The following is a 72,089-nucleotide window of genomic DNA, read 5'->3' as shown; positions in this document are numbered from 1 at the left end:
TCCTAGTTCTCGGAATTTTTCCAAAACAATTAGCTGCCCAATAAATTGGTTTGGAGGGAGTATATTGTATAACTTTTTTTATTAGTTATATATATGTGATGTGGAATACACAAAAAAACTTAGTCATATCAGCCATTGTGCATTCCTATAAATGTCTTCCTAGTTAGTGTACTACCTTTGAATAACACCATCAGAAGATGACATACATAGCCCCACTGCCTGGTATGGAGATAATAGAGAACCTAATAGAAATGTACTGTATATATGATGGAGATTACCGACTAATTGTCTCGTGGTCCATAAGAATAGATGGAGATGGACACTAGCAACCATCCAACATGTCACATATGCGGCTCGGTTTTTGTGATGGTGTATTGCACGGCTGGGTTTCCCTTACGTGCTAGGCCTAGTGGTGCATGATTGTAACATATTGAGTACTATCTGATGATGATGATGAGACGACGATGATGATGATAGTAGTAGTAACAATAATAATAATAATAATAATAATAATAATAATAATAATAATAATAATAATAATAATAATAATAATAACAATTGCTGCTTGTGTTGAGCACTACTCGATTGTTGCCATTGAAATCAGTATTGGAGTAGAGTTAATAACATATAACCCGTGATTTCATAATTGATTAGATGTAATAATTGTTGATTTAATGTGTGGAAGTCAATGTAATAGCATGCTCAGTGGTCAATTTTAGCAAATTCTATAGCCTATCATCTAATATAAAAACTAAGGTGGAAGAAGGGTTAATAAGGAAGTTTACATGGAGTTGAAATCTCCAAAATTTCACGATATTAATTTTTATTTGAAGCAATTTGTACTACCTCCATCAATTGTTCAAGTCTTTTACGCAACTTTTCACCAATAAAAAATCTCCAAGTTCGATCATGCATTGTTAAAAAAAAGTTCAATCATGCACATAAAATATACTCTAAACATGTATTATTACTATTTGTTTAGAAATTAAGTTGTATTATTATTACTATTATGGAGTACATGCATAAATCTATTATATACTAAAATCAATATATGCGGATTTAAAATAGGGACACCACATTAATCCACATAAGCTAGAACTACTAGTTCCCCTTAGATTTTCTTCTAGCAGAAACCCGTGTTGCATCTAATCTAATTTCTTTGATTTATATTGCTTCATCTACATGGATTACCAATCAAATGTCCCTTCTAATTAGCAAATATATGTACAAAGGATGCAACTCTATTCACAATGATTAAACTGTTATATCGTAGGATCTTTATGGGTTCTAATTACAGTGGTCTAGATTTAATTGTTTTCACATACTTCAACACAATAGATCTACATTATGGCAAGAAGAGTTCGTGTTCGATGCAAAAAACTGTCGAAGAAGTATGTATTCGACCAGAAACAGTAGAGAAGCTAATGTAGCCCAATGTGTATGTTCCTTTCGATAACACAAGGTTAAATTATTATACCGTTTGATGTTTATGGGTCCTAACTATAGCGGTAGATTTAACTGTTTAGACATACATCAACACAAATAATAATAGATGTATATAAAAGATATAGGGTTACACCTTGACCACTAAAACATGATTGTTGCGTAAAGAATGGATAAACATTATTTGGGGGGGGGGGGGGGGATATAGTTAGATGAAATAAGAACACGATTTCCGGATGTTCTTTTATAGGTAAAGAACGGATAAACATAGTTATATGAAAATAAGAGAAACTTCAATTCAATGGAATAACAGGTAAGGAAGTGATAAGCTTAATGGAACTTAAGACCACATGGTTCAGGTATAAAAGTTGAATGAGTTTCGAGTGTTAGTGGAACGATAGATACCAAAAGGTCATGAAGGGTGGAAGAGAAAAATGTAAAGATTAGTGGGAAAAGCTTATGATTTTGCACGCCGGTTGGTCTTGAATTGTATTCATAATAATTATGGCATAATATAATTGATAACACTATTTGTTTCCATCTCAAAACATGTGTTCTTGAGACATGCATTTTGGACACAATCTTTTGCAATATTTCTTAAAGCTAAAGCAATGCCAATTAATGTATCAATGATTTAAGTCGACTAATAACCAACAGAGTGAGCACATAATAGCAGAGAAAGCAATATCAAATGCTTCAGTATACAATCTAGCTGCACAAATGAGCGGGATACTCTGCTAGTTAATGGTTAAAGTACCATCTTAGGGTCCGTTTTGAGGTAAGAAAAAATGTGTTGAACGGGTTATATTTTGGATCAGAGTTGATGGAAAATAAAACATGAGTTAATCATGGTAAAAAATTAAACATGAATTAACCATGATGGAAAACGTCTTTAACCCAAGGTGTGGCCTTTTTGTGCTAATGTTTGATGAAAAATGAAACATGAATTAATCATGAAGCTTGTATACTCGGTTTATTGGGTTGTGCCTGCTAGCCGGGGCATGCTTAATGATATGGGTGTTGGGGTTTCCCACATATATATTGATCACATCAATAAAACGAACACACGCCGAAACAGAACTTATATGGCCCCGGGGTGTGTGTCACACCTTCCAATTTTCTCTTTGTTTCTTTTCTGTTTTCTCACGATGCAACTTGAGTTATAGAAACCTTATGCATATATATATGCACTTCCTAACCGGGCTACTAGCCTACTACCAGACTAGAAGCCCACACACGTATACAACGACTAACATGGAAAGTGATTCACCAACGTGGCATGCATGGCAACTAACTAGACACACGTACAACAACCTTGCCATGCTAACACAAATACCGACTTGATTACAACTCAGACTAATTAAGGCAAGATTATTGCTAGCAATGGGGGGGGGGGGGGGGGGTTGCTATCTATATATAGATGCAGCTTTGCCAGGTTATGGACACACACCAATCTCCATCGTCTACAGATCCTCAACCTCCATCGGCTGAAATCGAGGAGCTCGTCCGACATGGCAGCAGCAGAGGGCAAGCTGAGCCCGGAGGACAATGTTAAGGAGGATATGATCAGCAGCAAGGACTACCTTGACCCTGCCCCAACGCCGCTGTTTGACGCCGGCGAGCTGGGCAAGTGGTCCCTCTACCGCGCCGTCATCGCCGAGTTCACTGCCACGCTCCTCTTCGTCTACGTCGCCGTCACCACGGTCATCGGCCACAAGCGCCAAACCGACACCGAAGCGTGCAGCGGCGCCGGCGTGCTAGGCATCGCCTGGGCCTTCGGCGGCATGATCGCCGTCCTCGTATACTGCACCGCCGGCATCTCCGGCGGCCACATCAACCCTGCCGTGACCTTTGGGCTTCTGCTGTCCAGGAAGGTCTCGCTGCCGCGTGCTTTCCTCTACATGGCGGCGCAGTGCCTTGGCGCCATCTGCGGCGCGGCACTTGTCAGGGCTGTGCACGGCTCGCACCACTACGCGCTCTACGGCGGCGGCGCCAACGAGCTTGCGCCAGGGTTCTCCAAGTCGGCAGGGCTGGTGGCCGAGGCTCTGGGCACCGCCGTTCTGGTGTACACCGTGTTTTCGGCGACTGACCCGAAGCGCATGGCCAGGGACTCGCATATCCCGGTGCTGGCGCCGCTGCTCATCGGGTTCGCGGTAATGATGGTGCATCTGGCCACCATCCCCGTCACCGGTACCGGCATCAACCCGGCCAGGAGCCTCGGAGCCGCCGTGGTGTACAACGGCGAAAAGGCGTGGGACGACCAGTGGATCTTCTGGGTCGGGCCGTTCCTCGGTGCCGCCGTCGCCATGGTGTACCACCAGTACGTCCTCAGGAACTGCGCCGCAAAGTCATTCCGCTCCAAATACGACATCGAAGCATAGCTATAAGCTGCATATCCGTGCTGTTCATGCGTTTGTAGCATATCATGCATATTTAGTTCTTTACTGCGCGTACGTCATGCATTAATTGTAGGGTTATTTTTACCCTAGTATTAGCTAGTTACTCCTGCTAAATGCGTAAGTTCCGTAATAATTACTGTACGGTGCAGTGCTGCAATTCATCAATGTGATCGATGCCATGTGACATTCCAATCCTATACTTTTCCTATTCCTATGATTTTTTTACTATCCTACAAATTAAAGGAGCTCTAAGAGAGAGGAAGAAAACCAAAAGACACACAGAAGAAAAGATCTGACAACCTTAGCGTGGGGGGGCAAAATGAAATCTACTTCTCCTAGCTAGAGCCCAATGTTTAGCATCTGATTTTATCTGATGAAACCTTTTCAACGGGCTAGTATCATTCTTCTGCACAGTTCACTACTAGGATTGATGGGGGCTCTTATTCTTATCCTAATTGCTAATAAGTGCTCGGGTGCTGGTTTGCTCTTCCGAGCCCTCGTTTCTGAGCCATCCGATGCGTCCGAAGCAGCCACGCACCGTTCCGACAACTTCGACAGGTGCGCCGCCCCACCTACTCCCTACTCAATCCCCATCACTCTCCATCGGTTTCTGCAACGGCGGCGTGCTGCACCACACCGACGACCACCCCCCATAGTCCGAACCTCCGGCGTCTCCTCCCAACCCTCCTGCTCCCTACTCCCTAGATCGCCGGCGCAGCCCCTCCTCACCCTACCTCGAGCTGCACCGGCACCAGCCCTCCTTCCCCGTCGCCGGCGAAGCGCGGAACCGCTGCAGGGAGCACCCCACCTCCCCCTAGCGCCGCCTAGTGCTCCTACTCCACGCTTCCGCCACCTCCACCAGGCGTCGCCAGAGCATCCCACCTCCATCCTCCCTCCTGCAGCGACATCGCAATTATTGGGTCCTTTCACGGACCCATTCGTCTAACCCTATCCGCCTCGAGCTCCGGCGCGGCGGCGGCATGGACGCCGGTGTGGTATCCTGCGCTCCCGGATCTTTTTCCTTGATGGCATGAACACGCCCACCATCTCCACTTCCAGCGCCCATCTCCATCAAGGTAACCCCTTTAGGCCTTCCCAATCCCTCCTCCACTGTTGTTCTTGCCCGGTTCATTGCGTGTGTGATTGGTTCGCGAGAGGGCATGCTTGCTTGGCTTGCTGCTAGGAGTTGGGTGCCTACTGCGTACCTGTGTGGGTTTAATTTGCGTGGTTGTCATTTGACAGTGGTTCTCACAAACTTCTCTGAAGAAGATGAACTCTTAAAACTGGCTGCTGCTCGTCAATAGTTGAGATTTATAGCTATCAGCGTTTGTCTAACTGAGATTTATCCTATAGCTGGCAATGCTGATACAAGGCATTATTTCCCTATGGGACACAAGCCACACAAGTAAGGCTCGCGGATGTAGAGACTAGAATTCCCCTTTTGTTGATAGTTTTCTCATATGAAATTTCAGTCAGTAAATGTATTTTTAATATAACGTGTACGCGGATACTACAATTTTTTAGTGCCTAGTAGATGAGTAGGTGTCACTAACATAGTCTGAGTGATGTCATACTAGGAATGTTTGTGAGTTGGGACCCTACAACCGCATGTTTATTCTGGTAGCTTTAATTTAATTTTGCTCATTTAGTTATGTGATGTTGCATATAATGTTTCACAATATAAATTGGGAAAAACAACATCCTATGATTTCATATTTTTACTTTTTTCTTCCTCTAGGTGCAGGCTCACATAGCCAAGTTGAGAAGGCAGTTAAGCATGATAGAGGGAATGATCCATCAATCCATAGGTCTTTCTGATCAGTAAAGTTAATAGTGACTAGCAGTGTTCACATTTTTAAATTATGCTGAAGGGTGTGAAGTGATGATGAGCTTCACTATCTTCTGTGTCCAGTTCTCGGCAAATAATATGCGCACAACTAATTTAACAATACTGTTGTAATGAAGATGCTGGAACCTGATAACAAACTCTCTAACATAATGACGACGATGACCACGATAGTGGAGGATCTAATTTTGCATTTCTATATGGAGGATACATACTGTACTACACGCCACTGATCTGTTTCTCTAGCTGTAAGCAATGCAAATATAGAATTAGTGTGACTTTTCACTAGTGGGATTATTCATATGTTAAAATCGGACTACCTTTTCAGATGGGGAAAACAGGGGGAATAGCTGATCCCCCATAGCAGATATATGTAGATCCCCGCTTTTCTAGGGGCAAGTTGTGTACTCACCTTAGTGTTTTTTGCGGGTAACTCACCTTAGTTAAGTTGTATATGCACACTCTTAGGATTTTTCTGAACTGGTAATCATCTAAATGATAAGTTCATGAATTACTGTATCCTAAGTTGTAGCAGAGATTTTGTAGAGTTATCTGACGGTGTCACCTACATTTTAGTTGCCTTTATTTAAAATTGATGCAACCAAGTTAATTCACCATGGTTGTTCATCCGGGTTTTTTTTTCACTATAGCCTATGGCATAAATCTGTCCATGGATTAATTGTAGAGAATTCCTCCATTTCCTCCGATTGCTTTTTTACTGCATGGTTATGCTCTTGTTGTCTTGATATGCTCCAAATGTGTTGTTATTCTGATTTTGCCGGCACTAACATTTGAGATGTTCGTTTCTATTTATCCTTCATTGGTCATGGAGCTATTATTATCTGGGTGCTTACTGGTAGCATCGATATGTGAGGATGATATTGTTTTTTTTATGAAAAGGATGATATTGTACATCCATGCTTTCACTTATTTTCACTATAGCCTTATTTGTCTTTTGCCTGTAACCTAAGTGGCAGCCAAGATTAGCCCAAGTAGTTTTCACCAGAGCCTAAGTTATGTTCTTCAGTTGTTTTCACTATAGCCTAAGTTGTCTTCAGTTTAGCCTAAGTTGCATTTGTTATGTAGCCTAAGATGTAGTAGGGAAATCATGCATTTGTTATGCAGGCGGAGATTTGATGTATAAGCTTATTCGCCATTTTTTTTTGATCCAGTTGTTTTCACTCTAGCCTAAGTTGTTTTCCCATTCTAGTCTAAGTTGTACCAGAGATCATGTAGAGTTGTATGACGGTTTGTTCTGCTTCACTATCTTCTTTGTTTCTAAACTAAGTTGGGATTCACTTCATACTCAAAGTTTACTTATGATCAAATGTTTACATGTTGAACTCTAAATTTATATTTTGTTGTTACCTATTTTTAGGTTTTGCACTCAAACATCTACTTGCAGTCGATATCGGCAAGCACAACCTGCATTTACCAGAGCCTGAAGGTGGAGGGAGCCTCCCTGCACCCCAAATACAAGTGGGTCAGCAGGGGAGGACACAATATTTTTTCTTTTGGAGTAAATGAGATGTTTTACCTCCACGATGATGCATTCATTTATCGATGTTATCGACAACCAAACAGCTGCAGACACTGGGCGTAGCGTGGTTGCACCTAAATTTAATGTAGGCGCACTTGCACATCCTATGGCTGCGCCAAATGTACCTGGAGCAGTAAAGGCTCCTCGCGTACGTCGGAAGGTTCAAGCGGTGTGTTTTCCTTTGTACCTTCATTTTCTTTTTTATGGTCATTATTTTTTTATGATAACAAAACCTTGGTGTTGATGGTCTCTAGTTCTGCATATTCTCACCTCCAAAAGTTTTTCCGTTGTTTTGTACTTCCGTCCTAAGTTGTCTTTTTGTTGTAGGCTAAGTTGTAGCCAAGATTAGCCCAAGTTGGTTTCACTATAGCCTAAGTTGTCCTCTTCAGTTATTTTCACAATAGCCTAAGTTGTCTTCTGTTTAGCCTAAGTTGAATGTACCATGTATCCTAAGATGTAGCATGGAAATCATGCATTTGTTATGCCCTTTGTTATGTAGTCTAAGGTTTGATGTAAAAGCTTACTATCCTAAGTTGTTTTCCGCTCTAGCCTAAGTTGTAGTAGAGATCATGTAGAGTTGTGCTCTTTTTTCATCCTGTTTTTTATGCTCTTTTTGTAGGTTGCAAGTGCGTTGATGGCACACAGGCTTGTCCCCTACCTAGCGGCTTCCTAGGTTGGTTCTAGGATCAAAATATATTATTTTCCATCATCTAACTAAGTTGCTCCCTACCATGCAATCAATTTTGGTCAACCAAGCAATGCCCTCCTTACTTGAAAAATTGCCTTTCTAGCAGACAAGCTTTAAGTCTGGTAAGAATCAATGAGTAAAGATAATACCAAGCGAGCCTGCCTACGGCTACCAGAAGCTGACGCAGCAGTAGGGAGCTTCTAGTGCCTCTTCCACAAACTGCTCAACAGGTACATGCATAAAAATGAGTGTCAATGTTTGGGAATTCCTAACTGCTGATTTTTTAAGAACCTTTGTTCTAAATGGTTTTTTTTTCCTTTGAGCAACCTACATAGGTTGGGTACTGCTCTAATTGAGTTGCATTTAGAAGCTTTCCTAAGTTGGCTACTAAATTTAGTGAAGTTGATTTTTTTTCGGAACCTCATGCTATCAGCTTGTACTACACAGCCTACCTAGGTTTTCTTCTCGCCTTGAGTAACCTATGTAAATTGTATATTGTTTGAATTAAGCTGCATTTATAAGCATGCCTAAGTTGGCTACTAAAAGTTATTAAGTTGCTTTTCTGTACATATGCCTTCAGTTTGTACTACAGAGCCTACCTAGGTTTTCTTTTTTCCTTTGAACAACCTACATAAGTTAGATAATGGTTCAATTAAGTTGTATTTAGAAGCATGCTTTAGTTGGGCAATGAAAGTTATTAAGTTGTATTGGATCTGTTCATCATGTTTTCAATTCGTACTATCCAGCCTACCTAGGTTTCATTTCCTTGAACATCATGCATAAGTTGTGTACTTGTATAACTAAGTTGCCTTTGCTTGCATGCTCAAGTTGGATACTTAAAGTAATTAAGTAGTTATTTTCCAGATTGTTGCAACAAGAACCGGGCTGTGGCATCGGCATGATGAACAAAGCAAATGTTGTTTCCTATATCAAAGCTATGCCACTATGTTCAAAGTGAACATAAACTTTGTTCTATCTTGCATCTACTACTGCAATCTATTGATAGAAAGATGTTTTGGTGTTTGTTCAACTTCTAGGTGTCTCTGTTCGGTAAACCATTGTTGACATTTTGCTTGTGCTTCCGTATACCCGTGAACTACTTGCTATGTCGGAAACCTCAACCACCTAAGTTTGTACTAGCACATCTGGTTCATACTATATTTTGTTACCATACTGATTCCATGTATAATATTTATCCTCTTCTATTATTTTCCATAACGTGCATCTCATCTGTATCCACAACTGAACCAAGTTGCTATACAACACAACTAAGTTGTTCTACATTCAGGTTCAAGTTATCCCCTGTCTATGAAATTTATAGGCCTTTGTTGTCCCAGGTCTGTCTCCTTAGTTGTGTCCCTGATCCAACTAGGTTGTTGTACATCAAAGTTCAGTTTGGTACTCCCATCTGGTCTCTGAATCCTACTTCTCTTTTGTCGTATAGTCTGAGGATTAAGTTGCTGGACAAATAATCGTACCAAGTTTTCCTGGAAGTTACCTCTGATTTTTGGAAGACCTACTTCAAGTAATCTACATCATAGGTAGTGTTTTTTACATAGAGGGGATTTTCCATGGAGGTGAGGTGTTGGAGGGGTGAGGCACAACTGCATAGTGGAAGAGGTGGGATTCCTTGTGATTTTCCAATGGAAGCACAGTTTTCTTTGTTCTGGAGGATTTTGCTGACTTTGATTCATACGGTTTGGATCCTTGAAAATCTGGAGGAGGAAGAGATAGCCTGGTAGATTTAAGTTGTGTAGAACATAGATAAGTTGTATCTAGAAACATAGTTAAGTTGTTTTCTCATATTATTAACTTTAATTTTGCAGTAATTAACTAAGTTCATTTTACGTAGATTTAAGTTACTTGCAGAACATAGATAAGTTGTTTCTACGAACATAATTAAGTCGCTTTTCCACGCTATTAACTGAGTATCTTAGAAATTAAATTGCATCCCTTAGAATATGCCGCAGTATGACTAGCGGCTAGTAGAGTAAAGTTGATGTCTCAGTACAAGTGTTGATGAGTACAAATGTTGATGACGGTTGGTGCTAACTGAGTATCTTAGAAATTAAGTTGGAATAAAATATACAAAAAATAGTGTAACCAACTCTTTGTACGAAATTGCTTCGCAATAATACTAGAGTTGCTTTTCCGCAACAACTGAATTGATTTTCGAAAAAAAAATCATCAAAATATATACAAATGTGATCTAGTTTCGAAGATCTCGTCGCGAGAGACCCAACAGTGAAAACGGATCGCAATTTTGATAAATGGTTTGAAAGTTATGACTTTTTTAACAAAAATCGCTTGACATTAAATGCACGAATAGTCTCTATATACCAAACTTACTTCTTTTGGATGAGGATTAAAGTGGACGGGGGACACTTTCCTTATTTGGGGTGAGGGCTAGATCGAACTAATCAGCCCCCGGGGCTGCCTAGTCGCGTCCTATTCTTATTCTCTGTTTCTCTCCTCTACCCCGTTGAGAGTCTCCCACGGCAAGCCAGCCGGAGATGGCTAAAGAGAGGTGCATGGGGTCTCCTTGTATATAGTAATGGTAGTTTAGGTTATAGGGCTGCCCTTGTGGCTTTTGGCTTGATGACGGTTTGGAGCCTAGCCAAGTACCCATGGATTTGCAAACAATGCCTACAGGTCTCCGACCCCTCCTCCTAGTGGCCGGCAAAGAATGGGGCAGGATCTGGAGATAAGCTTGCTGGTCGAGCGAATTGGGCTGGTGCGTTGTTTTTTCTCTGATCTAGTCTACAAGGATTCACTTGGCTAGGTTCCGTTACATGGAGTTCTTCTGTGACGTCTGCGAGCGTCGGAGCCCTTCTCCTCCCTCTCTTGGTGGTCTCTTGCTGGGCATCGAGGTGTAATTCAGGCAGAACTCCTACAATAAGCTCGCGTGTTGGCCGGTTTGGCTACTTCGGCTTCGGATCTGGAGGTACCGTGGGTCCTTCTTGAGCTCATTATCAGTGGAGTTTTCGGTGGAGCTACTGCAACTCCTCTCCGTCGATCCCTCCGGTCGAATGGTGCCCTCGAGGAGTTTGTCCCATGTTAATCTGGAGTTCATCAGCATCATATCCTCGACAGCGGCGTCGTGTTGCCGATTCTTTTCTCATGGCTGAAGTGTGGCCCTCCATCTTCTCCGGCATGCCAAAGGGGGTTGTGTTATACAGCTCTATCGCGGCGATCAACAATGTAGTTGTTGGCACTGGCTAGCTCACTCTCTCTCGCAGGCACGGACAGAGGTAGAAGAAAGACAATGGAGACAGTAAAGATTTTCTCCTCGTTGCTGCACAAACAGCCGAGTTCGTTTTCTCTTTTTTCAGACTCACACTGCAACTTACACGAACGGATTACAAGCTAGCTTTATAGCCTGGGCAACGCAGCACCCATGCATGATGCGCTCACCACGCGCATGCCCAGGCGCACGATCGCGCCCACCACGCACACGCCCCGGACGTCCCAGTCTTCTTCCAACGTGAGCAACTACTCATCCGCAAGACTTGGGCAACTTCCGCTGAGCCTGCTGCGTCCATCTCCGATGCCACAGGATCGCGACCCAGCATGTAACTAGCTCCTAGGCCTAAACGCACACGAGCACGGACTCGTGCACCTACAGACACAACACACACTAACGCGCACAGACGCGCCACACCCGCCATGGACTCGACCTGGTGCGCTGACACCGGTTCGCCACCACGGCTGACATGGATTATTGCTAACATGCATGTATACCAAGTGGTATTGTTCCGGGCGATGACACATGTGTATTAGAATATGTATACGAGTTAGGTTAGATTAGGACTTTACAACACCTTGTACTCCAAGTCTCCTCCTTCTGTATACTTCTATAAATACCCCATGAGGGTCACTAGAAAAAATATGAAACAAATATTAGGGTTCTATAATTTTTACAGGATGGTTGTGGCGTCGAGCTCGTCTAAATCACTAGTGGACAGGACCAGATGCTGTTTTGCACTATGGTTTCTGGGTCCCTTTTATAAGACTTGAGGTGTATAATGTAACTTTTTTTTTCTTTTAGAGCTCCTACATGTAATCTGTAAGCCCACCTCTCTTCTAAATGCCCTTGGGGTCCTCCCTTTGTAAAAATTTACTATGAAAGTAATGGATCCATTTACTGAACTACCTACTTCCTGCGTCCTAAAATAAGTGTCTCATTTTTAAAAATATAATTATTACATCTACAATTGATATACTTAATTATTTGACCATGTTACGTGCTTATCTCGTCTGTGGGCTCCACTTCGTGCGGCGTGCCTAACGTTGTGTGCTGCCGAAACGAAGGGTGTGTTTGGTTTGTGTCCAAGATTGCCCTACCAAAATTTTGGCTAACCAATATTTTGGTTGAGCTATTGCTAGCCCACAGGTTGACCAACATTGGCTAAAAAAATAAACTAGAGTTGGTAGTGGAGCATTAGCAAGCTAAAAAGTTGGCAACCATCCAAATAAGGACAAATCTTTTGGCTATGACAAAAAATTAGTAAGGTATACTTTAGTGGCAATCCAAACACACCCGAAACCTCTCATCTCATTCTCTCGGACGACCAGATCTGCTACATATGAATGATTTGACAGAGGCCTGACATGCATACGCAGTAATGCAGATACATACAAAAACCAATCATACACACATCATCATCCCTTATTTTTCATTCATCCTTTATTCATGGGAGAATTAATTACAAGAGTTTATTACAACCAAGTAGGTATTCAATCTGAAAAACAACCAAGTAGGTAGGAACTCCATGTTGTACATACACTACCTTTCATTCAAATAGTTTAGTTAGCCGACCACACATACACACAACGACATGAATCACCTTTGCTACATGGCGACACAGTGGATTCATTTATTACTTGCACATATACCTACGTGTGCTAATCTATACAATTTTTTATTTATGAAAGGTGTTTCATTCTTTTTGTCATGACTGTAGTTGAACTAATTAATTCCTAGGTACTAGGTGAACTAATATAGCGGGACAAAAGCCTATTTCAAGAAGATCAAAATCCTTAACTATAGATTTATTGAAATCTGGGTATATTTTCTCCAGATATCCCCACTACACCACACACTATTCTTGAATCATTCACACACCCCTATAGAGTTCACAATTGCCCCGCTCTCCCCACTACATCACACACTATTCTTGAACCATTCACACACCCCTATAGAGTTCACAATTGCGCAATGGAGGCATAGCATTACTTATCGTGTTCTGTTTCGACGATCAATGCTTTCATCTCTACACTGAAAATGGAGGTGAAGGTCGGAAATGCACTTTTGAACCGAGCTTTTATGCTCCTACTTCAATAAAAATAGTAAATAAATTCAAAAAACTGATTTTTTTTAAAGGAACATGAGAATGTGTTCTAACTGGAAGCAACAGCGTGGTGAGAAATGACATGTTTGGTGGTCTCAAAAATAACAAAATTTTGGTGCTAGTTGGAGCATTTGGATTTGTTGTTTGCAACAACCAGATTTGTCTTTTTTTTGCACAGACCAGTACTAGGAGATTTTTGGCATGCTATTAGAACATATGTTCATGTTCATTGTACATAAATTTCAGATGTTTTTTTTTTGTTTGCTATATTTAAACAAAAAATTGGACCAGGTGCATATATATGAGCTCAAGAGCAAAAAAAAAAAAACCATGTCCGGTGAAGGTGTGTTTTAATACTAAAAAGTCTAGGACTAGAATATCTTGATTATTGTCCAAATATAAACAATGAATGTGTTATTAATATTTATGACTTTTGTGCTACGCTATATATGTAACCACAAAAACAATATGGAAATAGTTTACTCATGTTATACGTTGAATTAATTCATACACATGTTTTTGCTTATGTATATAATGTGAAATAGGTCAAGCTATATGATTGGTAGGCTGATATCAAGAATCCCTCTCACGGTTCGACGATCTTTGGAAAATTTTGAGGTAGTCATTGTTGGATTTGAATTTTGAACCATGTTGAAAGGGAATTGGGCAATAATAGACGGCACGATAATATTGGGAACGGGTGGTGCACAATCACTACAACATATGTGACATTATATGACACTCATTTCGTGATGATACAGTGAAAAAGCCAGAAATTAGTTAAATTTGCATGAGCCCACTTGAGAGGGGTGCTTGATTCGATGATCATATATTTGATATTTGCATGCTGTAGTAACCCTAATTTTTAAGTTATTAATTAATGTAAGTTGGAAAATAATTAGCTTCTAATCAGTTTGATTTGTGTTAATTTATTGTATTTAAATTGGACGCCGATATATGAATACAACAAGTAATTGAGTAGTTAACCTAAGTGGTAATAGAACTTGAATTGTTTTTGTACGATTGCTAGAAATACTAATGCATTTGGATGCCTGTCGATGAAGCTGTGCATGTGTAAATCTATTTGCTCATGCATACATAGCTGATTTACTAGAAATAAGTAGCGTGGCTTCATGCTAACAGGGGATACAAGGCCGTGCTGGCAGTAGATCATTTGCTTAGTCATGAAGTGCTGCTACGTGGACCGATGCTTAGCATCAAAAGATCAGTCGGCAAGCGGTGCGGCCTAGATATTTTGTCTATCTTGGCTTAGCTCACAAGGACATGTGGCCAGATATTTTAGCCTGTCTCTTCACACACTGACTATCCTATAAATAGCTGCCCTGCTACACCGTAAGCACATACAGTATCTATAGATTGGTTAGACCGTGAGAGAGAGAAAATAGAGAGCCGCACATGTAGAGTGAGAGGGATCGAGTAGAGCCGGATTGGTAGAGTGAGAGAGATCGAGCCCATGAGCATGCGTCGTCCATGTTCTGGCCGGAGTAGATGGGATTAGAGCACTGCTAATGATCAAAGTAGAAGCAAGGCGTCACCGCGTCAGATTGATTCGAGGATCAATATCTGATGGTGCAAGTATATAGATGTGTGTCGTGATATTACGAGAAGGGTCGATAGCAGAAATAATTTGTAAATCCAGGCAAGCTGCTTTATAGTCTTTCATGTATATTTGTAGAATATAGATCGCTGGTATATACATGCTATATTTGTGGTATGGTATCAGAGAGATTCGTGGGCTAATCCGCCGGTGTCGGTACACGGTGATGGATTCGTTGGAGCCACCGGTATGAATCTGGCATTAGCGCGTATATCGATAGAAAGTGATCAAATGAGAAATACGTGTTTTTATAAGAGAAAACTTGGTGCTACGAAGGTAAACATATTGTACCGGTCACAGTTCAGGTATGGGACTGACTGAGTTCTCCGCTAGGGACGGCCCTGTTGTGGAACGTGTCGATGATGGATCCGTAGGAGCGATCGACATCAGTAGGTTCAGGTGTCCGGGTTCTAGTGGGCTAAAGGGCTCTGCTCCTCTAGTGCATGTGTGGTGCTAGTTGACGCTGTCGATGTCGGAGTACCCCTCTGCAGAGTGTAAAAGTGTGAATTTCACCTCTGTGATTCCCGGGTAGGGAAACTTACTTTCATTTGTGGCACCATGCATTTTAAATTGCCTAATTATATAACCATCCTTTGTTTTCAGAAAAGCATTTCTATTTTATAATTTATATGATTGTGTATAATCGGTTTGCTGAGTATGACTTGTCGTACTCATCAGCTCCCCCATGTTTTTTTAGACGCACATATGTCGTTAGAGGAAGACCTCGTCGTCGGAGGTTTAGGCGGAACCAGCGGGTGGGAAGCGAATTAGAGAACCTAGTTTTAATTCTGTATAATTAAGAGTAAACTTGTAAAATGATGTATTTGAGCTTTTCGAGATCCACTGTGCTGGTTTATGTCTGCATTTTAGCCTTGCGCGAGTATAAGCCTCTCGGTTTATAGGCGCGCGGCGGCTGTCTTGTCCAGGCCCGGTCTCGGGGCGTGACACATGCCCCCACTTGCCAGGGTTGAGACGAGAAAGGTTGGAAAAGGCATAAACAGACAACCACAACTGAAATCTCTATAAGTAGGAATGATAGAAATGTTGTTAATCGACACCGAATAAATGGTATTTTTGTACGAACGTCGTAAGAATGACATAGCATACAAAAGGTTTTGTTGTAAGCCTAATAGAATGGACAAAAAATCAAGGTGAACATCATCTGCTTGGCACACATGGCATTGGGTTCGAGAGACCTAAAGGAGGTGTTTCGTTGAGCTTCAATCTCATATTTTTGGTTAGTTATTTGCTCAGCTTGGGATCAGTAAAGATGCAGCTCACGATGAATTAGGATGATAATTCATATATCGTGTATAGGGGCTGCATATAGCACAATCAACTCAAAAATAGGGGACGTTTAGAATAGTTGCCTCAGTTAATTGACATAAGATCTCATGTGTCATTTATTTCAGCCCATTCATGAAATTTCAAAAAAAAATTTACCACAAACGGTCCACTTTAGCTCTGAATGGGCAAGTCATATTCCTCCACGTACTGTCACAAAAGACAACCATGACAAGGAGACCGGACTGACAACACGGGCGCCGTAGGCATAGTCTGCAAATGTACGATATAGTCTGCAAAGGATCGTCGCAGGAGTGTGAACATCGACCCTAGCAGACGACCAGACGGCATGCCAGTCACGGACGGACGGCTACGAGGGCATCTCCAGCTGCGCGACGCATTTCGGACGCTCAAAAGTGGTCGCGAGCATCCGTTTGCGTCGCCCCGCGGACGCCAAAATGACCGCGAGGGGCGAAATGTCCGTTTGCGTCGGGGGCTACCTCCAGCGGTCCGACGCATTTTGGACATGCAACTTTTTTTTTGTGCTACTTCTTTTGAATGATCAAGTTTTAAACGCGAAAAAGATGTACTCACATGATGTCATGTTGGTCCAATCGAATAGATTATAGCCTAAACAATTAACCGGATACGTCAATCGACTAGATTCAAACATATTTAACATACAAATAAGAAGAAATTTAAAAACATATAAACTAAAAAAAAATAGGCCTTCTTGTTCGAAGGCCCTGCGTCGTCGTCATCGTGGAAACTCCTCCGCCTCTTGCTTGTCACCTCGTCGTCGGAACTGGAGGACGACGTGCCCGTCGAGGACTTGAAACTGGAAGAAATGGCGTCTTCGTCATCCTCGTCGGTGAACGGACGACGACGCGCCGCCCGCGCCAGCGCCCTGGACTTCTTCCTTGTCGCCGCCTTGTCGTCCGCCGCCTCCTGCGCCTCCAATCGGGTGAACTTGCTGTCGGAGTCCTCCTCCTCCTGGCCCTCCTCCTCGTCATCGGCGTCGCTGGCAGCGCCGCCTCCGTCCTCCTCCTGGCCTTCGCTGCCATTGTCGCCTCCCTCCTCCTCGTCCTCACTCGGTGTGGAGGTAGGGTAGCTGGGCGTGGAGCCCGGATCGCTTGGCGTCGCCGGCGATTCCCACCAATGCAGGAATCCGGGCGACTTGCCCTCGCTCTCCGAGTCGGACGGCAGCGTGTAGTCGCTCATGACGTGCCGGTGTTGGAGAAGAAGAAGAAGAGGAAGAAGAAGGAGGCGGTTGACCTTGAATTAGGTAGACGCGGGGGTTATAATGTGCGCGGATTAACGGCGGCGCGTAAAACGAAGAGGCCGGTGGTTGTTCTTCCGCGGCGGTTCGGCGCTCCATTGCGGCGGTTGGTCGCCGCGGTTGTCACACCGGCGCGCGTTGTGAATTCGAGGCCGATCGAACCTAGGTCGCTGCCATGAGGCCCCGTGGGGACGCGAGCGGACCTCCGTGCGACCGCCGAGCGTCCGCGGAGACGCAAACCTGGCGCATATTTGGGTCAGGTTTGCGTCTCCGCGGACGGCCGGTCACTTTGCGTCGCCCCGCTGAAACAGACCCCAGACACATTTCCGATCACGGCGGACACAAACGGTCGCTCAGCGTCCGTTTGCGTTGAGCCGCTGGAGATGCCCTGATGAACACACCGCTAACGTAGTACACTGCTACTTAGCCACATAGTACGTTATGTACCCAGCTAGCCCCTCCTTTTGCCCTTAATTTGTACGCAATCCGTGGACATTTTCGTCACCTTGACACTGTATAGTCGGCAGCGTACGTACGTCGTACGTACGGCTGCCATTTCCTGTCCACCGGGAATGAATAAAATAAGGACGCGTCTAGTGAGCACGCGCCTGCTTATTAGTTAATCCTGGCACACCTTTAAATAAGAAAAGTTAGTGTTCTCATCCTCCAAAAGATAAAAAAAATAAAAGATTATGTACATATTGGTACGTTGGATCTGATCTCAGAAGGAAACACGTGAAATAATTCAGATTAATTTTCATTTTTAAATATTTAAAATCATGTAACTTTTACACCAAATGTCGAAATTAGGATTCGCTTTCACTTTTGAATTTTTTGCGGTGATGTCTTCAAAACTAGATCTCATTTCTATGTATTTTGATGAATTTTTTCTAAAGCAACTTCTATGTGCGATAAAGCAATTATAATGCAAGACGATGCAACTTTAGTGCGGGGCGAAACAACTTTGATGCACAGCGTAAATCTACATTCACAACGAAAGTTGCATCGCTGGACGCCAAAGTTGCTCAGTCATCCGTCAAAATTTATTCGGTGGACACCAAAGTTGCTTCGCTGGACGCTAAAATTGGGCCGTCACAAACCAAATTTACTCTGTCGAGTACCAAAGTTGCTCTACAGGACACTAAATTTGATCGGTCGGACGTCAAAGTTGCTCCGCAGGGTTCAAAACCTACCACCGGGCACCGAAGTTGCTCTGCGGGGCACTTAATTTGCTTCATCACACATTGAAATTGCTCCGATGGATACCAAAATTGTTGTCGGGCATCAAAGTTGTGCCTTCGTGTACCAAAAAGTATACATATTCATTGCACATGAAAGTTGCTTTGTCGCACACCAAAGTTGTTTGCTGCACAACAAAGTTGCTCTATCGCGCATCAAAGTTGCTTGTTAACTTTTTTGGTCGAAACATATGAAAATTTGGTATAGCTTCGAAGCTCTCATCGGGGATTTGAGATTTTAGAAGTGAAAACGAATTGTAATTTTACCGAACGGTTTAAAAGTTACAGTTTTTTTAAAAAACGACACCTTACGCAATAGCTATGGCCTAGTGCGTGTGTCCAAGACGACGCGCCAGCTCGTAAGATTTCAGTGCAAATAAATTCATACCGTTCCATGCTTTGTACGGCTACCAAAACCTCAAAAACTAGGGGCACGATTCCCGTAAGATTTCAGTTCAAATAAATTCATACCCTTCCATGCTTTCTACGGCTACCAAAACTCAAAAACTAGGGGCACAATTAGTTGGCGGTCACCATGGGCTCATTCGCACGCAGTCACTTTCGTGCCGCTAAGAGACAGACCCGCCAGTGACCAAACCCTAACCCTAACTTCATTTTTCACACCTTCGGATGCTTCATCTCGTAAATTCCTACTCCCTCCGTTCTTTTTTAATTGACTCGAATTTAGTATAAGTTTGTACTAAATTCGAGTCAATTAAAAAGGAACGGAGGGAGTATTTGCCACCCCAATCGCAGCAGCGTTATCTGCACTTCACCTACAAGGACTTGACGGTGGGCCACGGTACATTAAGGTATATATTTTTTTTAAATTGTTTTCTATTTTCTTTCTTATTTCCTTTCCCCCTTTCCTACTCCCTTTTGTTTGTTTCATTTTTCGAGTTTCTTTATTCCTTTATATTTATTTTTTATAAACAATGTTCATGGTAAAAAAAGAATGTTCATGAGGTTTGGAATAAAACATTTGTACATATAACCTGAATTTGTATTTATTTTTTGTCAAAAAATATTCATGTTTTATAAAAAATTCATAGTCCTTTAAAAAAAAGTTCATGGTCAAAGATGAAGGTTCATGAGTTTTGAAAATGCATTAACAAAATTAAGAAATAAGTCGCTTACGGTATTCGAGAGTTCGTTCATGAGGTTTCTAAAAATGATCAGTGCTTCAACATTTTTACATCATTGACCTGAACTGTATAAATAAATAGAAACTTCACACAAACCTCCACTCGCAACAAACCCTAGGCTCCCACCCCCGTCTCCCCTCCTCCGCCGCCGCCAGAGGTCCCGTCGGGCGGTGATGGCGGCAGCAGGTCCTCTCCCTCGTGCGGTGGTGGCCTTCTCTTCTGGCGGTGGCGGTGTGTGGCACGACGGCGCTCCGGCGGCGAGGTGTTGAAGGAGTTCGGCGATGTGCGCATCTCCGGGACGTCGGTGGAGGCGCTGCTCTCCCCCGCCATGCAGACGTCCCCTGCGGTGGTGGCCGGGAACTCAGGGCCCGCTCGTGGCCCAGATGGGCCTAGGAAGGCCTGCGGTTCTAGGTCCCATGGCTGCAGGCCGGCGCGTAGACGCCTATGGGCGTCGGCTGCTGGGCATCATGGAGGTGTCGGCTGCGGGCCGGGCGGCGTCGGGTTGGTATCTTACTGTCCAGTCCCGGTGATGCTTGCGGTGAGATGGAGGTCGGCACCTCCCACTCCGACGACGGCAGGGTTCGCTTCTCGACGACGGTGTGGCCAAAAGGTGTCTCCTTGCTGCGCTTTTTCCAATGAGCTTGGGGTTGGCCGCAGGACCGGGGAGAAATCCCCGCGTAAGCTGACGAGGGCGACGCCCGTGGGCGCCGTCACCTCGTTGGAGGCGTCATTATGGTGCTGCTCGTTCTTCCCTGTGTCGAACATCAAGGGAGACCTTGATCCGGTGTTCGGTTCGGGCGGCGGCCGCACGACTGTGTCGTTTTCCTTCTTGGAGGCGTCGCCTAGGTGGTTCGGGAGTCCTCGGTGTGCCAATTGGAGTCGGTGGTGGCCGCCGCTCAGAGCTTGGGCTTCCGGGGCACTATGTACACCGTCGGCGGCACTTCTTCGTTGTCGATGCCTCCTTCGATCTGGTTCAGCCCCGTCGTTCACTCACCGTCCCTGGGCACTTTTGGGTGGGCGGTGCGTTGGCTTGTGCCATCCTGGAGTTGGAGTTGGCTTCCTAGAGTTCCCTTCTTCGGTCGTGACGTGACCCAGTATCTTAGTATATCGTCTCCTCTTGACGGTGCGAGACGAGTGTGTCATTCGGCTGTGGTGGGTTGTGTTGTAATCCGTGTGGCGTCGTGTTTGTATCAGGTTGCCTTGGTTGGTGTTATTCGGCCATCTTGGCTCTTCTTCTATGAAATTTGATACACCTTCCAAGGTGTATCTTTGAAAAGAAACTTGATGAAGAATTAAAAAAGCGAGTGAATTTTACTTTTTATCCTGTAGTTTTGTATTGGTGACAGTAATTACCCCGCCGAACGAAAATTTATTTAGATTACCCATATTAAAGGCTTTGTACCCTTATTTTTTTGGTGTGTATCTATTGGGCAAGGTGTAGGTGATAACCGGGGTCTAAAAATATCAAAACGTAAGTGATGAAGGGAACATATGGATTAAACAAGTTTGGGCATAAATTATCCATGAGGCCCTTCTATATTTACATATTTTATCGCTCCACATCGATGTATCATACCTATTCTATCTACGAATAACAAATAAAATAATATATTGGGTCTAAACCATGTTTAAAATCTCCTAAATGAGATGTTTTGGTATATATTCCACTAAATGGGGTAATATGTGTCACAAATGCACAACGGACAGAGTAAAAAATGGAATTCACTCTAAATTTAATAAAAAAAAGCTTTTTAATTGGGCCGCATTGGGAGCGGCCCTAAACCACCCTTTAGGCGGTGCGGCGGTAGCGCCCGCTGCGGGCGGGGAATAGGTGCTCCCTGGGCCCTGGCTGGTGGCTGCCCTCTTCTCCCGTCCCCGGAGCCTTCAGCGCCCAGGGGGTCCTCCTCCCCAGCGCCCGCGCGCTCCTGTGATCTCATCTCGCCGAAGGATTCGGAGCGCGAGCACCATTTCCGTGCAATTGGGCCGGTCCAGGAGCATTGTTGCTTTCAGTTTGGTTCGGTTCAATTTCCCGGCCGTCCGCTACCAGGCTGTCACTAGGGATGGAAATCCTGTATATAAGTAGGTCGGTTTGTTACTCAGGTTCCGAGGTGGGACTAAACTAAATGAACTATGGTGCGTCTGTATGGTGATCGGTGGAAAACAACCGCGTAGTTGCGCAGAACGTGCAACCTTTCTAGTCACGCGCTGTCCCACTAGCTAGATTTTTTTTGTTTAGTCGCTCGCTGTACGCTGCAACCTTTCCTGGTGTTGGACGTGACCAAGTGATGAATTAAATAAAGTATTTTCATGTGGCAGCCATGACGTCATGCTGGTAGGGTACAGATTGAGCTAGCTAGTTGCAAAATTGAGCTAGCTTTATCCAGCAAAAATAATACTGTATAACAATCTGCTATAACTAATTGAATTGAATGAAACAATTAGCATGGCGGGCATATGAACCTTTTTGTTTTTTACTTTGCTATGAGCTAGCTTGAGAGAAATTAAAGCTAGTGATATTTTCGGGTACGTCCGCTGGATGGACATGCAAACCTTTTCTGTTTTGTGAGATCTTTTGTCACACGTACTAGTCCTTCAAATGGATTGCCGCAAGTTCACTAGCTAAAAAGTGTTGAAAAATAATTTCTGGGTCAGCTAATAAATCAACCGGAAAACAAAAAAATTGCGAAACTGATTTGCTAAAATAAAAGGAACAAAATTTTCAGAGCAACTCACTATACACCAAGAACACCGGATAACATTACAAGGAACAAGAAAAATACACCCGGGAAGAAAAGCTTTTGTTGAATTAATTTTCTCGAACTAAGGTAACAAATCTAATAGAACAAAGGAACAACTCACTATACACTACGAAACAATAGTAAACATCAGTGGGAACAACAAAAATAAACCCAGGAACAATAGCCTTTGTGGAACTAATTTGTTGGAACTAAAGGAAAAATTAGGCTACAAAAAGTTATAATGTGAAGGGAACAACAACCCATACAGAAGGGAATAACATTCTGGACGGAGAAGAATAATTTGAACGAAAGGGAAAAATAGCCTATACTTTGGGAACAACAACCTAGGTGGAGCGGAACAACCATGAAGACGGTTGGGAACAAGAGTATATACAGAGGGGAACAAGATCCTAAACAGAGAGGAACAACAACCTGAACGGAGGGGAACAACATCCGAGACGATGCGGAACAACAACCTAGACAATAGGGAACAACCTACATAGAAGGGAACAACAACCTACATGCAGGGGAACAATGACCTAGACGGGAGGGGAACAAAGGCCTTGGCGGAGGGGAACAACGACCTACACGAAGGGGAACAACGGCCTAGGCGGAGGGGAACAACGACCTACATGGAGGGGAACAGTGATCCAGACTGAGGGGAAAATGACCTACACGGATAGGAACACCGGCCTAGGCGGAGGGGAACAACGACCTACATGGAGGGAACAATGGCCCGGACTAAGGGGAACAACGACACCGCACGGAGAGGAACAATGGCCTAGACGGAGTGGAATAACGATCTACATGAAGGGGAACAATGACCCGGACCGAGGGAACAATAACCTACACGGAGAGGAACAACGACCTAGACGGAGGGGAACAACGACCTACATGGAGGGGAAAAGTGACCCAGACTGAGGGGAACAATGACCTACACGAAGGGGAACAACGACCTACACGGAGGGGAACAATGGCCCAGACTGATAGGAACAGCGAACTACATGGAGAGGAACAACGACCTACATGGAGAGGAACAGCGGCCTAGACTGAGGAGAACAACTACCTACACGGAGAGGGAAAAAAAGAAATAAAATAAAAAATGAAAACATGAAAAGGAAAAAATAATAAAATAATGTAGGAAATAATAAAATAACAAGAAGCCGTACGTGTAGAAAAGAATGTATAATAAGAAAGAAGAAAAATAGATATTTAATATAAGAAAGAAGAAAATAAAGAATGGTAAAGAAGAATGAAAATAGATAAAGAAAAGAAAGAATATAAGAACGAATAAAGAAAAGAATGTTCAAGAAGGAAAATAGAAAAAATGTGTGAAAGAAAAATATATAAAAGGAAATAATAATCTAACTAAAACTAGAAGCAAGGCATAAATACAAAGAAGAAAGGAACGGTCAAGTCACTAGAAAGACGTACAGCTCCAGTTCAAAAAAAAAAAAAAAAAAAAAAAGACGTACAGCTGAATGAAGAAACAACTAAACACTACTAGCAGGCGAATCATGTCGAACGGGGGACAAGAATGTTTTTCTCTTAGTTTTTTGATCTCGCGCCTCGAGATGACTAACTGAGCCAGTGCGTATTACTAATCAGCAACACCTGGTCTGCCCAGTGGATAGAACCACTGTTAAGACAACACCCAGGATCGAATTCCGGCTCCGCCTATTTATCTCGCTTTTTAACTTCGTGCGATTCTTAGACGGGCCGGCCCAGAAACGCGAGCCCAGGCAGAGGCGTAGAGCTGCTGCGGAAGGTAATAGGCGGCGGGCTGGCCGCTAAGGCTGGTCAGGCAGTGCGCGGCGAGGGGGCGCCGTCCGGTGGTGTGGCGACGGACGCGGCGGAAACTGCTCGGTAGCGCGCGCGCGCTGCCGAGCACCGTTTCGCTAAAGGGCGCGTGATTCTGGGCCGCCGGCCCATCAGTGAAGCGCACGCGAGGAAAAAATTCGAAGAAAATACGTCCGACGATCAGACCTGGCGTTCGATCCCGGAAACTCTACGTTCGTACTGTGCTCTTGCCGCTGAGCTGGTCGGGTGTTATTGATTGACAAACCTCACCGGCACTTTTTATTTAGCTCTAGGCGCTTCCTGGTGACCTCAACGTCTACTTATGCTTCGGCTAGCTGCTAGAGTTTAGTTGTTTCTTTGTTTAGCATAGCATTTTCACGGTCACCTCAGCGTTCTTTTGTTTGTTTATAATTATACCTTGCTTCTTCTTTTACATTGAATTGTTTCTTTTATTTTTAACTTTCATATATGCTTTTTCACACGCTTTCTTTCTATTTTCCTTATTTAATATTCTTTTTTCTTACATTTCTTTCTACACGTATATTTATTTTCTTATTTTTTAACTTTTACATTCTTTTTATTTCTTTTTCACGTTGTCATTTTTGTTTCTACTTATTTTTTATTTTTACGTTTCCTAGTAGGATTTTTTCATCTGGGCTTACTTTTTTTTATTCTTTGTCTAAAAGTTTTGTTTCCCTCCAACTGAACTCTTGTTTCAATATATCTAAAAATTTGTCCCCCTTCGTCTAAGTACATGTCCCCGTGTTTAAGTTCTTATTTTCCTCTGTCTAAGCTCTTTTGTTCCCCTTAGGCTGAGTTGCTATTCCATTGCGTCAAAGTTGTTGTTCCTCTCCGTTTAGGGCGGTGTTCCCCTCTGCCCAGGTTTTGGTTTCCCACCAGATGGTGTTCCCCTTCGCCCAGGCTCTTGTTTCCTGAAGGAGATATACCCTAGAGGCAATAATAAAGTGGTTATTATTTATATCTTTATGTTTATGATAAATGTTTATATATCATGCTATAATTGTATTAACCGAAACATTAGTACATGTGTGATATGTAGACAAACAAGAAGTCCCTAGTATGCCTCTTAAACTAGCTTGTTGATTAATGGATGATTAGTTTCATAATCATGAACATTGGATGTTATTAATAACAAGGTTATATCATTATATGAATGATGTAATGGACACACCCAATTAAGCGTAGCATAAGATCTCGTCATTAAGTTATTTGCTATAAGCTTTCGATACATAGTTACCTAGTCCTTATGACCATGAGATCATGTAAATCACTTATACCGGAAAGGTACTTTGATTACATCAAACGCCACTTGCGTAAATGGGTGGTTATAAAGGTGGGATTAAGTATCCGGAAAGTATGAGTTGAGGCATATGGATCAACGATGGGATTTGTCCATCCCGATGACGGATAGATATACTGCGGGCCCTCTCGGTGGAATGTCGTCTAAATGTCTTGCAAGCATATGAATAAGTTCATAAGAGACCACATACCACGGTACGAGTAAAGAGTACTTGTCGGAGACGAGGTTGAACAAGGTATAGAGTGATACCGAAGATCAAACCTCGGACAAGTAAAATATCGCGAGACAAAGGGAATTGGTATTGTATGTGAATGGTTCATTCGATCACTAAAGTCATCGTTGAATATGTGGGAGCCATTATGGATCTCCGGATCCCGCTATTGGTTATTGGTCGGAGTGAGTACTCAACCATGTCCGCATAGTTCTCGAACCGTAGGGTGACACACTTAAAGTTGGATGTTGAAATGGTAGTACTTGAATTATGGAATGGAGTTCGAATATTTGTTCGGAGTCCCGGATGAGATCCCGGACATCACGAGGAGTTCCGGAATGGTCCGGAGAATAAGATTCATATATAGGATGTCATTTTATGTGAAATAAAATGTCGCGGAAGGTTCTATGGAAGGTTCTAGAAGGTTCTAGAAAAGTCCGGAAGAAACCACCAAGGAAGGTGGAGTCCACAAGGGACTCCACCTCCATGGCCGGCCAACCCTAGTGGGGGAGGAGTCCCAAGTGGACTCCCCTTAGGGGCCGGCCACCCCACATGGGAGGTGGGAATCCCACCTTTGGGTGGGAGTCCTAGTTGGGCTAGGTTTGCCCTCTCCTATGGAAGGTTTTGGTTTCGGGTCTTATTCGAAGACTTGGACACCAACACTTGGGATCCACCTATATAATGAGGGGCCAAGGGAGGGGGCCGGCCACCCCAAGACCATAAGCTGGCCGCCCCCTTGAGTGGCCGGCCACCTCCCAAACCCTAGCTTTGCTCCTCCACTCCATATTGCCCGCATAGCTTAGCGAAGCTCCGCCGGACTTCTACACCGCCACCGACACCACGCCGTCGTGCTTCGTCGGATTCAAGAGGAGCTACTACTTCCGCTGCCCGCCGGAACGGGGAGGTGGACGTCGTCTTCATCAACAACCGAACGTGTGACCGAGTACGGAGGTGCTGCCCGTTCGTGGCGCCGGAACCGATCGTGATCAAGATCTTCTACGCGCTTTTGCAAGCGGCAAGTGAACGTCTACCGCAGCAACAAGAGCCTCATCTTGTAGGCTTTGGAATCTCTTCAAGGGTGAGACTCGATACCCCTCGTTGCTACCGTCTTCTAGATTGCATCTTGGCTTGGATTGCGTGTTCGCGGTAGGAAAATTTTTTGTTTTCTATGCAACGTTATCCTACGGTGGTATCGAGCCGTGTCTATGCATAGATGGTTGCACGAGTAGAACACAATGGTTTTGTGGGCGTTGATGCTCTTGTTATCTTTAGTTGAGTACTTTGCATCTTTATGGCATAGTGGGATGAAGCGGCTCGGACTAACTTTACATGACCGCGTTCATGAGACTTGTTCCTCGTTCGACATGCAACTTGTATTGCATAAGAGGCTTTGCGGGTGTCTCGTCTCTCCTACTATAGTAAAGATTCAATTTACTCTTCTATTGACAACATTAGTATCAACGTTGTGGTTCATGTTCGTAGGTAGATTAGATCTATATCGAAAACCCTAAACCACGTAAAATATGCAAACCAAATTAGAGAGCGTCTAACTTGTTTTTGCAGGGTTTGGTGATGTGATATGGCCATAATGTGATGATGAATATGTATGAGATGATCATTATTGTATTGTGGCAACCGGCGAGAGCCTTATGGTTGTCTTTAAATTTCATGTTGAGTAGTATTTCAAAGTAGTTGTAATAGTTGCTACATGGAGGACAATCATGAAGACGGCGCCATTGACCTTGGTGCTTCGCCGACGATGATGGAGATCATGCCCGAAGATGATGGAGATCATGTCCGTGCTTTGGAGATGAAGATCAAAGGCGCAAAGACAAAAGGGCCATATCATATCACATATGAACTGCATGTGATGTTAATCCTTTTATGCATCTTATTTTGCTTAGATCGCGACGGTAGCATTATAAGATGATCCCTCACATTAATATCAAGATAATAAAGTGTTCTTCCCTCGTATGCACCGTTGCATTGTTCGACGTTTTGAAGCATCTCGTGATGATCGGGTGTGATAAACTCGACATACAACGGGTGTAAGCCATGTTGCACACGCGGAATACTTGGGTTTGCTTGACGAGCCTAGCATGTACGGACATGGCCTCGGGACAACGGAAACCGAAAGGTTGAACACGAGTCATATGGATGATATGATCAACATGTTGATGTTCACCATTGAAGCTACATCATCTCACGTGATGATCGGTTTTGGTGTAGTGGATTTGGATCGTGTACCACTTAACAACTATGAGGGATGTTGTATTAAGTGGGAGTTCATTAGTAATTAGATTAAAACATGAACTAATTATCATAAAACATAGTCTGAGTAGTATTTTGAATTAATTTTGTAGTATTGGCATCCGTTTACTACTATGCGCTAGTCTTATAATTGAGATAGAAATACTGTTAAAATCTGACTAGAAACTTTACGGATTGGTACCGTATTGTTAATGAATCAAGAAATGATTAAGTCCTATTGCAAACTTTTAGTAAAACTCACTTTGTTGATTCAGAGAGCTATGGTTTCAATTAGTACCTAAAGTTATCTTGTCTCCTTGAAACTTGAAGTTCAAATCTGTTTGAAAAATAAGGAGCTGAAAATTTAGTTTTCAGAAATAATCAAGGTACGAGATATATGTGATATCTAAGACCTTATTGCAAGATGATAGAATATATATTTGGTGAGACTACATAAACTCATAAGTTTTATGGGAATGTATGAAGGTTGAAGACGCAAGGCGTCCCAATCCTCCAACTATTGGGGCACTAACAATATTCGCATATCCATGAAGTGATTGTCCTTAGTATGCACCGTTGCTAAGACTCGTCGTTTCGAAGCATCACGTGATGATCGGGTGTTATAGATTCTACGTGTGCTTCCAACGGGTGCAAGCCAGATTTGCATATGCGAATACTAAGGTTTAAACTTTATGAGCCTAGCATGTACGGACATGGTCTCGAGAAAGTTATCATGAATTGATGGATAAAATTATGAGTGAAATTGTTCATCATATTACAAATTTACTAATAGTGAAATCTGAAACACGTGTCATATGATGATCAACTTCAAAGTAAGAACCTCAAGGTTATTGGTATTTGACCAACAAACCTAGAAGTTATTGATGTTGAAATGTTTTTCTGAATAATGAGGAAAGCTAAAAGAGAAACTAAAAAAAAGATATTTTGGCAAAAGAAAATAAAAGACTAGAAAGTCTAGCTCAGGTGTATATAAATGATATACATGTTATGGTTGTATTCCTAGTTAAGTCACATAATGAAATTCTTGGGTATTAATACCATATTGGTTGGTATGAAGTGTCATACAAAACAACGCAATACAAGAATACAATGGCCTAAGTGACTGACAAGGAATATGATAGGAATGCACGTCTGGAACAAAATAAAGTGTTATTATGTTCGTCGTTGGCATTCTATCTAGCCCTTAGAATTTATAATAAAGAACTTAATAATTGTTATTTTGCTCTGGTCAAATGAAAACAATGAGTTGTTCAAATTATGACATTACTCCATGTATGATGGATAAGTTATTATAAATCTTAATGGTGAAACACACATACATAAAGCCGACGCTAAAAATGCCATAAGGCAAATGATTTGAATTCCACTTATTTGTGGAACCGCAATTTAGGTCATGTTAGAAAGGATCGCATGAAGGAACTCCATGCAAATGGATTTTTGGAGTCATTCGATTTGTTGAATCGTTTGGCACTTGCAAAATCTTTTCTAAAAGGTAATGACCGAAATACCGTTCATAGGCCGAAGAGTTGAACGGGCAACTAACTTAGTGAAAACATACATAATGATATATGTGGTTCATTGGGCATAGTTGTGTGCGGAAGATTCTTCTACTTCATGAAAACTTTCAAACAATGAATTGAGTATATATGTGGATATATTCAATAAGGAAAAGTTTGAAACATTTGAATAGGATTCAAATAAATTTCAGCATGAAGTGGAAATCATCGTAATAGAAATCAAATATCTATGATTGGATCATGGTGGAAATATTTGAATTACGAGTTTTAGCGAACATCTAAGAGAGTTATGAAATTGTTCTACAACTTACGTTTCTTGGAGTATCATAGTGATGATGAAGTATCCAAGAGATATATCCAAACTTTGTTGGATCAATGATGAGATAAAATATTGATGCCATTATATTTTTGTGGATTATGCTTTAGTGACTACCGCTTTTACACTCGAATAGAGCATCATCATGATCCGTTGAAATGACACCATACAAGTTATGGCATGGGTATAAACCCTAATAGTCAACCAAAATCGGATGAATGTCTTTGTTGGTTATCCCGAGAGATTTAATTGGGAATTCTTCCCACGAGACAAAGACAAAAGTGTTTGTGAATGTTTCTTATTTCCGAGAAATTGTTTCGAGTGAAGTATTTGAGTGGGAGGACAATATAATTTGATAAGGTTTATGAACTCGAGCATAATGATCGGAGTAGCGCGAGCATCAGAATTGGTTTCGGAAGCGGCCACGACGATCATGGCTCTCATGACTACAAAGTGTTTTAGCCATGGAGATCGAAGTACATATTGAACCTCGTAGGTATGGTTTACTTTGTGATCAAATAAATGATTTGTGGACAAAGGATTGATTTTGAACAATGATAAACCAACTACAAAACAAAGAAGTTATGATGGGCTCTGACTCCATTAAAATGGCCATGCGCCATGAAATCCAAGATAGATGAATACTTTATGAAAGTAAATGGATCTATGAAATTGATAGACTTGGATGAAATATCCTTGAAGAAAGCTTGACTTATCGAAAAATTGTTTACGACAAAGTTCAAAGAGTTGAATACGATAAGATTAGATCTTCCGTAGCAATGCTTATAGTCTATGTGGATTATTCTAGTAATCACTACATATTTCTTTTATGAGATATGCTAGTAGGATGGCAAAATACACTACTTAACGAAGTATGTATACAAGATACAACCAAGAGTTTTGCTGGTCCGTGGAATACTAGATAGGTATACAAGCTTCAATTGGATGAAGTAAGTATCACGGAGTTGGAATCTTCACCGGATGAAATAGTCAAAGAGTTTTGATTTCATCGGAGACGATGAAGAAGCTTGCATTTGCAAGAAATTAAGTGGGAGCGCTAAGACACATTTATAATACTTTATGTAGGTGACATATAGTTGGTTATAAATGATGTAATTATATACTTGATTAAAAAGGTTTCATTGAGAATTAACTTCAATGAAAGGATATGGACTGAAACAAATTTAGTGTCAAGATCTATGAAGATAGATTGAAACACATAAATAAGTTTAAGTCAAAGTACATATGATGGATATTGAAGTAGTTCAATATAGAAATATTAAGAAAATGTTCTTGTCATGTGAAGGTTTAACAAGACTTGAGTGTATCTGACACTCAATGAGTAAAAACACATAAGTGATTATAGATCACGAATAATATGTACACAATCAGATATCATGTGCTATAAAGTGTTATGAGCATATACCAGAATGATTCATATGATGATCATTGGACGACGAGTAAGAATATCCTTGAGTACTTTAGAAGAACTAAGGATATATATATATATTTTTGTATGAAGAAATGACAAACAAATCGCTGTAAGGTGTTACACCGATATTGGTTTTGTCACATATAAAATATAATTTCAATCTCAAATTAGACTAAGTGTTGTTTAAAAGGTAGCACAATGAGCTAGAAGTTGTCTATGCTAGATTTAGAAAAGTTCTAAATATTGTGACGGATTCTACAAAAGAAGGCAGAGTATGTCATTATTTTGACAATGACAAAGGATGTTAAGTCAAGAGGTTCTTTGAGAACTTGGTGTAGTTCCGACAGAGTTAGAACTTTGAAGCTATATTGTGTGTGACAATATTAGTGACATATTTCAGACAGCGGAATTAAGGTTCCACCAGAAGATCAAACATATTTAAATGCCAACTCATTTGGAAATGAGTGATGCGTTGAGACGCAAATGAATTACAAAATACATACGTTTCTGAGCGTGTCAGATCCGTTGACTAAAACCTCTCTCGTGAGCAAAACATGATAAAACACCAGAAGGCCAAGGTGTTATATCTTTACAAATGTAAACTAGATTATTGACTCTAGTGCAAGTGGGAGACTGAAGGAGATATACCCTAGAGGCAATAATAAAGTGGTTATTATTTATATCTTTATGTTTATGATAAATGTTTATATATCATGCTATAATTGTATTAACCGAAACATTAGTACATGTGTGATATGTAGACAAACAAGAAGTCCCTAGTATGCCTCTTAAACTAGCTTGTTGATTAATGGATGATTAGTTTCATAATCATGAACATTGGATGTTATTAATAACAAGGTTATATCATTATATGAATGATGTAATGGACACACCCAATTAAGCGTAGCATAAGATCTCGTCATTAAGTTATTTGCTATAAGCTTTCGATACATAGTTACCTAGTCCTTATGACCATGAGATCATGTAAATCACTTATACCGGAAAGGTACTTTGATTACATCAAACGCCACTCGCGTAAATGGGTGGTTATAAAGGTGGGATTAAGTATCCGGAAAGTATGAGTTGAGGCATATGGATCAACAGTGGGATTTGTCCATCCCGATGACGGATAGATATACTCTCGGGCCCTCTCGGTGGAATGTCGTCTAAATGTCTTGCAAGCATATGAATAAGTTCATAAGAGACCACATACCACGGTACGAGTAAAGAGTACTTGTCGAGAGACGAGGTTGAACAAGGTATAGAGTGATACCGAAGATCAAACCTCGGACAAGTAAAATATCGCGAGACAAAGGGAATTGGTATTGTATGTGAATGGTTCATTCGATCACTAAAGTCATCGTTGAATATGTGGGAGCCATTATGGATCTCCGGATCCCGCTATTGGTTATTGGTCGGAGTGAGTACTCAACCATGTCCGCATAGTTCTCGAACCGTAGGGTGACACACTTAAAGTTGGATGTTGAAATGGTAGTACTTGAATTATGGAATGGAGTTCGAATATTTGTTCGGAGTCCCGGATGAGATCCCGGACATCACGAGGAGTTCCGGAATGGTCCGGAGAATAAGATTCATATATAGGATGTCATTTTATGTGAAATAAAATGTCGCGGAAGGTTCTATGGAAGGTTCTAGAAGGTTCTAGAAAAGTCCGGAAGAAACCACCAAGGAAGGTGGAGTCCACAAGGGACTCCACCTCCATGGCCGGCCAACCCTAGTGGGGAGGAGTCCCAAGTGGACTCCCCTAGGGGGCCGGCCACCCCCACATGGGAGGTGGGAATCCCACCTTTGGGTGGGAGTCCTAGTTGGGCTAGGTTTGCCCCTCCTATGGAAGGTTTTGGTTTCGGGTCTTATTCGAAGACTTGGACACCAACACTTGGGATCCACCTATATAATGAGGGGCCAAGGGAGGGGGCCGGCCACCCCAAGACCATAAGCTGGCCGCCCCTTGAGTGGCCGGCCACCCCCTCCCAAACCCTAGCTTTGCTCCTCCACTCCATATTGCCCGCATAGCTTAGCGAAGCTCCGCCGGACTTCTACACCGCCACCGACACCACGCCGTCGTGCTGTCGGATTCAAGAGGAGCTACTACTTCCGCTGCCCGCCGGAACGGGGAGGTGGACGTCGTCTTCATCAACAACCGAACGTGTGACCGAGTACGGAGGTGCTGCCCGTTCGTGGCGCCGGAACCGATCGTGATCAAGATCTTCTACGCGCTTTTGCAAGCGGCAAGTGAACGTCTACCGCAGCAACAAGAGCCTCATCTTGTAGGCTTTGGAATCTCTTCAAGGGTGAGACTCGATACCCCCTCGTTGCTACCGTCTTCTAGATTGCATCTTGGCTTGGATTGCGTGTTCGCGGTAGGAAAATTTTTTGTTTTCTATGCAACGTTATCCTACGGTGGTATCGAGCCGTGTCTATGCATAGATGGTTGCACGAGTAGAACACAATGGTTTTGTGGGCGTTGATGCTCTTGTTATCTTTAGTTGAGTACTTTGCATCTTTATGGCATAGTGGGATGAAGCGGCTCGGACTAACTTTACATGACCGCGTTCATGAGACTTGTTCCTCGTTCGACATGCAACTTGTATTGCATAAGAGGCTTTGCGGGTGTCTGTCTCTCCTACTATAGTAAAGATTCAATTTACTCTTCTATTGACAACATTAGTATCAACGTTGTGGTTCATGTTCGTAGGTAGATTAGATCTATATCGAAAACCCTAAACCACGTAAAATATGCAAACCAAATTAGAGAGCGTCTAACTTGTTTTTGCAGGGTTTGGTGATGTGATATGGCCATAATGTGATGATGAATATGTATGAGATGATCATTATTGTATTGTGGCAACCGGCAGGAGCCTTATGGTTGTCTTTAAATTTCATGTTGAGTAGTATTTCAAAGTAGTTGTAATAGTTGCTACATGGAGGACAATCATGAAGACGGCGCCATTGACCTTGGTGCTTCGCCGACGATGATGGAGATCATGCCCGAAGATGATGGAGATCATGTCCGTGCTTTGGAGATGAAGATCAAAGGCGCAAAGACAAAAGGGCCATATCATATCACATATGAACCGCATGTGATGTTAATCCTTTTATGCATCTTATTTTGCTTAGATCGCGACGGTAGCATTATAAGATGATCCCTCACATTAATATCAAGATAATAAAGTGTTCTTCCCTCGTATGCACCGTTGCATTGTTCGACGTTTTGAAGCATCTCGTGATGATCGGGTGTGATAAACTCGACATACAACGGGTGTAAGCCATGTTGCACACGCGGAATACTTGGGTTTGCTTGACGAGCCTAGCATGTACGGACATGGCCTCGGGACAACGGAAACCGAAAGGTTGAACACGAGTCATATGGATGATATGATCAACATGTTGATGTTCACCATTGAAGCTACATCATCTCACGTGATGATCGGTTTTGGTGTAGTGGATTTGGATCGTGTACCACTTAACAACTATGAGGGATGTTGTATTAAGTGGGAGTTCATTAGTAATTAGATTAAAACATGAACTAATTATCATAAAACATAGTCTGAGTAGTATTTTGAATTAATTTTGTAGTATTGGCATCCGTTTACTACTATGCGCTAGTCTTATAATTGAGATAGAAATACTGTTAAAATCTGACTAGAAACTTTACGGATTGGTACCGTATTGTTAATGAATCAAGAAATGATTAAGTCCTATTGCAAACTTTTAGTAAAACTCACTTTGTTGATTCAAGAGCTATGGTTTCAATTAGTACCTAAAGTTATCTTGTCTCCTTGAAACTTGAAGTTCAAATCTGTTTGAAAAATAAGGAGCTGAAAATTTAGTTTTCAGAAATAATCAAGGTACGAGATATATGTGATATCTAAGACCTTATTGCAAGATGATAGAATATATATTTGGTGAGACTACATAAACTCATAAGTTTTATGGGAATGTATGAAGGTTGAAGACGCAAGGCGTCCCAATCCTCCAACTATTGGGGCACTAACAATATTCGCATATCCATGAAGTGATTGTCCTTAGTATGCACCGTTGCTAAGACTCGTCGTTTCGAAGCATCACGTGATGATCGGGTGTTATAGATTCTACGTGTGCTTCCAACGGGTGCAAGCCGATTTGCATATGCGAATACTAAGGTTTAAACTTTATGAGCCTAGCATGTACGGACATGGTCTCGGAAAGTTATCATGAATTGATGGATAAAATTATGAGTGAAATTGTTCATCATATTACAAATTTACTAATAGTGAAATCGAAACACGTGTCATATGATGATCAACTTCAAAGTAAGAACCTCAAGGTTATTGGTATTTGACCAACAAACCTAGAAGTTATTGATGTTGAAATGTTTTTCTGAATAATGAGGAAAGCTAAAAGAGAAACTAAAAAAAAGATATTTTGGCAAAAGAAAATAAAAGACTAGAAAGTCTAGCTCAGGTGTATATAAATGATATACATGTTATGATGTTGTTCCCCTTCGGCTAGGCTCTTGTTCCCCTCAATGTAGATTGTTGTTCCCTACTGCCTAGGTTGTTGTTCTCCTTCATCGTGTTTATTACCCTATGTTTAGGTTGTTGTTTCCCTCCGTCTAGGATCTTGTTCCCCACCGTCTACGATGTTGTTTCTCTTCGTTTAGGTTGTTGTTCCCCTTTTTATAGGCGCTTGTTCCCCACTGTCTACGACGTTGTTCCCCTCCGTTCAGGCCCTTGTTCCCCACTGTTTACTCTGTTGTTCCCCTTGTCCAAGCTCTTGTTCCCTCTGTCTAGGTTGTTGTTCCCCTTTTTATAGGCTCTTGTTCCTCACTGTCTACGACGTTGTTCCCCTCCGTTCAGGCCCTTGTTCCCCACCGTTTACTCTGTTGTTCCCCTTGTCCAAGCTCTTGTTCCCTCTGTCTAGGTTCTTGTTCCCCTATGTATAGGCTCTTGTTCCCCACCGACTACGTCGTTGTTCCCCTCCGTTCGGGCCCTTGTTCCCCACCGTTTACTCTGTTGTTCCCCTTGTCCAAGCTCTTGTTCCCTCTCGTCTAGGTTGTTGTTCCCCTTTTTATAGGCTCTTGTTCCCCACTCGTCTACGATGTTGTTCCCCTCCGTTTAGGCCCTTGTTCCCCACCGTTTACTCTGTTGTTCCCCTTGTCCAAGCTCTTGTTCCCTCTGTCTAGGTTGTTGTTCCCCTTCGCCGTGTTTGTTACCCTATGTTTAGGTTGTTGTTCCCCTCCGTCTATGATGTTGTTTCTCATTGTTTAGGTTGTTGTTCCCCTTTGTATAGGTTGTTGTTCCCCACTGTCTACGTTGTTGTTCTCCTACGTCTAGGGTCTTGTTCCCCACCGTCTATGTTGTTGTTCCCTTTGTCCAAGCTCTTGTTCCCTCTATCTAGGTTGTTGTTCCACACCGTCTATGATGTTGTTCCCCTCCATGTACGTTGTTGTTCCCCTCCGTCAAGTTGTTCTCCTTCGTCTAGGTTGTTGTTCCCCACCGTATACGCTCTTGTTTCTCCGTCTAGGCTATTGTTCCCCATTTTCTAGGCTATTGTTCCCCATTGTCTAGGCTATTGTTCCCCACCATGTATGTTCTTGTTTCCCTCCATCTAGGCTATTGTTCCTTACATACCTCCAAGTTGTTCCTTATTATAAAAATTTTTGTTTCCTGGTAGACGAGATGTGTTCAACGGAGGCAATATTATTGTTCGCCGAGTAGACGAGATTCGTTCCCTTGAAGCAATATGTTTTGTTCCCCGAGTAGACGAGATATGTTCCTCGGAGGCAATATTCTCGTTTCCCGACTAGACGGAATTTGTTCCCTAGACGCAATGTTCTTGTTCCCCGAGTAAACGAGATTTATTTGTTCCCCATGATGTACTATCTGTATTCTCACGTGCATTAATATTTATTTCACATACATTAGGTTTTGTTCCTAGGTATACTAGTATTGATTTCACGGCCATTTTCATGTTTTTATTTGTCCTAATCATGAGGGCCACATGACACAATACATCAAGCAGATCACAAGGTGCACGTACTAGAAATAAGCACGAGCTGGTACGAATTTGAAGCATGGCTAGATCTAGATCTCTTGGGCAGCTTGCTAGGAAATCAACAACGTAGTAGTATATCATGAACATAAGAGCATCTCCAACATGCGTAATAAAAATCGGTGAGCTATAAGTCGCTCCGAACGCGCTGTAAACGTTTGCCGCGCGGTGCGCTTATTTTTCCCTCGTCGAACGCTGTGTTATGCATCGCGTAAAACGTTTCTTCGCTGGATGATGTATTATGCAGCGCGACGCAAACAAATATTTTGATCATTTTTGCTACGAAATAGATCAAACAAAACACGAAAAATAACTGGAAATACGAAATAAATTAGAAACTTCGACGGTACAACGATATTTATTTGGAAACTAGCCTGACTACTCAGAGTCCCAGTCGAAATCCGACGAGTGGGTGGTGTCGGACACCGGAGTGGATGTCCACTCGAAGGAGGAGGAGGAGAGGACGATCATCGACGGACTGGCACCGTTTTTCTTCTCCTCCACCTTCCTCGCGGCCTTCTCCGCCCTCTGCATCTTCCTCGCCGCCGACTTCGCCCGGCGCTCGTCGCGATCTGCCTTCTTCTTCGCCGCCGCCGCCTTCTCCTCCTCCTTCTGCGCGTAGAAGGCCTCCATCGCGGCGACGTCCTCCGGGAACTGCCGCGCCCACTCGAGGCGGAGACGCTCGTCGCGCTCCGCGATGACGAGCCGCTGCTCGAGCTCGCGCTGGCGCCGCTGCTGTTCGCGCGTGACGGCCGGCGACGGCGACGCGAGCGCCTCCGCCTGCTCCCGCGTTCACACGTCGTGGAAGTACATGGTGCGGCGGGAGCGGCCGAGGCACCTGGCGACCGCATCGTAGGCGCATGCCGCCTCGTGCGCCGTAGCGAATGTGCCGAGGCGGATGCGCTCGTCACCGGAGCGGATCTCGGCGTCGAAGTTGCCGCTGGGCCGCGCGCGAACGCCGCGTTAGCTGGAGGACGAGCGATGGCGGGGCGGCATCGCGTCGTCGGAGGCGGAGTGGCGGCGCGGGCTCAACATGGGAGGCAGAGTGATGTGGAGGCGGTGGAGCGACACGCGGGCGATGAATGTTCCGGGCGGTTGGCGTGCGCACGCGCGAGGTGTTTATAGCTCGCGCCAGCTGACGCGGCAACTTTCCCACACGGGATGGCGTAGAAGCACATGTGCGGCAAATCTTTTAACGTGCACGGCGTTTTCGCGCACCCGTTGGTGGTTCGCGTGGGCTCCCACGCGCGCCAAATCGGCGGTTTATTTAGAGGCGTTTGCCGCGTCGGTTGAAGATGCTCGAAGAACCGTGTTAGAAAATTAGCAACGTTGTCGTTTTCTTGCTGTGAATACCATGCAAATATGCACTTCGCCTTGCCGTGAAACCATGCACGTACAGAACACAGCTTTGCTAGCTTGAATCAATCGACTCATACGTGGCAGCGTAGACGATGTGGAATAAGTCCACCAACTCATGTGTGGCAGCGTCCGCACCCCACATCCGTATGCATACAGCGACGATGCGCTCTTTTTAGTCCCACCTCGATAGTTTAGTAAAAATCCGACCGGTTTAAATACCCGGACGCACCCCCACTTAACGTACTTCCGCGGCAACAGATTCAACGCACTGGCGACTGAAGCAGAGCCGCTCCTGTTTGGGCCGGACGCATCCTTACGCCAGCAAGTTGGGCCGGCCCATCCCCACGATTATTGAGCGAAAAGAAACATCCCAGGCGCGCGGGCGCCAGGGAGGAGGACCCGACGCGGCACATGGACGACGGGCGAGGTGGCCTGGCAGTCAAACTTCAGGGACGTCTGAGGGTTTGCTCGATCCGCTCTCTATCTGCTGATTAATTAACTAGAGTAGTTGTTTTGTAAGTCTAGTTAATTAGCTCACCACATCGACTAGAATTCTAGAAATTCCTCTTTTTGTTTTTGTTTTTGTTTTCTGTAATGATTTTGCAACCTAGTGCATTCGCGTTGGGCCTTGTCTCACTTCATAGTATAAATGTATAATCGACAGATGTTGCCACAGAGTGACAGAGTTGAAGTCTACATAATAGATCAGCAGCACCAGCCTATGACATATGCAACGATAAGCTAGTTTAGGAGGTCTGACTTAGGATTGAGTCAGCTTACTTAGCATTGAGTTATCTGCTCTGTCCCCTCCTTTTAACAACTGTAGTAAAGGGTTACTCAGCATTCGGCCCCCTAGGCTGTCGGTACTCAGTTGGTGGTTTGACCAGGTTGAAAGTTTCTATGCACAATCCAAGCTTCTAGAGAGTGATTGATAGGTATGGCTTGCTTACAATCTTTGTTTTACCAAACCTCTAATATATTTGGCCGGCAGTCTTGGCTGGCAAGGTAAAACGAAAAGGACAGCTTGAATATTTGGGGAAAGCAACATATGCATTGGCCAGACTCACTATAGATATATATCTGAATTGCTAGACGAAGAGAACACCTAGCAGCTCAATGGCCGCTGCATGCATTCCTGTCGCGGTGCTACTAGCAGTATCGGCCATCTCCGTGTCAGCCGTAGTAGCTGGCGTCGGCTCCTCTTCTCTGAGTCAGACCATCGGCAACGGCAACGACACCGATCTGGCCGCGCTGGTGGCTTTCAAAGCCCACCTTTCCGACCCTGAAGCCGTCCTTGCTAGCAACTGGACCACCGGCGGGTCTTTCTGCCACTGGGTTGGCGTCTCATGCAGCCGGCGCAGGCAACGTGTCACGGCCTTGGAGCTTCCGGGGGTACCGCTCCATGGATCCCTTGCTCCACACCTTGGTAACCTCTCTTTCCTCTCCATCATCAACCTCACCAACACCGTCCTGACGGGCTCTATCCCAGAAAACTTAGGAAGGCTGCATCGCCTCAAATTCCTTGACCTTGGGTTCAATGATCTGTCAGGCAGCATCCCACCCTCCATAGGAAACCTCACAAGTCTTCAAGCTCTTGTGCTGAGGTTTAACCATCTTTCGGGTTCAATCCCGGTAGAGCTGCGGAACTTGCACAACCTTGGCTTCATAAATCTCCAGACCAACTTCCTCACTGGTCCGATACCGGTCGATCTATTCAACAATACACCGATGTTAACTTATCTAAGCATTGGGAATAACAGTTTGTCAGGACTTGTGCCATATTCCATTGCCTTGCTGCCAATGCTCGAGTTTCTTGACCTCCAATACAATCATCTCTCTGGTCCATTGCCTCCAGCTATCTTCAACATGTCTAAGCTCCATACAATATTTCTCTCCCGCAACTACAACTTAACCGGCAGTATCCCTGACAACGGAAGTTTCAGTCTCCCGATGCTCCAAATATTCAGCATAGGATTCAGCAGATTCACTGGTCAGATTCCATTGGGGCTTGCATCTTGTCGCGACCTCAAGGTTATTTCCATGCCTGCTAACTTGTTTGAAGGTGTTGTGCCAACATGGCTGGGCAAGTTGGCTCATCTATATTTCATTTCCTTGGGTGGGAATAACCTTGTTGGCTCAATTCCTTCTGCACTTGGCAACCTCACTTGGCTAAGTGACTTGAGTCTGCCATGGTGCAAGCTAACAGGACCCATTCCATCAAATCTTGGACAGCTGCGCCATCTATCTGATCTGCGTCTCGGAGACAATCAGCTAACGGGGCCTATTCCTGCCTCCCTAGGTAATCTTTCTGAGTTATCATTGCTGGTGTTGGATCGAAACATGTTGGATGGGCCATTGCCCAGAACATTTGGCCACATGGACTCTTTAGTGAAACTTAGTTTTACAGAAAATCAACTACAGGGGGATCTCAGCTTCTTCTCCATTCTGTCTAACTGTAGAAAGCTCTGGTATCTTGACATCTCGTCCAACAATTTCACTGGTGCCCTCCCTGGCTTTCTGGGGAATCTGTCAAATCAGTTGGAAACTTTCTATGCATCTGAGAATTATTTACTTGGTGAACTTCCGGCTACGATTTCAAATTTAACCAGTCTTAGGGTGCTAGATCTTTCAAAAAACCAGTTCGATGGCACAATTCCAGATTCAATCATGATGATGGAGAATTTGCAATCCCTTAGCCTCCGTTGGAACAGCTTGTTCGGCCCTATCCCCTCACAGACTGCTATGCTAAAGAATTTAGTAAAGTTGCACCTCGGACGCAACAAATTATCTGGCTCCATACCATAGAGCATCGGCAATCATACCAAGTTAGAAGAAATTAGACTATCTTATAACCAATTATCTTCAACTATACCGCCAAGTTTATTTCATCTTGATAGCCTCCTTCGGCTAGATTTCTCTCATAACTTCTTGAGCGGCACATTACCGGCTAATATCGGCTATTTAAAACAAATTTACCACATTGATCTCTCTTCCAACCACTTGACAGGTAGTCTTCCAGACTCGATTGGAAAACTTATCATGATGATCAATTTAAACCTGTCACACAATTCATTCTATAACCAAATTCCAGATTCCTTTCAGAAGATGTCGAGCTTGCAAGCTTTGGACCTATCCCATAACAATCTCTCAGGTTCCATCCCAAAGTACCTGGTCAATTTTACCAGCCTGTCCATATTGGACCTGTCTTTCAATAACCTACAAGGTCAGATACCAGAAGAAGGTGTGTTCTCAAACATCAGTCTGCAATCCTTGATGGGGAATTCAGGGCTTTGTGGTTCTTCACGTTTAGGATTCCCATCGTGTCTGGGTAACTCTCCAAGATCCAGCGCTCACATGCTCAGATTTTTGCTCCCTGCCATCATTGTAGCAATTGGAGCTGTTGCATCCTGCATATTTGTAATGGTCAAAAGGAAAGTTGGGAACCAACAAGGAATCACAATTTCCGACCAAATGGTTGACATCATAAACCATAAATTAGTCTCCTTCGAAGAGCTCGCTCATGCCACTGATAATTTCAGCGAGAGCAACCTGTTGGGGTCCGGGAGCTTTGGGAAAGTTTTCAGGGGCAAACTCAGCAACGGTTTGGTGGTTGCAGTAAAAGTTTTGGACTTGCAGCTGGAACATGCCACTGGGAGCTTCATTGCTGAGTGCCGCGTGATGCGCATGGCGCGACACCGCAACTTGACAAGGATTCTCAGCACCTGCACCAACCCAGAATTCAGAGCACTAGTGCTTCAGTACATGCCCAATGGAAGCCTAGAGAAGCTCTTACACCATTCTCAAGGCAGAAGGCACTTGGGCCTCCTCGAGAGGCTTGGCATCATGCTTGACGTGTCGATGGCAATGGCGTATCTGCACCACGAGCACTACGAGGTTGTACTACACTGCGACTTGAAGCCCAGCAACGTGCTGTTTGACGAGGACATGACAGCACATGTTGCGGACTTTGGCATCTCAAGGCAGCTAGTAGGTGATGACAGCTCCATGATCTCCGCCAACATGCCTGGAACAGTTGGGTACATGGCCCCAGGTACTACTTTGTGCCACCTCTAATATGTGATTATTATTCAATCTTCCGTCAACCATGCATTGAAATTCATGAATTTGTTTGGCAGAGTACGGATCCCTTGGAAAAGCATCACGGAAGAGTGACGTGTTCAGCTATGGAATCATGCTTCTTGAAGTCTTCACAGGAAGGAGGCCCACGGATGCTATGTTTGTGGCGGGACTGAGCCTCAGGCAGTGGGTTGATCAGGCATTTCCTACAGAACTAGTCCAAGTGGTGGATGGCCAGCTACTAGAACTGCAAAACTATTGTTCTTCAAGCAGGAGCTTGGTCGATGGTTTTCTTGTGCCAGTATTCGAGCTGGGTTTGCTTTGCTCCAGCGAATTGCCGGACCAGAGGATGACCATGACGGAAGTGGTCGTGAGGCTCGAGAGGATAAAAATTGACTACGTTAAATGGACAGCAGAGACTCAGAGTGCAGATAAGTGATTGATTACGCGCCCTTGCCTCCATGTATGTGCTTCTTCACCGAGGAGAATATGAGCTGCGCTTCAGGCTACTCACTTACATGGCTACGTTACTTGTACAGTTTGATCCACGTTATATTGATGATTTATGGATTATGAATTTATGATACTTTGTTGTGTTGGATGAAATGTCTGAAGGTGTAGCAGTAAGAGGCAGAATTCTGGGAAGAATGCTGGGAAATGCCTGGGCGCTGTTGGGAGGAGAGTTGTTTGGAGGTAGCCCATTGCGACATGTCTCTATCATGTCATAAACTAAGAACAACTCTATGAGGAATTCTGCTGTGAATTTTGCCCATTAACACTATCAACATTGGGAAAACAATTGAATTTTTCCTTTTGTTTCTCTAGGTGCATTTTTTTAATTAATTAAGATTTTTTGTTACATAGTAGATACTACCTTTGTCCAAATATAGATGTCTTTGATTTGTCAAAATTTGGATGTATGTAGACACCATTTAGTATAGTATATAGTACATCCAGATTAAGAAAAATCTTAGATGTCTGATGCAGGGAGTACATGAAAAATAAGCATTAAAATTATTTAAAAAAATTAGCAGCTTCTGAATAGATCCTCCATCTCCAGTGTACTCCACCGTTCCGCTCTTCCTCCTGCTCGCAACCATCCCGCTGCCCCCTTCTGCCGTCAAGTAGAGCCGCAGCGGAGGCCGGATGGGTGATACGCACCGCGCGCGCCGCTGCGTCAGGCGTGGCGAGGCGGTGCGTGCTGCGCGCCGACGGGGCGCTCTCCCGTGGGGCGACGCGGCGGCCGCGGAGCAAGTTCTGCCACGGCGGGGCGGCACTTGGACGACGAGCGCTGCCGCGGCGCCGCAAAGGGTGAAACGTCAGGGTCGTCAGAGGGTTCGCTCGATCCGCTCTTCCTCGATTTCGAATTTTCGATCTCGCGATTAATTAAGGGATGGCTTTGTACTAGAATTCTAGGAGTCATTCATCCTCTTCCTGCATTATTGCTTTTGCCAACCGTTCAACTCGCTTATCAATTTGCAGTGAAATACGCAAATTTACAGGCCACAAAGTTTATGTCTGTCAGTAGATCAGCACCAATCAATCAATATTAACATGCAGCAGTAAGCTAGTTTTGGAGGCTTTGGTACCAAGTCAAAGGAACTTAATTAGCATTGGATTGTCTACTTTCTCTCCTCTCAGCAAAAACTCTAGCTGTTGGACCAGCGTCACCAGGTTGAAAGCTTCTAGGCACAATATACAGACTTTGGTAGGTGTGGCTACTTTATATTCCTTGTTTTTACCTTTACATTCTTTGGTAGGTGTGGCTAGTACTAGTTTGTAATCCTTGTTTTACCAATTCTGTACTAGTACTATATTTGACCCGCAACCTTGACCTGTCCAGCTAAACAATAAAAAGGGGTTGAAAGTCTGTGTAAAGCAGCATATTCATTGAACAAGCTCATTGTATATATGACTGGTTAGATGAGGAGAACATACGAGCAGCCCAATGGCCTCTCCTTGCATTCCCGTCGTCGTGCTACTTGCACTATCGGCCATCTCTGTGCTAGCCGTACTACCTAGTGTTGGCTGCTCTTCTCCGGGTCAGACCAGCAACAATGGCAGCGACACTGATCTCGCCTCACTGCTGGCTTTCAAATCCCACCTCTCCGACCCGCAAGGTGTCCTTGCGAACAACTGGACCACCGGCACAACTTTCTGCCACTGGGTTGGTGTCTCGTGCAGCCGGCGCAGGCAGCGTGTCACGGCTATTGAGCTGCCGGACTTGCCCCTTGATGGATCCCTTGCTCCTCACATCGGTAACCTCTCCTTTCTCTCCATCATCAACCTCACCAACACCGTCCTGACTGGCTCCATACCAGATGATTTGGGAAGATTGCATCGCCTCAAATTGCTTGACCTTAGCTTCAATGGTTTCTCAGGTAGCATCCCACCCACCATAGGAAACCTCTCGAGTCTCCAAGTCCTTGTCCTAAACGTAAACCATCTTTCAGGTTCAATCCCAGTAGAGCTACGAAACTTGCACAACCTTGGCTCCATAAATATCCGGACGAATTACCTTAGTGGCTCAATACCGAACGATCTATTCAACAATACCACTATGTTAACATATCTATCCTTCGGCAATAACAGCTTGTCAGGGCCGATACCATATTCCATTTCCTTGTTGCCAGTTTTGGAGTTTCTTGACCTGCAGTTCAATCATCTCGCTTGGCCCATTGCCTCCGGCTATCTTCAACATGTCTAAACTCCATTCAATATATGTCACCAACAACTATAACTTAACTGGCAATATCCCTGACAATGGAAGTTTTACTCTTCCGATGCTGCGAATAATCAGCTTGGGAAATAACAGATTCACTGGTCAGATTCCGTTGGGGCTCACATCTTGTCAGGACATCAGAGCTATATCCATGCCTGGCAACTTGTTTGAAGGTGTTGTGCCAACATGGCTGGGCAAGTTGACTCGTCTATCTTACATTTTCTTGGGTGAGAATAACCTAGTTGGCCCAATTCCTGCTGCACTTGGCAACCTCACTTTGCTACGTGGATTGAGCCTGCCATGGTGCGAGCTGACGGGACCCATTCCGGGAAATTTTGGACAGCTGGGTCAACTATCGTCTCTTCATCTCGGAGACAATCAACTAACAGGACACATTCCTGCTTCTCTCGGTAATCTTTCCAAGTTATCACTTGTAGTGTTGAAGAGAAACATGCTGGCTGGATCACTACCTTCAACAATTGGTGACATGAATTCTTTGGTGAAAGTCGATTTTTCAGAGAACCTCCTACAGGGGGATCTCAGCTTCTTGTCAATTTTATCCAACTGTAGAAAGCTCAGGTATCTTAAAATCTCGTTCAACAATTTCACTGGTCGCCTCCCTAACTATATAGGGAATCTGTCAAGTCAGCTGGAAACTTTAGCTGCACATGGGACCAATTTAGTTGGTGAACTTCCGGCTACGATTTTGAATTTAACTAGTCTTAGAGTGCTAGACCTTTCGAAAAACCAGCTGTCTGGTGCAATTCCACATTCAATCATGATGATGGAGAATATGCAATTTCTTAGCCTCCACCAGAATGCCTTGTCTGGCCCAATCCCACCACAGACTGCATTGCTAAAGAACCTAATAAAATTGCACCTCGGATACAACCATTTATCTGGCCCCATACCAGAGGACATAGGCAATCATACCAAATTAGAACAGATTGGACTTTCTTATAACCAGTTATCATCTTCTATACCTCCAAGTTTATTTCATCTTGGTGGCCTCCTTTGGCTAGATTTATCTCATAACTTCCTCAATGGTACATTACCAGCTGATATCGGCTATCTAAAGCAAACTTACCACATGGATCTCTCTGCCAACCGCTTCAGGAGTAGCCTCCCTGATTCAATTGGTAAACTTAGCATGTTAATCAATTTGAACCTGTCACACAACTCATTCTATAACCAAATTCCAGGTTCTTTTGACAAGCTAGCCATCTTACAAGCTTTGGACCTATCCCACAACAATCTCTCAGGCTCCATCCCAAAGTACCTGTCCAGTTTTACCATCCTGTCTACATTGAACCTGTCTTTCAATAACCTACAAGGTCCGATACCGGAAGGAGGCATCTTCTCAAACATCAGCCTGCGGTCCTTGATGGGGAATTCAGGGCTTTGTGGCGCTTCAAGTTTAGGATTTCCATCATGTTTGGGTAACTCTCCCAGAACCAGCAGTCACATCCTCAAGTTTTTGCTCCCTGCTATCATCGTAGTAATGGGAGGTGTGGCATCCTACATATTTGTAGTACTAAGAAAGAAAGTTAAGAATCAACAAGGAGTGACAGTTCCTGCTGGGATGGTTGACTTCATAAACCATCAATTAGTATCCTACCACGAGCTCGCTCGTGCGACTGATAATTTCAGTGAGAGTAACCTCTTGGGGGCCGGGAGCTTTGGAAAAGTTTTCAAGGGCCAACTGAGCAACGGTTTGGTGGTTGCAGTAAAAGTTTTGGACCTGCAGGCTGAACATGCCACTATGAGCTTTGATGTTGAGTGCCGTGTGATGCGCATGGCGCGACACCGCAACTTGATGAGGATTCTCAACACCTGCTCCAACCTTGAATTCAGAGCACTGGTGCTTCAGTACATGCCCAATGGAAGCCTAGAGACACTCCTACACTACTCCGAGGGCACAAGGCACTTGGGATTCCTCGAGAGGCTGGGCATCATGCTTGACGTGTCGATGGCAATGTCGTATCTGCACCATGAGCACTATGAGGTTGTATTGCACTGTGACTTGAAGCCCAGCAACGTGCTGTTTGATGAGGACATGATGGCACATGTTGCGGACTTTGGTATCTCAAGGCTGCTATTAGGTGGTGACAGCTCCATGATCTCTGCGAGCATGCCTGGAACGGTTGGGTACATGGCACCAGGTACTAGCTGGCACCTGTAATATTTCTCAGTATGTAATTCTTGTTAAACCATTCATCAATCATGCACTGAAATTCATCTATTTGTTAAACAGAGTACGGATCCCTTGGAAAAGCATCGCGAAAGAGCGACGTGTTCAGCTATGGGATCATGCTTCTGGAAGTACTCACAGGAAGGAGACCCACGGATGCTTTGTTTGTCGGAGGACTGAGCCTTCGGCGGTGGGTTGATCAGGCGTTTCCTATGGAGCTAGTCCAGGTGGTGGATGGCCAGCTTCTGCCGCTGCAAGGCTCTTCTTCATGCCACAGCTCAGGCGATGGTTTTCTTGTGCGATTATTTGAGGTGGGTTTGCTGTGCTCTAGCGACTTGCCAGACCTGAGGATGACGATGAGCGAAGTGGTCGTGAGTCTCGGGAAGATAAAAAATGACTATGTCAAATGGACAGCAGAGAATCGGCGAGTCTCTGCCTGAAAAGGTGTAACAAAAAGAGGCAGAATGGTGGGAAATGCTTGGGGCGCCGTTGGGAACAGAGTTGTTTCGACGAAGCTCATTGCTGCGACAGGCCTTCTGATCTTCTCTCCGTTCCTTTGTGGGCCCTGGCTGGATGCGGCGGCGTGTCTCCCCTTCTTGAGTCGAAGCTGCATATATAGGCGAGGTCTGAAGTTTTTTCTCTGTTTGTTTCTGTTCTATAGCAGATTCGTGTCAAAGCCAGCCATGTATACTGTGACATTGTCCTGCTATCAGTATATCAAAATCACTCTCTTTTCAGCTGTAATTTGTGCGAATCTTTGTTTTCCCAAGGCGATTACTGGAGTTGTTCAGATGTCATATCTGAATATATTTTTCTCCCGTTTGTGTTCTTTCTGTTCTGGTAGACTTGTGTGCAATTCTGCTAAAGCAAGCTCCCCCTGTCACAATCACTCTTTCTTGAATTCGTAGTCTGTACCCTGTAAACATAATTTAGCTTGGGCGATCGTACACTTGTATGGATGATGACTAATTTTCATGTACGTTGAAGTTCAGTATATGTATACTGGTAATCTGTTGTGTACACGTATCTATGAAACAATTGTTTCTTTTTTGGAAATCAATCATTTTAAGGACGGGACGAACAGTTATAGCCGAATATATATACGAGATAGGAGTACTACTTTTTTGCTAAAGGAAAAAAAGTTGGACTAGATATAAGGCGATTTTTTAAAATAATACAAAAAAATTGAATTTTTTTTTTCAAATGATACGTGATTTTAAAATTCTTGAATCTAGGACTCAGTCAGCCGACCAGACGCGGATCGGCCGTCATCAACTGCATTGGCTTTCACCTGCTTGAGTGGCCGATCAGCGCCAAAAAGCAAACTTGGTCGGCAGCCGACAGAATTCTAGATTTATAAAATTTTGAAATCAAGTAATAGTTGTAATTTTTTCAAAAAAAAGTATTATTAAAAAAATCGCAGATACGAGTCTGTATACAGCACGGAGCTTTCTTGGCCTCCAATCTTCCTTGGAAACTGAAACGAACCATCGCAGAGGAGAACCCGTGGGAGCCAAGTTTCGTCCCTCTGGCACCTGCCACGATCGGCACCATCTGAGACCATACACATACCATTGGACGGCAGAGATCGATCGCGAGATCCTACCTCCGTACGACCTGGTACGTCGACCCTACCGACTCGGGCTCTGCCTCCGTGTTCGGCACGAACTCCGCTCGATCGATTTTCCACCTATAAATACTTCCCGCGGCCTCTCCCAGAAGCATATACAGAAATCAACGAACGCGAATCCCCCAGCGATCTCGAGCACCAGAGCCTCCGGAGCCAGCCCACCCGCCGCCGCCGTGTCGTCGCTTTCAGCTTTCCCCACCAACACCGCCGACGTGGCGCCCCCGGAGTTCGAGCCCAAGGTGTCGCCGCCGCCGCCCTTCGCATCCGACCGTTGGGCCGCGGGCGGCGCCTCCTCGTCCGACGAGGAGGAGGACGTCAAGAAAACCGTAACCAAAAAGGGCGCCGCCGCCGCCAGCAAGCGCGCGCCGGCGAAGAAGAGCTCCAAGCCCAAGGGCAAGGACAAGTACCTCGCGGAGGCGCCACCATCCGATCCGGAGTTCATGTCCGGCACCCCCGACTTTGACGACGACGCGCTGCCGCCGACCTCCTTCGACCCGTTCGCCGACGAGGCGGCCGAGGCGGGCGCCGGCGCCGCCGGGGCCGGGGACGACGGCCGCGTGCACCTCCGCGTGCAGCAGCGCAATGGCAGGAAGACGCTGACCACGGTGCAGGGGCTCAGCAAGGGCTACAACTACGCCAAGGTGCTGCGGGACCTCAAGCGGGACCTCTGCTGCAACGGCACCGTCGTCGAGGACAAGGAGCTCGGCAACGTCATCCAGCTGCAGGGCGACCACCGCAAGAAGGTCGCCGCCTTCATCGCCAAGGCGGGGCTCGCCAAGACGGACTGCATCAAGGTCCACGGATTCTAGTCGCGCGCGCGCGTCGTCAGGATCGATCTGTGTCCAAAAAGTTTGCTTTAGTTTCGAGTCTCTGCTTTCGTTTAGAACTTATTAGGAGTGCGCTTTGATTACTTTGCGATCGGGTTTGCTGTTTGGTGATTTTACTTCCGTGTGAGTTTATTTAGCCATAATGGCTTGCAATTGTCAGCTTAATTGTGTAAGGTGTCGTACTTTTGCTACATCAATAATAATGCAGACTTTTATATCAATCACCGCCTTGGATATTTGATGTTCTCTGTATGCTCACTCCAAATTCGAAAATTTTCTAGGAGACAGATTGGTGATTTATTAAACTTTATTTAATCATAATCAAGCACTTTATGAACATTTATTTTTCATCAATCTTTGTACTACTAAAGAACGAGTAATACACCCATCAATTGTGATGAGGGTTTGACACTGTTTGTCGTGCAATACACGCACGGACCTGGCCGGGGCGATGGAACGAGGCGATATCGGGTTGCTATGGCGACCCGAGCGTGCCATGGATGAGCTGCCGAGCGAAAGCTCCGCACTGCGACACGTACCTATGGTTTTGTATCCGTCCGGAGGCGCATGTGGGGTTTTCGGGTGAAAATCCAAGTCCGATCTTTAGACTTTGAGGGTACGGTTGTAGGTCTGCTCTCCGTGTGGAATTTTCGGGTGAAAACCCAAGTCCGATCTTCAGACTTAGTGGCGTCGGCACTAACAAGGGATTAACTTATCAATGCCGGTTTTAGTTGGAAGTAGAGGGCAAGTAGATCTCGAAGGTTTCAGCCGAAATGTACTAGACGATATGAAAACTAGGGTTTGTGAGACAATGATCCGATGCTTTCTTTGTCCCTCGACTCCCCCTTATATAGGAGGCGGAGCCGAGGGATTCGTAATATACGGGTTTCCAACTTATCCCGCAAGATTACAAATATTGCTTCCTAATACAACTCTAGCTTTTCTTAATAATAATTTGGGCTTCTGATTCTTCTTATCCCTCGGGTCGTGGGCTTTCAGTAAACCCCGGGTACCATCTTCGGCAGGCCCATTGGGGATGCCTATGTCAGTAGCCCCCGAGATTTTGCTTGAATCGCAGAGTCAGGGAAAATCTCCAACTTTATATTCGTTCAATAGCCCCGAACTTTACCACATATCTTTGGATGCGAAATTATATATTGTACGGGGATAATGGTAGTTGGGGCTAGTTCATCCGACGGATCGGGTACTAGTTAACTCGCTCTAGTGGCAATCCGCAAAAACCTACTTCAAGATCACATCCCCGGACATGATCTCGGGATACCGGTGTAAACTTCGACGAGTGCCGCTTAAGGTCTTACCATTCTGTCGAGTCCCAGTCATATTTTATCGGGTACCTAACGCGTCCGTTAGGATTTTTCTTCGTATCTGTTGATACGGAAAAAAGTAGCAAACCGACGTCAGAGACGGCGCCACGCCACACAAAATGGATCTGGGGTCTTACCTTCGCAACGTTTTACGGCATTCAGAGATTGTTCGCAACTTTGGCGCTCTGAGAATATATTGTCGAATGCTTTTTCGGTTGTTGGAATAGCACATTTTATTGAGTCAACGGATGACTTATATTGCTCTCCCGATGGGAGTATATGTAGAGTTATTTATATAACTCGAAATATGCTCACTTTTCCTTTTTTCTTTTTTTTTTATAATTTCATCGGGCACGCGAACAGCGTTCCCGATAGGAGTAGCCCCCGAGGCTACATCCAAGGAGTTATGCTTGGGTGTAGGCTCAACGCCTTACGCTTGCTATATTTTTTCCTTCCTTGTCGCAGTTTTCATATCTGTCGGGTGCGTGAACAGCGCTCCCGATGGGAGTAGCCCCCGAGGCTATGAGCAAATGCTTGTATTTGATCATAGGCTCTCGTCATTCCTATTTTGTCATTCTCGAGTTTTTCATTGTTCCAAAGTAGCCCCCGAGCATTTGATTAAAAACTTGTATTTGACCAAAGGCTCCCGAAATAATCAATCAATCTTCTCGTCGTCGCCATTCTTATGAAGCTGCTTTAGCCGAATTTTTCTCTTGCCAAGGTGACATCATTGCTGACGATAGCCACGACCGTCGTATCGGGAAAACGCGAGAACTGCTCGCTCTCTGCCGTGCGGGCCCGCATCGTCCATCAAGTTGACACGTCGTGCAAGTGGGGGACACACGTCCTCCACTTTTCCTGGCGCACGCACTGTAGCTCTTGTTCTTTCTCATCTATATGAAATTACTTTTTACCCCTTGTCTACGTGTACACCATCTATCCCGCAATCTCTTCATCCAACGGTGCGTCGATTCACCGCACCTCTATTTAAGGTCATCGTCTTCCTCCGTCAATACTTTCGCTCGCACCGCACCTCTGCTTCTCCTCTGCAAAAAATCCTCTACTGCTCCCATTGCTTCAAGCGCTCAACCACGCTCGCATCTTTCTCCTCCACGCTCATTGATGCCACCTCGTGCGCGTCTGACCAGGCACAGCACTCCGGAATCCAAGATGGCCGCCGAAGATCTGGAGTGGGAGAGATCCAAGATCTCCAACCAGGATATGAACCTGCTGAAGAAGCTGGGGTTCACCAAGAAGGAGAACGCGCTGCGCTTCCCCAAGGAGGAGAGCTATCCATTGAGATTCTAAAAAGCAATAAATATAACATGACTATGATAAAATTGCATAGAGATTCTAAAAAGCAATAAATATAACATGACTATGATACTACTTCATGATACTAACCACTATAGAGATAGTATCATACACAAGTATCATATGCATGATACTTACCACTATGACCAGTCTTAGATGCATGCACGATCACGTCATCCAAGTTTTTTTGATTTTCGAATTTTAAAATGTTTTATCTCCCAAACGGTTGATCCGGTTGACGACGAGATCTTCGAAAGTAAACCCCATGTCGATATATTTTGACAACTTTTTTCCATCCACAACAGCCAGATTAATATTACATATTTGTTAGATTATAATTACTTAGTTGCCGGATTAGAAAATAAACTTCTTTGTCGCTATATTCTAGATTTTTGTCACATATTTTTCATGCACGACATAGGTTTCACTAGTTGACACACGTGTTAGGTTATTCCCTATTTAGTTATCGTATTAAAATAACATGTTTGTTAGTTTAATGTAGGCCATTCTACATTGATGTAATATGCATGATACTTTTTTTTGTTGAATTATATCTTGTGTAAATCATTTGATGTATAAGAATATGTAATACAACATCTATAGCTATGCATGGTAGCTACTCGATGCTAATCTGGCAACTCTGATAATGTAATCTGGCAACTAATATGACGAGAAAAAAAAACTTAAAACGTAACAAGATTGGATCTAGTTTTAAAGCCCTCGTCAAGACGAACTCAACTGTGAAAACGGATCACTAATCAAATTAATTGTTTAGGAGATAAATCATTTTAAATTTTTGAAATTAGCAACTAATGCAATGATGTTCTCATTAGGTGTGAGATGATATATCATACATGCATGACATCAGTATTATAAAGAAAAAGTAACACAACACCACATGAGTAGTAGTATTGTGCGACGCCTTTTCATAGATTTTTCATAGATTTTCTCTTTTAACATCTCAATTTTGCTAAGAATAGTTAGTGTTACATCTAGTCTAAGTAGCTTTCTTATTACGCTAACCATTAGCACTTGGACTGTTTTGTCTAGCCGTTGTTTCTCCTCAAGCACTTGGACTGTTTTGTCTAGTCGTTGTTTCTCCTCAAGAGACATCTTGTCTACTCCAACAGGCACAAACATTGTAACCAACCTATCTATTCACACTCAATTCCTTGATCAATACAGACACTTGATTCTCTCACTCATTTCATTCCTAAACAAATTGCACCCTCTTAGATCGCCCGGTTGAATACTCGAATCACCATCCTTCTCCTTTTTTTTAAGAATCGAATGCTATATTAGACAGGTCAAACGCCCATACGTAGCTACTGGCTTGATCATCCTCATGCGGTCCTGCCTAGCTAATCTCACACTACGTACTCCGACAAACAATGACGGATCCAGCTCAACACAATTTCTCATAAACAAAAAAGCAAGACTAATGATTTGAAGACAAATCATGCGTAAATATCTAATGTATATGCTTAGTATTATATTTACTTAAATCTAAGATAGACATAAACTCTAGAAATCTCTTTCAAGATAATTATAGCCAAAATTAAAATTGTATACATACACACAATATGTAATCAAAGTGGAACCAATTATTATGTGAACGCATGCTTGACTTCTTTTTCTGACATGTAGTGGTTTAGTTAACTACTGAATATATATCATTACGGCGCAAATAAAACAAATACAACATATATACATTAATATACATAGTTACAATAAGAACCAATTATTATTGCAGAACAAAAAAATATTTCATCCTTGTAACGAGTAAAACTACTATGTGGTTAATTTTGTACATAAGAATATGCACTAATGAAGAACATATATCGATTATTTTTTAAAAATAAAAATATTTAGTATAAACAAGTGAAACATGTAATTTTAGACAACCAACCCGGTTAGGGCCTTTAATTGATTAATTCCAACCCGGTTAGGGACTTCAATTGATTGATTTGGTATTTTCGTAGTTAGGTGTTGTGTTCCAGTTTTATCGGTTTTGAAATATAGCATGACCCACGTTGTTGTGTTCGGATATACAGTACGTCTAGGCAACATGACCCGAATTATGTCGCAAAGCTCAAACGTTCGATCTTTTTCCTTCACTAAATAATATGAGAGAAGAAGTTGAAACGTAGTAACATGTTTTGCCTCGAAAGCAACCAATAAGTTACATGTTATTTGACTGAGTGCCTACAGAAGATTGCATTATAAACATAATATTGTATCTTAATTTCTGTTTATCTTTGCATTCAAATTATTAGTACAACACAATTTGGATAATTTAGCATCTTATAAATGCTTACACATTTTATCCACCATACATCCATAGCCATTTGACATAACCATTGGAAATTTAAATAGTTTAGCTTATATATATCCTCCATACTTTTTCCAAGTGACATCCACGGCAAGTAACTTGATTTTCTTACTAAAAAGAGCAGCACAAAAATGTTTTGGTGCCAGCTAGTTTCTCAAGTCCCTTCTTTTAAAACCTACACGAAGCGTCTGGGTAATTTTCAGGAACAAAAAAATCGCCTAACTATTACACTGTTTTATTCTGGTTGAGTTGTCAATAAGATACAACGCCGTTAGGTGAAAAGAAGCTCTCTTTCTCACATCACCCTGGTTACCCTTGTGTTCCAGAAAATAGTCTCAATGCACACAAACACATGCCAAAAAGCATCCTAGCTTCTGCATGGCTCTAAGCTAGACAAACATACCAAAGATCGAAAGGGATGTGCGGTGACAGGACAGGAATTGCAGGTTACTCCAAATGCTTCAGTAAGAACTACGACTAAGAACAAAGGCAGAGCATCAACATCGGCAACAACCCACCCTATGATGTGCTCACATCAACGCGCCCTTTAGACACATTTCACCAATCCGTCATTACACGCCTGAATGTTCCATTCATTCCGCACGAGACGAGATCACAGTATATCCTGTTGGTACATCTCTGTCATCGCTCGTCTTCCTTGCAGCTTCTCCTTTCTGCATTCTTGTGGTTCCAAAAGGCTTGCCTGCCTCCAAAGCTGGGATCCAATGGCATCCTCCTACAAGATGAAAGGGATCTTCAAGAGCTTCAAGATCATCTCTCACATCTTCGGTAAGTGGATCCAGTGATGTGTACTCGTATCTGGGTCTTTGAATTTGATCATGCAGAGCAAGAACAGGGACAGACAACTGAGACTGAATTCATTGTTTCTCTGTGAATCAATCTTTTGACAATTTCCATGTCGCTCGCGTGATTTCGTTCCTGCATGAAGCGGCGAAGGAGCAGGAGATGGAGATCGGCTGCCCGACGGACGTGAAGCACGTCGCGCACATTGGCTGGAACACCTCCACGGGGTCGCTGACTGGAAATGCTCCTGCAAGCTGGGTAAGTGCACGTACGAACCCTGCTCAATTCAGTACTACAAATTCTGGTTTCTCTCCCCTGATGCACCAACGATACTCGAATATATTTCCGTGGAAAACACACGTGTATTGCTGATCATGATGCACCGGAATGCGTTTTCGTCGTAGATGAACTCCATCGGAGGATCGTCTGATTTTGGGTCTCTCGGCAACTTGGCGCCGTCCGCAGGGACCTCCTGGGCTTCACAAGGTACGGTTGCTCAGACCTCGAGGCTAGAACACGTATCGATTTGGTGTGGTATGCGAGATTCTGAATTCGTCGCCTGAGTTGGCAGTGTACGGATGGGCAGGCAAAAATGGCAGTCTGGTCTGTTTGTTTATCCTGCCACGACGCCACGTTGAGGAGTTTTCTGTTGGATCTTTGATCTGGTATCCCGATTTGCAGAGGGCACGTACTTTCTTTAATTTTCTTTAGGGGATCGAGTTGCAGATCACGTGTTTATAGACAATTAAAATTCATGCTTCTGAGCTCTGAACGAAAATTAATTCTAAGAAAACCGAACTTAATTAACTCTTACATTCATGTTTGAGCATGCTAGCAACATGTAAAAATGCATTTGAAATGCAGAAGAAAATGCAACAGTGGCTGCATTCTTCGGGTTTTACCATCTTTAGGGCCTTTTTTTGGTTCATGTATGCAGAGGTTAGTCAAACATACGTGTGTGATGTTGAATTCCTGCTGTGTGTCCTTGCCACTGACGAGCACGCATATAATGAAACTACGGTGTGATTCTGGACAGATTTCGAGCCCCGAGACGTATCTCCTGTCGACATGGCTTCAGAGATCACCGGACAACAAGACGCCGCAGCAGCTCTGACGTGCGTCCCTGACGTGCCACGGCCACCGAAGAAGACGAGGCGCGGGAGGAAGAGAACGGCGACCAGCTCTCTAGCAACTTCGTCGATGCAAAATGAGTCGTCAGTGTCAGCTTCGGCAGCCGACACCGTTGGCACGAGCGACACGCGATGCAGTGACCCAGATGGAGATCCTGATTTCATTGTACAGGGAAGACTCTGAGTGTGCTGTGTGCTCAACTGATCTCGCCGAGTGGCGTCGACCTAACTGAGTTGATTCACATCTTAACTTCGGAACAAATTTGTATACCATTTGTAAGTGACTGATTTGGGATGCCTGTGAGTGAGATGCAGTTAACTGTTGCAAAAGTCGATAACGTATTGGTTTTGGGCAGGCCCGCTCGGCATACGGCAAAATCCGCTCGACAAACCATATGCTTAAGAGTGCAACTAGTCCTAGTCCTTGACAGATAACCATCCTAATTCTAAGCGTTTGCATAATTTGTATGGATGCAACTAGAGCTTGGTTGGATAAAAAGATTAGCGTAATTCTTGGTTTCATGGCGTCATCATACGATTTGTGGTACACGAACATCTTTTTGCATCACGTGAACAAATTTTAGTATCGAGTAAATATTTTGGGTGAATCACTTTTTCTTCACCAACAATTGGAAAAATACCAGTTACAACTTACACCCACCTATGAATCACGACATAAATTTAATGATTTTAGAGTCAACAACTCTAATTCTCGGTCAACCGGGAACCATCAAAAGGTAGAAATCTGCAGACATTTTTGTTTGGGGTCGAGGTAATTGGGACGCACACATGCAGTTAATAGTTCCGGAAGTGGATAATCCATTAACGTACTAGTTGGGAGTGCCTGTGAATGAGATGCAGATGATTGTTCCAAAACTACATAATTTATAAATGTACTCCCTTGGGGTATATGAAGAAATTAAAAAAGAACCATATCAATAGTTCACGTTATACTCTACAATTTTAAAAATATATATTGTGCTAATTATGCACAAGAAACATACAACCAAATAATAAGATGTTTGCTAGGTCGTACATAGATACTTATCACAAATATGTATATATACACAATACAGTTTATGCAATTACCACACAAAATTCAAAAGTATTGTTTAAGTTTAGCACAACTTAACTTTTACAGTATTTGAAGATATACATAACTGATGTATAACAAAGAGCACTACAACTAATATTTATGTGGTTAACTATGCCAAATAAGTAACTAAAAATTATTCGTAGTAATATTGTAGCATGCAGAGAATAATTTAAAAAGTATTAAAGTTCATTATAAATTATAAATACTTAAGTTCATTCCGGGTTCAGTTTTTTCATGCTTAGATGACACCCCATACTAAAAGAATAAATCATAACACTAAACTAGCAGCAATCCTCAAACAAAAAAAGATAGTACTGCAAGCTAAACCCAAACTAAAATAATTTTTTATTTTCTATATATTAGCAAATCTTACATCTCCTTCTTGCGCAAGTGTTCTATCGAGATGAAAAAGTCTGTAGTTCTTCTCAAAGCTTTCGGCGAATGCAATCTATATGTTAAATCTGCATTGGAGACATATTCATTGTTTTGGGGTTGTACATCAAAAGTTTTGGGTTGTCCTATTTAGAAGGGGCAAAAATGAGGGAAAACCATGTTCTACTAAAAGAATAGAAATTATCATAACCTTAAATGCTATAGTGTATTTTTCCGCCTTATTTGAAAGGGAAAAACCACTCTTGGATAACCGGAAGCAATATCTTGCTCCTCTTAGATGTCCTTTCAAAATCCAAGTACATGATTCGGACTAGGAAGATGGTGGGTTCCTCACATCTAATGCGAAAATATATGTACAGTGCAAAGTAACTTCCATGATAAAACTATTATTCTAATGTACTTTGAATTTTTATGGCAATATTCAGTTCATATGCATATCGGCATGCCTCGACATCTGAATGTCATACAATTGATGTTCTTTTAGTATATTATTGTTTGATTTATTTTGATCCTCACATCCGTACTCACTCTATGTAAAAAAATGTAGTACATACAAAGTTTACTAAAAATCAAACAACATAAAGTTTGACCAAGTATGAAGTGCAGAGGAAGCCGAGGTTTTGACGTGTCTAGAGGGATAGAGATAGATAATTGTATCCATGTGGTGCAACTACTTTATGAAGGAATTCATGATAGATTGTTGAGCTAGAGCCTCTACAATGAAGGACAAGAACTTCTTAAGATTTATCACCATATTAATATGTTAATTTTGGATTGACTGAGCAACGGAACATCACATGACTTAGAGCATTTAGGCAAGAAAGGTTCTAGTGGTGTTTTAGGTGCCACCACCCCGGCCGCACTATGACAGGAAAAAGAAAATCGGCAAAAAACAGAAACCATACAAAAAAAATAGAAAACCAAACAAAAAAACATATTAGAAAACCAACCACATGAATGGACTAGAAACTGAAAAAACCTAGAAAAAATGCCGCGGCGTGACGGAGTTGGGCCAGACCCAAATGCCGAAGGGGGTATGCGGCATATAGGATGTAGGAGTATCATCCTATTTCTTGGGAGCCTCTATTCCCCGCTATTAGGCCTTTCTCCTAAGCCGCTCCAAATGCGGTCGAATAAAAGGTACTATTTCTCTTCCTTTCGGTTTATAATTTTAAAATTGTTTAAGTTTGAAAAATATTCAAATCTAAAAAAGTCCAACCTTTAAAAACATTTGGATTAGAAGAACATTCAGATTAAAAACATGTTGAAAACTGAAAAACTTTTATATATGCAAAATCCAAAATTTTGAAGATTTTTTATTTTAAAAAAGTTCATAAAAAATGACCGGAAAACCCTGATAGACGAGAAAAAACCCTGAAGAAAAACCGCAAAACTGACCAAAATCAACTACAGCCACCGTTTATGGGCCGGCCCACCTACAGGACCGCTTCAGACGGGAGCGAATCGCTCCCGCGCCGAGCGGCGAATAGACGAAGGTTTTGTTTCGTTGGGCGAGACGAACAAAACGCGGCCCCTTTCAGTTCGTCTCGCTCTTCTGTTCCGGCCGCGGAGCGGCGACGAGGCAACGGCGCCACCGTCGGCGGCCGCCCGCCGAGGATCTCCGCCCCGTCGCCGGCGAACTTGTTCCACGTATCTACGTAAGTAGATTCCATCTCGGAGCTGTCCTTCCCTCTTCTCCAGTTCCGTTCTTCGCCTGCCCCCGTAGTCTTCTAGGGCCTGTACTGTACAAAGTCTCGTCAGACTTACCAACCTGTAAAATGTAAATAGGCGACCAACTTGTCGAATTACTCGTGGACTCAGCTCAGTGGTGGGACTAGAAGATTGCCGCCGTACCTAGAAATTTGGAAAGACTATTGCAAGTTGCGTTTTGGATAATTTGTAGTACCCAACCGATCCCAAACCCTCGGCGAATTTCGCGACTGCCGGAAGTAGGGTTGCTCGTGTTGCCAGTAGTGGCGTCGTATGCGCGCCGGCGCCAGCCAGTCTCCGGCATTTTGGAGAGACCAAGTTGCGCAAGTGGGGATAAATTTTAGATTCTTTCAAACGAAGCAGAAGATTCCATCTGTTGGTGGGCTGTTCTATATTAGCTATGCCTGAATTGCAGTTCCAACCTACTGTAAGTTCCTTGTCTCTTTCAGGGCCGGTGATGCATTCCTTGTCGCAGCTGATGCCGATGCTGATGCTGATGCTCTGCTTGCTGCGATGATGATGCCATGTGTTCGCTGAATCCGTCCTGTTCATTGTTTGGCCTCTGGTATAACCGATGTTCCTCTGGACTATTAGTTAGGCCTGTTGTCGTTTTAACTAACAGCAATGGGGGTTTAGGTGCGGCTTTCGCTGTTGATGAATGGTCAGTTGGAGTTTGACATTGAAATGTCAGGTCGGCACTGTCAGTGTATAGGTCTTCTTTCAGGCTCTTACTTCAGTATATACCCCAATTGCCCAATGTCAAATTGCCGTAAACGGTACTCACTTGGCGTTTGATATCTCATTCTGATATGTGCTCTCCAAAACCAACTTTTCCTGATAATGATGTGGCACCAAACTTCTAGTTGTTCTTGGCTAGATGTTTTCAGCCTTAAAATTCTTTCTGAATACTGTGGAAAAAAGAAGGATCTTCTTTTGTCTTTTTTGCCCATCTTATCGATATCTTAAATGTGTCACCAGATTCAGACTGTTGAGCCTTTTTATAGAGAAAAAGACACTTTCCAGCCAGTCCTTTTCATGGATGTCTGAAAAGCTATCCATTGTCGTATATGAACTTTCCAACAAATTCTCATTTTACAGTCTGCAATATCCAGGTTGTCATCGAAAACTTCAGCATATTAAAGATGGATTAAGGATAACAGTCAGGCCTGCCAAGTGGTAATTGTTTAAGACTTATACACCGTACGTTCTGCAAAGAGACTTTCCTGGGAGCGCAAAAGCTGTATCATGGAACAGACGAAATGTCATGAATTACTAAACAACATAAATGTGACTTTTCCAGCCATAACTAGATGAATGGGTATCACATTCCTAGGACACTGCTGTCCTTTAAAATGCTAATTCCGTGTACTTATTAGGAGGAATCCAAGGAATGTGCTTAGGATTGTCTAGTACTGAAGGTCCACCGGATGCTAACTGCCTGCTTCTGACGGCACATGGGAATTTCTTATGCTGTTGGAGCAGTATGTTGCTAGCTGCAACCTCCGTAAGACCGTATCATGCAAATATACTACTGAACTGAACTTATTCCCATCAGACTAAAGAACTGGTTTGATTTGGTAAGTTTCGATATTTTTAGAAGGTCAGAGATACCCACTTCTGCATATTCTGATTGATTATGCAGGCGTTTGGTACTTTCTAGTGAGTAGTGATTAAAGAAAGATGAGGTTCTGGTTTTCATTGAGTATTACAGCTTGCTTGTACAGTTCACCTTAGTGACCACATCACTGACGTGTGCATAGATTAATGGAATATATTGACCATGTGATTAGCAATCTCAGATTGCAAGCTCAGGAGCCAGCAGATTAGTGATTATTAGATGAAAGCTTGAGAGAATTACGTAGATTGCATATTTCATTTCACGCTAGTAGTAACCTGATATTTTCAACTGATTCCTAGGCTAGTGCCTGCAGTTCAGCAGAACGTTCACAACATATAAAATTGACAAAGCTTTCTCTTATTGAGGTGCATTGTTGTCTTTTAACTTACACATCACTGATAAACTGCAATGAATGTTAAAATCAACTTTAGCTTTAATAAAAAAAATATACATACAAAGTACTGAAGGTATATATATATATACAAAGTTGGCCTCACTGGCACTCACACTACGGAATTTCAACTAATTCCAAGGTAAGTGCCAACATTTCAGCAGAATGTTCACAGCGTAGAAATTTGACAAAGCTTTCTGCAGAGGTAAGCTACATATATATTCACGTTAAATAGTATTCCTGCCGAGGTAATCTACATATACATTCGCCATTTTGAACTTGCATATGGCTGGCGAAATTGCACCGAAGGTTTATCTCAACTTGAGCTTCAATATGTTTTGGTATACAGACAAAGTACTGACGCTACATATATACAAAGTTCGCCTCACTGTCATCCACTTGAATATTTCTTACTGCTTGTTTATTATTTCTCGATAGTTGAATACCTGTTTTCATAAGTTAATGGTATGATTGGACAGCTCGATGGCATGATGGAATTAGTGTTCTTAGCTGACACAGTCACACAAGAGAGTGATGTATGAACTATTATATATAACTGAACCAGAGTTCTTGCAGTACATGAACAGTAATCATCCTAGGTAATCTATCAACATGGAGAGAGGGACCAAACAAAGGCCTTTCTTCCTCAGATCACTACACTCGTACAGCTGTTTATCATTGTTATTTCCACCACTGATCACTTCTTGAGCCACACCTGCAGTTGCCTGCTGCCTCGAACCTGCATCAAGGAAGTACTTGGCCTGCAATATTTCAAGAACAAGCTGTTGTAAGAGACACACGTAATTAACATCTGAAGAGAGAAATATATGATAGCTAAATGTTCACAAACATACCAGCTGGGTTGTGTCCATCGTTTTTGCATCCATCGTTAGAATTGACTTCATCCACATATCATGCATGCTGGTTACCTGTACAAGAAAAGTCATAATCATGTTAGACCTAGAAGAAATGCTAAATATTACTGTTATTTCAACAAGCTATAGCTGACTAGAGGAAGTTTTTGATTACCAACCTTAGGGCCAGCTGCGGAAGAGCAAGCAGTGTCCTGCAAAGAATCATCTTCGTCATCTTCATCCATCAAGTCTGACGTGATGAAGGAGTCGTCGTTGTCGTCGCCCAAGGAATCAAAGGAGGAAGAGAAGCCAGAGGAGAAGCTACTCTCAGAGGCTCCACCCCCTTGATGATCCATCTCCTGTCTGTTGTTCGATGACGCCAGGAAGTCGGCAAAGTGCATCGCCCAGCTGCTCTCGCCGGCAGACATGGTTGCTGCCGGGCTGACGCATGAAGAGTGTGGTGATGTTGTGTTCTCCATGTCTAGAGATCCGCAAGCTTTCTATAAGCAGACGCAGGATATAGCAGCAGTGCTGAAAGGCTCTAGGTGTTGTGTTTTGACGGAATGCTTGGTATGGCTCGTGCTGTCAGTATATATAGCTCCGGCTTCGGCGAGAATGAGCGGATAGGAATAGAAGTATACATGGGTATGAACTGTCTGTCAGACACTGGCGCCCGGTTTAAAAGAAGTGGCGCTGCAGGAATCTTATCGTTGTGGCCTCTATTCTAATGCTGCAATGATCTCTTTAATCGAGAATTATTCTTCACTGCTAGTATTCTCTGCGATCCATCATTGCGACCGATCGGCTATCATATGTATATTCTTTTGGTGATTGGGACCGAGGCGGCAGTTGGAATGCATAGCCGGCTCGGCTTGCTTGCTGATGATACATGGAGAGCTACACTCCACCTACTGTAGCTTCTCTCTGCCGATCAGTATCTGATGGCTATCTTTTTCTCTGTGTATTTTTTGCCTGCATCTTTCGTTAACTAATGTACGTTTGTGGTCAGGACCAATGATACATCATCAGTACGAGTATTATCTCGATATCTAAATTTGTGTCACGTTTCCTATGGATGAAAATTAATGGAGCTTCAGTACTGACTTCCTGAGTAGTAATGGCGAAAAAGTGAGCCATAGGAGAGATACGGTACAGTTCATCGTGATCATGCTGGTGCAAGTGTGCTGCCCCTGAACCAATGGCCGTCGGGCACGTCACGGGTTTAATGGAATTGGTCGTCGATCGCGCCTAATCTGATCCTGTAGCGATCGCGATTACGCGGAGGATTAGAGGATCTGATATATCGCCGGTACGAAGCAAATCAACCGTCGGCGTTCATGCCGCGCAGGTCGCGACCATATCCTGGGAAACGTTAGTTTATGTATCTCGTGGGGATTAACTCAGATAAGCATGCTTATTGCTTACCTAGCTTCGGCAATGGTGGTTGCCGGTTGCATGGACTATGGCAGTTAGTTCACATGTGTGTATATAGTACCACAAGCTAGATCGATCGGTTGCAACTGATATGCACATGCCTAGCTAGCTAGCTGATCTTTTGCTATTTCTTGCAACTTGATTTTGATTTTTTTCCTCGAGAATACACACTAAAAGGTGCATCAAAATGTTATATAAGAAGTGCCAAGAGGAAGTTCACAACGCAAAAAATTAGCCATGTCGCTGCAATAGGGGTGACACCTTTATTTATGGAAATTAGTTGCCAATCAGCTGCAAGCCTACAACTAATTATCTGCACATGCCTAGCCATGCATATTGCAAGACACTTCTGCTGTATTGTACAGGTCACAAGGATAGACGTATCTCTGAATCCATTTTTTTGCAGGTTCACATGTTGGAGTACACACTGTATCCATGAAAAGCTCTAGAATTATAGTCCGATATACACATTTCCGAACTAAATTTTGCAGGTTCACATGCTCTAGTGCTCGATCTAGTGCGCACCACCCCCCTAGAAAACTCCAGATATTTTTTTTTGAAAACAGAAAACTCAAGATATTATAGCAGGAACTCCGATACAAATATTTCTGAGCTATGATTTTCATGTTCGGATAACATACACTGCATCATTACCACATTTTCAGTTTGTACCACAACTTAGTTTTGACTCCCGACGTTATTCCAGATTTTACAAGTATATTTTTGCGACCCTCATGCTAAAAAGGACCTGTAATTTTGTGTTAGGTATTGCGTTCATAAAATTTTCACGCCAAGTTAAATACCAATGTCAAACTATATTCATTCCGAATCTTGGCATCCACCAAGGGCTACATCATCGCAGACTAATGCCGAGGGCAAAAAGATGATGGAGCAAGCATGTTTTCGTAGCCTATTTGGAGTTTCCTCGTTTGGAGACCTAACTTGGCAGGCCTAGGCCCGTGCTGAGTCGACATCTTGTAAGTTGGCCCAACAAGTTGGGTGCTAACCTCTAGTCCTCCACCAAAACTTGTTCCCTTTTGTACCTGATGCTGCTTCTGTTTCTGTGGTTATGTTCTGGCAATGATAATGATGCTCAATATCTCAGGTTGGGATCACATAGAAAATAAAACAAGGCATGTGCTTGTTAGTGTTGTTGCAGTAATGGCACCTAGGTGTTGCACCCATTCACAACGGCAGAGGGCTAGAGGTGACTCACGCTTGATTTTGCCACGGGCAGGTGGCTGGCGGCCTAGCTTAGTCGGGCACTAGATGGACAGTATATGTACTCATGTCACTTTGTTGTGTCGTATCTCATTGGAGGAAGGAAGCAAATCAACGCACGGGTGCCGGGTAGTTTGGTGGTCGTGTGTGACGTGCCGAAGACAGGGGTGGAGCTACATAGGCCTTGCCCGGTGCACATGTATTAGAGTTAGAATTTTTTTATGAGTTGTTGCCTCTAGATTATGCTATGTGCACCACGTAAACTCAGTAGCAGTGCACCATGGACCAACATTTAAACAAGCATACAAAAGTCCCATTTCACCCTAACTTGAATACTTGATGTTGTTGTGCACCATGCTATTTTTTTCTCTAGTTCCGCCCCTGGCTAGGCTACGTGGTCAAAGGAGGATTGTGCGGCCGAGATCAGAACGGCGCGTCAACATGTACATATGTGATGGTCCAATCGAGTGTGGCATGGCGGAGAAGAGAGATGATGGTCCAGTCTAGAGTGGCTTGAAGGCAGGGCTATGTACGTGGCTCGCCGGGTGACCGCATCGTGGGCCTTATGGATCAACAGCTACCACGTACATATACCTACGGACTAAGTACATGCCATGGTTTTCTTTTTTTTGCAAATTAAGTACGTACGAAACATGGTGGATATTTCTGAACGTACAGGTGGGCACACATATTATTGATGACACCGTTCTTTACAGCAACCAATCCAGAGCTAGGCCTCGAGCCCACTTGTCGTGGAGCCACCGTGGCTGCTATCTATTGGCCATCCTTAGCGCGTATCACCGATTAGCTAGAATTATTAACTGACTGACTGACAAACAGAGCAACCATATGGACAGAGGCGTAAGCAGCCCCAATGCCGTACACATGAGCTTTAGAAGAAAAAAACTATACGTACACAACAGCTATATAGCGGAGCGCGAGGTGTGTGTTTCTGACTTCCCTCTCCAACGGCCAATTAACCTCTGACCCGGTCAGTTTGATTTGTTTGTTTCTGGAATCATAGTGTGTGTGAGAGCGCCATATTCAAGTCTTAATCCGTTTGATTGCTCGCATGCCATGCTTTAACCTCATCTTTTACATAGATGGTGACAGTATCTCCACTTACCATAACATCACCACGGCGTCATCTACAAAACCGAACACAAGACATACCACGACGGCGCGTGAAAATATCACCATGCCGCCACAATGGCTAAGACCATGTATAAATTACCACCTCTCACCTACCATCATCATGTAAGTCGGGCATCAGGCCTACCACGACGACGCGCGGAAATACAATTATGCCGCCAAGGACGATGAGGGTGGCTACCACCATGGATTACCACCTCTCACTTACCACCATATCACCGTCCAAGAAGCCAGACACAATGCCTACCATGACGATGCACGCAAATACCACCATGGTGCCGACGGCGACATTGGCCACACGATGGTTACCACCATGGAGTACCACCATGGAGTACCACCATTAAAACAACCAACACTCTGATGAAGTGGTGGACTGATGAAAAATATGATCAAGAGGACAAGTGAGTCGTTGAGAAACACGTTACAATACACCCAAATGAACTCCCACATATGCTCGAGTTAAAATATACTAGCAAATTTTTATCTATCCATTTACGTCCCGTCGAAATGAAAAACTTACAACACGAGAGTTGTATGCAATGATGAGGTGAAGCTACTCCTTAAAGTAAATTTTGAAAGGTCGACCGTCTGCGGAGAATTTCACAAAATTCTCTCAAAAAAACTCTAAACATGAACACAACATTTATGATTTGTAGCTAACAAAACTCAAACCCTATTGTCACAATGGACTCATACCACCAACACACATCCTTTTCATGTATAACTTACATTGAATCGGAGCATGCATACTTTTGTTGATTAGAAGAGAGTGGGTGAAAGTCTCTAAGGGAGAGTGCGTGGAACCAAGGTACGTGCAAAACCTTGCATCGCCAGAGCGCACAAATCGAGCTGAGAACAGGGTTGACTTCAGGAAAACGGCCGATTCAAACGTTCCTTGGGGCCTGGCCAAGGGTGCTTTTAAAACCAGGGCTAGGAATCCCAAGCAACCAATAAATCTATTTTCGTTTCCCCAGCCAGGACTTGGTGTTGTGACCCACCGAACGTGCCTTTGGCAATCTTGTGATGCGTCAAATGTGTGCATTTCCAGGACATGTTTTATAAAAAAAAGCATACATAATACATGAACACGCATCCACCACAATGAACTGTCAAGATCATTGGAGAATCTTTGGAGTACCCTGACCATGATCCACCATACATGCATGCACAAATGCACTGCTATAGTCAGTCTAGACATGTAGTATGGCAATATGTCTAGTCTAGCAACAGAAGGTGCCTTCCGCAGATGACTACTCTCTCTAGTCCATAATACTTTCATAGAACTCGACGGGAATTATGGAAAAGAGGGAGTATGATTTAGCCTCACGCGCGCCATGTTCATAACAACGGGCCGCCAAACCATGCTGGTATGCCATTGCTGCCACTTTTAGCTCGTTCCTAAAAGGTTCATAACTACAGTCACTTTGCTCGCTTGTAAAATCTGGAAAGGAAAGGAACTCAAAACTCTTCAACAATAAATTCTGAATGCCTTCGATTTTGGCGTTTCCCTCCAGACAATAAAATACGAGGGAAAACAATTCGGTTATGGCTGGTTTTAAGCATCTTGCGGAAATTACAAGACGGCAAATTCGTTTTCCTTTGTACATGGTCTTAATCATCTCTATGTCTGCTTCTCCTATATCAATATATCTGCCTACTTTAAGACGATGCGGCAAAGCTTGGGCCAATTTATTGGGGGTGGGGGGGTGGGGGTACGGAGACATGTTGGGCCACTATTGGATGCGGGCATAAGCAAATGAGCCAAATAGAGGATATTTTACCAAAATCTAGCACCCCCTACCCAAGCTACACATAGCTCCTCCATTGTCTGCCAAGTTCTTAGTGCCGGCGAGGATACAGTCCTTCCCTTCCTCCCAGATCTTTTTTGTTTTTATGGCGCTGGCCATCACCTTGTTTGCTTCTCCTATATCAATATAAGGCAAAAGCTTTTTTGCCCATTTCAAATAAAAGCTCCTCCATTGTCTAGTCAGCCTCACGAAGGCAAGCTACATAGAGCAGCTTGAACCCTTTAATATTTTCATTTTAACTTCAGTCAGTGAAATTTTACGTGGTTATGATTTTGGTTTTACTAATATGTACTTTTTTGTTTCTCCATTCGTTGACAAAACTGCAACATACACTTCGCCAATGGGATATGCACGTCAGTCAGGGAGACATGGTGCCTTTCAGGTACATCAGTGTTTTAATAGTATATATCTCTTAGATTCTTCTAATGCATTATTTTTAATATAATAAAATTCATTATTTTTAATATAATAAATTTTCAATATAATAAAATTCATTAGTTAAATCATCATACTTGTTAAGTATATACCATCCAACTTAGCGAACGTACATTCAAATTCTTTGTCCAATTCCTTTTGAGAGGTGATAAATTGCTTTAGCATCTCTCGTGTTTATCTTCACGCCTGATGGAAGGTGTAATTGCATTGTTGACCTTTTCTTCCTTTGCTTTGATTATTCTGAAAAGGGGTAAAAATTACCGATACTCATAGTAAGGCCTGAATCATTCAACACAACATGTGTAAATTGCATAGAGTCCTACTTGGATATCCTAAAAATATTTCTGAAAAAATATGCGCAAACTAGAACACATTTGAAGTTCAAAATTGAATTAATTTTGGGAAATCAACCGAAATTCATTTGAATGGGTGAAATTAGATAGAAAGAGAGCGAAAATTCTTGATATTAGGGAATTGAACATCCAATATTCTCTACTTCGTGTAAAAATTTGTGACATGCCATTTTGCAGCATATTTCTTCAAACTTGTTGTATTAAAAAACCATTTTTTGCATTTAGAAAATGAAATAGAAATCAAACTAAAGTTGGAAACTCTTTTGGCACTATTAATGGGCATGCTAAAATGCACCTATGTGTCAAATATGATCACATTATCATGAATAATTCCATGTATATGGCAATGACCTTTGCCCTTTGGCTTGAAGTTTATGTATTTTCACACATTATAGTCTATTTTGTGAAGGTTTTTTTTACAGAGGAAGTTTTTAGGGAGTTTTTCCTAGAAGTTAGTACACCTAAAAGGATTACATGCCAAAGGATTGCATTTTGACTTTTTCTTTTTTACTTTATATGGTTTTTTTTATAAAATCGGGTCATTTTTTGGCACAACTATTTAAAGCATGGGTGTGAATCATTTTGTTTGGCATAACTATTCAGATATTAAAATGGGTTTTGGTAATTTCTAGGATCAAACTAGAACTCACTTGTAGTTCAAATTTTATATACTCTCGAGAAATCGATCGAAATTCATTTATATGGCTAAAAGTAGCTAGAAAAGCTATAAATTTCTTAATATTTGGTAACTGGCTATCCAATCTGGTCTACTTTGAGCAAGAAATAGAAAGGTGTATTTTCTCACTATATTATCTCACTTTCTTCACAAATCTGTTTGTGTAAGTTAGAAAATGAAAAAATGGGCACTTTATCAGAGGCAAGTAAATTTGCATATTACTATTTATGTTAAGATCATGCATATAATAAAAATATGGCTCTGTAGCAAAAAAGTTTGATTCCTGATAAGTTTAATTATTATTTTGTTTCTCCAGTTAAAGAGCTCTAGAAAAGTATAAATATTTGTTTTAGTTGAAGAAATAAAATAAAAATTCAAAAGTATGCTCATCAAAATATAATTATACATTTACTATTTTATTTTTTGAAAACACTGGGCAAAGTGGATCCTGCCATTCGTTCACTATCAAGCCTAATTAAGATGAACACGTGTCCGAGTATGTTGTTGAGTGTTTTATGTTTGCCTACTGCCTTGTCAAAAGTCACGCCCCCAACCGCGTATGTGCCGAGTATTTTATTTTTGTTCCGAGCCTTTTTACCTTGTCATTCGGCAATGTCATGGATTTCCCTAGTGCCCAATAAAATGCACTTGGTGAGGTGGCTCTTTCTAGTGGTGGGAAGTTCATAGGGATGTGAAAGTCGGAAATTCAATTCGGCTCCCGGGTGCATATGCTCCCTCTATCAAAAAATTATATTTCTACATGTCGAAAAATTTTAACAAAAAATTCTGCATGTACATCTCCACAATATACGTACGTTCGTCAAGTTTCGCAAGGAACCAATATGTTTTGTGGTCTGTGTAAAAAAGAGAAAAATTATCTCCTGAAAAGCCTTATTTTCAGCATTGAATTTTGCCTTTTTTACACACGTCACACGACAAGTTGGATTTTTATGAAACGACTTTGTGAGCGTGTAGCACATGAAGATGTACGTTCGAATTTTTCGTTTCAATTTTTTGAAATTTCAAAATGTATGTAACATGCATTTCAAAATAAAGGGAGCATATGCTCCCATGTGCCAAAACATCATTCCCTGTGAAAGTGGGATAATAAAATCCGGATTTATTAAGACGGAAAAAGAGAGTCTAGAGTCTTGAATGAAAGTCAAGTAAAGACAATGTCACGTATCCCACATGTCCCACTTCTATATCCTTCAACTCTTTGGCATCTAGTTTTATCATAACACAGCTAGCTCGATCGGACAAGAGAGGGATGTACGAACTATCATACTACATAACTGAATCAACTTCTTAATCACCCTATGTAGTCTATCAACATGAGCTCTTTTATGGTACCCTGCGATGAATATGGGCCATCCAATCCATAGATTGAACCGTGAAGATGAAACCATACTGCGTGATTTCGACCACCGAACTCACGAGCAGTATAGAGGTGTCCTGCGCCTCTGGAGCCAGCAGTATACGTTGAAGAGGGCATTTTAGGAAGATCTTATTTTGTAGCAAGCCAGACTCCATCTCCTACCCGTCCGTTCGTCCCCTAACTAAAAAAAAAAGAGCACATCTCAAAAAAAAAAAAAAAAGAGCAGATCTCCTCACTCTGTTTCCGGCCGCCATGGACCTGCACCCCCGTAGTCCCTCCTCTCTCTCCGGCTTGAGCAGCGGCGGAGACGGGAACCACCCTTCCGAGCCAGGTCTGGCCGCCGCCAACGCGCACCCCCTATCCCCTCC

General features: G+C 43.1%; 5 protein-coding genes and 2 pseudogenes across 6 annotated transcripts in view; 5 read left to right on the top strand and 2 right to left on the bottom strand.

Annotated features, from left to right (window-relative positions):
* The first annotated feature begins 2,954 nt into the window (after positions 1-2,954).
* On the top strand, positions 2,955-3,824 carry LOC124670847 (aquaporin PIP2-5-like). Its single transcript, XM_047207317.1, has one exon. The coding sequence runs from the start codon at positions 2,955-2,957 to the stop codon at positions 3,822-3,824; it is 870 nt and encodes a 289-aa protein (XP_047063273.1).
* Positions 3,825-39,537: 35,713 nt separating this feature from the next.
* On the top strand, positions 39,538-43,678 carry LOC124679004 (annotated as a pseudogene).
* Positions 43,679-44,334: 656 nt separating this feature from the next.
* LOC124678788 lies at positions 44,335-48,570 on the top strand (annotated as a pseudogene).
* Positions 48,571-49,831: 1,261 nt separating this feature from the next.
* Positions 49,832-50,518, top strand: LOC124678390 (protein translation factor SUI1 homolog 1-like). The gene has a single exon (XM_047214291.1). The coding sequence runs from the start codon at positions 49,911-49,913 to the stop codon at positions 50,277-50,279; it is 369 nt and encodes a 122-aa protein (XP_047070247.1). The 5' UTR covers positions 49,832-49,910; the 3' UTR covers positions 50,280-50,518.
* Positions 50,519-55,911: 5,393 nt separating this feature from the next.
* Positions 55,912-57,537, top strand: LOC124679206 (CRIB domain-containing protein RIC10-like). Its single transcript, XM_047215006.1, has 4 exons — positions 55,912-56,057; positions 56,218-56,330; positions 56,477-56,558; positions 57,109-57,537. The coding sequence occupies exons 1-4, from the start codon at positions 55,994-55,996 to the stop codon at positions 57,384-57,386; spliced, it is 537 nt and encodes a 178-aa protein (XP_047070962.1). The 5' UTR covers positions 55,912-55,993; the 3' UTR covers positions 57,387-57,537.
* A 5,417-nt stretch (positions 57,538-62,954) lies between these two features.
* On the bottom strand, positions 62,955-63,808 carry LOC124669154 (vascular-related unknown protein 1-like). The gene is made up of 3 exons (XM_047205832.1): positions 63,444-63,808; positions 63,265-63,339; positions 62,955-63,171 (listed from the first exon to the last, which is right to left on the bottom strand). Exons 1-3 carry the CDS (start codon positions 63,741-63,743, stop codon positions 63,001-63,003), a joined length of 546 nt encoding a protein of 181 aa, XP_047061788.1. The 5' UTR covers positions 63,744-63,808; the 3' UTR covers positions 62,955-63,000.
* A 7,635-nt stretch (positions 63,809-71,443) lies between these two features.
* The window catches only part of LOC124679361 (vascular-related unknown protein 3), a 3,836-nt gene continuing 3,190 nt past the window's right edge, over positions 71,444-72,089 (bottom strand). For both annotated transcript variants that reach the window (XM_047215133.1, XM_047215132.1), the window contains exon 4: positions 71,444-71,677. In XM_047215133.1, coding sequence (XP_047071089.1) covers positions 71,656-71,677 — 22 coding nt within the window. In that variant the 3' untranslated portion in view covers positions 71,444-71,655. The remainder of the gene's footprint in view (positions 71,678-72,089) is intronic.

The sequence above is a fragment of the Lolium rigidum genome, chromosome 7, assembly GCF_022539505.1.
Source record: "Lolium rigidum isolate FL_2022 chromosome 7, APGP_CSIRO_Lrig_0.1, whole genome shotgun sequence".
NCBI classification, from domain to species: domain Eukaryota; kingdom Viridiplantae; phylum Streptophyta; class Magnoliopsida; order Poales; family Poaceae; genus Lolium; species Lolium rigidum.
The sequence above is the reverse complement of the archived record's forward strand: the minus strand, read 5'-3'. Positions and strand labels throughout refer to the sequence as shown.

Bases quoted from the DNA above. Each gene is read 5' to 3' on its own strand.
- LOC124670847 (XM_047207317.1), top strand. From the start codon at position 2,955: ATGGCAGCAGCAGAGGGCAAGCTGAGCCCGGAGGACAATGTTAAGGAG.
- LOC124678390 (XM_047214291.1), top strand. From the start codon at position 49,911: ATGTCCGGCACCCCCGACTTTGACGACGACGCGCTGCCGCCGACCTCC.
- LOC124679206 (XM_047215006.1), top strand. From the start codon at position 55,994: ATGGCATCCTCCTACAAGATGAAAGGGATCTTCAAGAGCTTCAAGATC. The intron at 56,331-56,476 runs GTAAGTGCACGT...TTTTCGTCGTAG, and splicing joins GAAATGCTCCTGCAAGCTGG to ATGAACTCCATCGGAGGATC. The intron at 56,559-57,108 runs GTACGGTTGCTC...GATTCTGGACAG, and splicing joins GACCTCCTGGGCTTCACAAG to ATTTCGAGCCCCGAGACGTA.
- LOC124669154 (XM_047205832.1), bottom strand. From the start codon at position 63,743: ATGGAGAACACAACATCACCACACTCTTCATGCGTCAGCCCGGCAGCA. The intron at 63,340-63,443 runs GTTGGTAATCAA...TTTCTTGTACAG, and splicing joins CTTCCGCAGCTGGCCCTAAG to GTAACCAGCATGCATGATAT. The intron at 63,172-63,264 runs GTATGTTTGTGA...GAAATATTGCAG, and splicing joins CGATGGACACAACCCAGCTG to GCCAAGTACTTCCTTGATGC.